Source organism: Globicephala melas, chromosome X (genome assembly GCF_963455315.2).
Source record: "Globicephala melas chromosome X, mGloMel1.2, whole genome shotgun sequence".
NCBI lineage: Eukaryota > Metazoa > Chordata > Mammalia > Artiodactyla > Delphinidae > Globicephala > Globicephala melas.
The window spans coordinates 504686-576774 of NC_083335.1; the positions used below are offsets into that span (position 1 = coordinate 504686).

Consider the following 72089-nt stretch of genomic DNA (forward strand, 5'->3'; position numbering starts at 1 on the left):
ACACTCCCTAACACCATACACAAAAATAAACTCAAAATGGATTAAAGACCTAAATGTAAGGCCAGACACTGTCACACTCTTAGAGGAAAATATAGGCAGAACACTCTATGACATAAATCACAGGAAGATCCTTTTTGACCCACCTCCTAGAGAAATGGAAATAAAAACAAAAATGAACAAATGGGACCTAATGAAACTTAAAAGCTTTTGCACAGAAAAGGAAACCATAAACAAGACCAAAAGACATCCCTCAGAATGGGAGAAAATATTTGCCAATGAAGCAAGTGACAAAGGATTAATCTCCAAAATTTATAAGCAGCTCATGCAGCTCAATAACAAAAAAACAAACAACCCAATCCAAAAATGGGCAGAAGACCATAAATAGACATTTCTCCAAAGAAGATATACAGATTGCCATCAAACACATGAAAGAATGCTCAACATCATTAATCATTAGAGAAATGCAAATCAAAACTACAATGAGATATCATTTCACACCAGTCAGAATGGCCATCGTCAAAATATCTACAAACAATAAATGCTGGAGAGGGTGTGGAGGAAAGGGAACCCTCTTGCACTGTTGGTGGGAATGTAAATTGATACAGCCACTATGGAGAACATTATGGAGGTTCCTTAAAAAACTACAAATAGAACTACCATATGACCCAGAAATCCCACTACTGGGCATATGCCCTGAGAAAACCACAATTCAAAAAGAGTCATGTACCAAAATGTTCATTGCAGCTCTATTTACAATAGCCAGGAGATGGAAGCAACCTAAGTGTCCATCATTGGATGAATGGATAAAGAAGATGTGGCACATATATACAATGGAATATTACTCAGCCAGAAAAAGAAAGGAAATTGAGCTATTTGTAATGAGGTGAATGGACCTACAGTCTGTCATACAGAGTGAAGTAAGTCAGAAAGAGAAAAACAAATACCATATGCTAACACATGTATGTGGAATCTAAGGGGAAAAAAAGGGTAATGAAGAACCTAGGGGTAAGACGGGAATAAAGACACAGACCTACTAGAGAATGGACTTGAGGATATGGGGAGGGGGAAGGGTAAGCTGGGACAAAGTGAGAGAGTGGCATGGACATATATACACTACCAAACGTAAAATAGATAGCTAGTGGGAAGCAGCCACATAGCACAGGGAGATCAGCTCAGTGCTTTGTGACCACCTAGAGGGGTGGGATAGGGAGGGTTGGAGGGAGGGACATGCAAGAGGGAAGAGATATGGGAACATATGTATATGTATAACTGATTCACTTTGTTATAAAGCAGAAACTAAAACACCATTGTAAAGCAATTATACTCCAATAAAGATGTTAAAAAAATACCCAATCAAAAAGGGGCAGAAAACCTAAATAGACATTTCTCCAAAGAAGACATACAGATGGCCAAGAGGCACATGAAAAGATGCTCAACATCACTAATTATTAGAGAAATGCAAATCAAAGCTACAGTGAGGTATCACCTCATACCAGTCAGAATGGCCATCATCAAAAAATCTACAAACAATAAATACTGGAAAGGGTGTGGAGAAAAGGGAACCCTCTTGCACTGTTGGTGGGAACGTAAGTTGATATAGCCACAATGGAGAACAGTATGGAGGTTCCTTAAAAAACTAAGAATAAAACTACCATATGACCCAGCAACCCCACTACTGGGCATATACCCTGAGGAAACCATAATTCAAAAAGACACATGTACCCCAATGTACATTGCAGCACCATTTACAATAGCCAGGACATGGAAGCAACCTAAATGTCCATTGACAGATGATGGATAAAGATGTGGTACATGTATACAGTGGAATGTTACTCAGCCATAAAATGGAATGAAATTGGGTCATTTGTAGAGATGTGCTTGGACCTAGTGTGTGTCATACAGAGTGAGTAAGTCGGAAAGAGAAAAACAAATGCCATATATTAACACGTATATGTGGAATCTAGAAAAATGGTACTGATGAACCTATCTTCAGGACAGGAATAGTGATCCAGACATAGAGAACAGATGGGTGGACACAGTGGGTGAAGGGGAGGGTGGTATGATTTGGAAGATTAGGATTGACATATATACACTACCCTGTGTAAAATAGATAGCTAGTGGGAACGTGCTCTATTGTACAGGGAGCTTAGCTTGGTGGTCTCTGATGGCCTAGATAGGTGGGATGTGGGGGGTGTGGGAGGGAGGTCCAAGAGGGAGGGGATGTATTTATACATAAAGCTGATTCACTTCACTGTACAGCAGACACACACAACATTGTAAAGAAAATATACTCCAATTTAAAAAAAGACAAAATTGTATTGGAATTCCTGGTCACAGCAATCAGAGAAAAAAAGAAATAAAAGGAATCCAAATTCAAAAGGAAGAAGTAAAACTGTTACTGTTTGCAGATGACATGATGCTATCTATATTTCTGTTTTTGTGCCAGTACCATACTGTCTTGATTACTGTAGCTTTGTAGTATAGTCTGAAGTCAGGGAGCCTGATTCCTCCAGGTCCGTTTTTCTTTCTCAAAGTGTTTTGGCTATTCAGGGTCTTTTGTGTTTCCATACAAATTGTACATTTTTTTGTTCTAATTCTGTGAAAAATGCCATTGGTAATTTGAAAGGGATTGTATTGAATCTGTAGATTGCTTTGGGTAGTATAGTCATTTTCACAATATTGATTCTTCCAATCCAAGAAAATCCTAAAGACACCACAAAAAAAAATACTAGTGCTCATGAATGAATTCAGTAAAGTTACAGGATATAAAATTAATATACAGAAATCTGTTGCATTCCTATTCCTTAACAATGAACTATTTAAAAGAGAAATTAAGGGGAATTCCCTGGTGGTCCAGTGGTTAGGACTCTGTGCTTTCATTGCTGAGGGTCCTGGTCAGGGAACTAAGATCCCACAAGCTGTGTGGCATAGCCCCCCAAAAAAAAAAAAGAGTCAGAGTTTCTGATTTTGAAGATGGAGAAAGGGTGCCATGAGCCAAGGAATGCTGGGAGCCTGTCAGAGTTAGAAAACGCAAGGAAACAGATTATCCTCTACAGCCTCAGAAAGGAACACAGGCTTGCCAACCTTGATTTCAGACCAGTGAGACCTGTATCTGACTTCTGACTGTACAATAATAAATCTATATTGTTTTTTTTAAGAGAGAAATTAAGGAAACAGTTCCATTTACCATTGCATCCTGAATGAAATAACTAGGAATAACCCTACCTAGGGAGGTAAAAGATCTTTACTTGGAAAACAATAATGAACTGGTGAAAGAAATTGAAGACAACACAAACAGATGAAACGATATACCATGTTCATGGATTAGAAGAATCAGTATTGTTAAAATGAGCATACTACCCAAGGCAATTTACAGATTCAATGCAATCCCTACCAAAATATCAATGACATTTTTTACAGAACTGGAACAAATAATTCTAAAATTTGTATGGAGACACAAAAGACCCCAAGTAGCCGAAACAATCTTGAGAAAGAAGAACAACGCTGGATCACACTCCCTGTTTTCAAACTATACTATGAAGCTATAATAATCAAAACAGTATGGTACTGTCTCAAAAACAGACACATAGATCCATGGAACAGAATAGAGAGCCCGGAAATAAACCCATGCATATATGGTCAATCAATCTATGACAAAGGAGGCAAGAATATACAATGGAGAAAAGACAGTCTCTCCAGTAAGTGCTGCTGGGAAAACTGGACAGCTGCATGTAATAGAATAAAATTAGAACATGCTATAATACCATATGCAAAACTAAAGTCAAAATGGATTAAAGACCTAAATGTAAGCCTGGAAACCGTAAAACTCCTAGAAAAAACATAGGCAAAACACTCTTTGACTTAAATCAAAGCAATATTTTTTGGGATCCTTCTCCTAAAGCAAAGGAAATAAAAGCAAAAATAAACAAGTGGTACCTAATTAAACTTAAAAGTTTTTACACAGCAAAGGAAACCATCAACAAAATGAAAAGACAGCCTAGTGAATGGGAGAAAATGTTTGCAAATGATATGACCAATAAGGCTAATATCAAAAATATATTAATAGCTAATACAATTCAACAACAAAAAGTGAAAAACCTGATTAAAAATTGGGCAGAAGACCTGAATAGACATTTTTACAAAGAAGACATACAGATGGCCGAGAGGTACATGAAAAGATGCTCAACATCTTTAATCATCAGAGAAAAGCAAGTTAAAACAACAATGAGATATCACCTCACACCTTTCAGCATGGCTATCATTAAAAAGACCACAAATAACACATGTTGGTGGGGATGTGAAGAAAAACAACCCTTTGTACACTGTTGGTGGGAATGTAAATTGGTGTAGCCACTATGGAAAACAGTATGGAGTTTCCTCAAAAAAATAAAAATAGAACTACTATATGACTCAGCAATCCCACTCCTGGGTATATATTGTAAAGAAACAAAAACACTAATTTGAAAAGATATATGGACCCCAATGTTCATAGCAGCACTATTTACAATTGCCAAGGTACAGAAGCAACCTAACTGTCTGTCAACAGATGAATGGATAACGAAGATGAGGTATATATTATATACAATGGAATACTACTCAGCCTTAAAAAGGAATGAAACTTTGCCATTTGCAACAACAGGGATGGACTTAAGTCAGATAGAAATGACAAATACTGTATGATATGATACATGTGGAATCTAAAACATAAAACAAACTAGGGAATATAATAAGAAAAAGAAACATACAGATATAGAGAACAAACTACTGGTTACGTGTGGGGAGAGAAAATTGGGGGAGGGACAAGATAGGGGTAGGGGATTAAGAGGTACAAACTACTACGTATAAAATAAATAAGCTACAAAGATATATTGTACAACATAGGGAATATAGCCAATATTTTATGACTATAAATGGAGAATAACCTTTTAAAATTGTGAATCACTGTGTTGTACACCTGAAACTCATATAATATTGTACCTCAAATATATCTCAATAAAAAAGGTTGAAGTTTAATGTATGACTGTACTACTGTAGAGGAGAGGTATATGAATACAAGGAAGGTTTTCAATGTAAGACTATAAGCACAGGTTTGAACAAGACAGGGACTTTCAAGAGATCTGTAATTCAATTGGTAGCTTGGTTATGTAAGGAGCTGAAATGTGGATTTGTTAAGAAGGTCTATTAAGGAGGTATTTTGATAGGAAGTCCCAGGAATATATGAATCCTGACGTATCCCCCAACCATCCTTCCTTTCTATGAGGTCTCTGAGGTAGATACAGCCACAAAGACAAAGAAAAAACAAAAAATACTTACTTGTCAGCTGATAACTTGGATCCTAATCTTAAATAAAGAGTCTAGTAGGCTGGTTTGAGTCACATGGAAAAATTCTCTCCTTTTAATCTAAAGGCTTAAGTGACTTTCTTCAAAGCCCAAACCTGAACCTCTGATATTACCTTCCAGTAACATTAAGGCCACATCTTCTAATGCCAGAGAAATGGATCAAGGAAGAAAAACATTGTTCAGTACCTAGAGCTAAGCTGACCTAGACTGCTTTCCCTAGGGCCAGGTATCATGTATAAAACGAGAAAGTGGACAGGAGAGAAAGAGCTAGGTCTTCTCCTAAGGGGTGCAGGCTCTGAGCCATCTTACCATTAAAAGTACTTATATACCTGTCTCCTAGTCTGTAGCCATCTACAATCTAAAACAGCTCCCAGTAAACACTTCTTTATAGCTAAATTCAATGAACACTGTCCAGTCCTCATCTCATTTGACTTCTCCATGCAGCATTTTACTTAGTGAAGCAAACTCTCTTCTTCCACCTTCCATAACATGACACTCCTCTAGCTTTCCTCCTACTTCTGTGGATCCCCCTCCTTTCAACCTTGTTTGGAAGTGTATCCCCTTCTGTACACTGTAAATGTTGAGACCTCAACAGAGTTTGGTCTTGAATTCTTTTATCTTCTCATGCCACATTTCCACCCCAGCTGATCTCATTTGGTCCTATGCTTTCAACTACCAAATACGTGCTGAGGACTCCCAATTTTATATCTTCAGATCAAACCTTTCCTCTGAGCTTCATATCTACATACACAATTTTTGTGAGACATCACTTAGATATTTCTTTATAGGCATTTCAAACTTTACATATACACAATTGAAATATTGGTATTCTCCCCCTTCCCAAAATGTTCCTCTTCCAGTCTTCCCCCATTTCAATAAACAGCACTTATCAGTCTGCTTAGGTCATATACCTGAGAATCATCCTTGACTTCTTTCTCTTTTACTCCCTTCATACACTTTCACTAAATATTATCCATTGCACCATGAAAATATCTCTGAAAACCATATGGTTCTCTCTATCAGTTTAGGTCATCATGATTACTTGCTTTGGGGTTGTTAGTGGAGGGAAAGTGAGCAGTAGGTTTCCCTGCTTCCACTCTTGTCCCTTTGTAATCTATCCTTCATGTAACAGCTAAAATGATCTCTTAAAATAAAATGCAAAATTAGATCATGCTTCTTTCCCACCTAAAACATCCCAGTAGCTTCCCAATTATCCTAGAATAAAATCAAAGTTCTTACCATGGTCCATAGAGACCCTGCATAATCTGGTCCCTCCCAAATTTTCCAACTTAATCCCATAAAATTCTTCCAGCCTTGCTCATGCAGCTTTAGCTACACCAAATTAACTTCTATTGTGAATAAAAACACCCACTTCTTTTCTGCCTCAAGCTTTTCACTCATACTGTTTCCTTTGTCTGAAATACAACCTGTAATCTCTTTCCCTCAATTACCTGTACCTAGAACAGTGTCTGGAAGAAAGTGGCTGCTAGACAAGTATTTGTTGAGTGAATATATCTCAGGTCTTTCTCTATATTAATAATTATATTTTAACCCATCTTTTTTCTATTCTTTTCAGCTTCCTAGTAATTAATTCTGCAGTAATATCGTTTTGACCCTTCCTGAGTTCTGCAGTCTGCCTTTTCATCTAATTCTGTTGTTTTATCATTTGTCTTTGAGTCCTTGTTTTATTGGATTCATTCAATGTATTCATTAGGGTGTATATTAAAACTGCTGTCACAAAGAGACCTCAACATACATTAGCTTAAACAAAATAGAAGTTTATACTATTTTGCGTTGCAGTCCAGAGGGAGGGTAGTGTGGGGTTGGTAGGACAAATTGTGTAGCTTCCACGTATGTGTCTCAACTGGCTTCTCCAGTTACTACTATCTATAGCCAGTGAGAAGGCAGAATGGATACGGGGCACACATCTATTCCTTCCAAGAGGATGACCTTAAAGTGAACCATATCACTTCTGCTCATATCCCCTTGGCCAGAACTTAATAATATGACCATGTCTAGCTGTAACAAAGGCCAATAAATGTAGTTTTCTAACTGTGCAACCATATGCACAGGATTTTTATTAATTATTCAAGGGAAATGAGGAGATGACTTTCAGTATTCATCACTTATTTTCTTCCACATTTAGTTTTTATGACTACTTTCCCCCTCCAGTGTGTTTGAATATTTGCTGTGCTACTTCTTTTTACCTTGCTTGTTTAAACATAGACTATTCTACCTATTTTAGACCTTTTTTCACTAATATAATGTTGGCAACTTAAAGATCTCTCCACCTATACACAATATCATGTTCTAAATTAGTGGTTGTCAAGCTTTAACTTCCATATGAGTCACCTGGAGAGAGGGCTTTTAGTTAAAATACAAATTCCTGGGACTCATCCCAAGATTCCAATTCAATAATTCTGAGGAGGGGCCCATGAACTTTCATTTCTAAGTTTGGGCAGAGGGTACAAGTAGAAAGCTCAGCTAAGATTTATGCACAGCCTTAGTTGGAGCAATTGTGTTCTTTCTTCTGAAATTTGTTAAATGTTGGTATGAGAGTTTACTCCACCTGGTCAGGAGCATAACTTTTCCTTAATTAAATATCTTTAGTTATTCTTACAATTTGACATGGAGTTCGGCAAAATAGCAAGCCCTGTGTTTGTTTTTGCTGCATTTGTGTAGTGGTAGACAAAGTTTTCTACTATCAAGAGCTTTCCCTTGATTTTCCCCAGTCTTCCTACTCACATCCTCAGTCTCCTAAGATTTTATTGACTCACACTTTTATCTCAGCACTCCCTACAGTCATCCCACAGTTTTCTTATATCATTTATAGCTGTGTAAAATTAAGTTTTGATTCTTTCTTCCCAATAGAATGTAAGCTTCATGAGGGTAAGGACAGTATCTGCCTTAGTCACTTAGAACAGCACTTGGCACAGAGTAGGTACTCAATATTTTTGAGTGAACGGATGGTTAGGTGAAAAAAGAAGTATAACTAGCTAAACTTCTTCTAAAGAAGAGCATACCTCAAGCCACACTTTATTTTTTCATGATCTTGGGAGTAAGAGCCTACAAAAGAAGTAGCAGGAAAGAAGGCCAGAGTTTCTGAGCACACCCAGGTGAAAGTACTGTTACCATTTCAAACAAACATGAAGAAGATGTAGGGAAACAGAAGAAAAATAAGTTACCTCTCCACACTTTTAGGAGTAAGAAAACATTCCTGAGTTCTTATCCTCTGGAAAGATGAATATCTGAACAAGGCTCACCATTCCCTCCAGTAAGAACTCCAAACTATCTACCTCACCTGGGTCAAATGGCACCTGTAGCCTGGAGACAAATGAACTTTTTGATACTGTGATAATTATAATAAAAACAATTGGCGCTGGGCTTTTTACACGATGAGCTAAGCAAGTACCTAGAGACTGATATCTAAGAGCTCTAATGGTATGGATCTTCACTGATATATAGATACAGGAGGCCAAATATTTAAATAATTTCAGCTCCAAACAGAGAAAATAAAACATGTGGAAAATGACAAAATTAATCAAACAATAGAAGAACAGTCCTTGAGTTGAAAAAAAAAAAGTCTGCATGTGAAATACAACAGTTAAATGTAAGTGAGTGATAATAGACTGTCCGGGAATGGGTAACATAACTTAAATAAGGATTCTTAAAAACAGAAGGTCCATATTTCTAGGGAAACTCTAATGTCTAGAACTAAAAGTACCACGTCATCTATGAAAAATCAGACTTATGGATAGCAAAGGAATGAGTACAGAGAAATAAACACGTTCTAAAGGTCTTATCTGGGAAGGCATGAATTTAGAAGAGGGAGAAAAGTGAAACTATACTAAATAAATAAGAAAATATTCTAAATAAAAATATCGGAGGAGCAGTGAATCCTAAGAGGGGGAAAAAAGGCATGTTTTCAAATAACAGTGGAGGCACATGTGTCTGAAAGTTGAGTTAACCATTAATGAAATGGTAAAGCATATTAGAGCTCACAAGTTAACAAAAGGAAAACTGAATACTTGATAAAATCAGCACACTTGGGAAAAGGAAAATAGGGAACAACAATGTAAAATAAATAATATGTTTATTAAATAATGTGTATTAAGTAACATGTAAGAAATTAAATAAAGCGTATGAAACATACAAAATGTGGATGATCTCAATTATCTCTTTAAAAGATAGATCGTATGAAATTGGTAAAAAATAAATTAAGCATATGCTTTTTCCAAGAAAGAAGTAAAATAAAAATAAGTAGACAATAAGAGGCTGTGTGTGTTCATTCATTGAACAAATAATTTATGGAATGCTTACTATGGGCCAGGCACTATTCCAGTTACTGGGGACACAGCACAAATTAAAACAAAATTTCTGCTTACATTCTCATAGTTGATGTAGGTAACAAACAAACAAATACATAGTATATTAGGTGGTGGTAAGAGCTAAGAAGAAAATTAGATCAGGGTAAAGGGACAGAATGACAGAGTGAGAGTTTGAGGGAAAGCCTCATTGATAAGGTGACATTTCCACAGAAACCTTGTAACAGGGAAGAGCCAAATGTGACTACATGTTGGATCTGTTTCTTTTGCTTTAACCTTTGCTTTCCGCTGATTTGTTCACTAAATGTATACTGTCTATACCTGATGGCCTGCCTCAGGGAACCCTGCCCCTCTGCCCGAATGTTAAACCAAAGTACCTTTGTTCAGGGAAGCATCCTGACCCCGCCCACCTGTGAATGGCCGCAAGAAAGAAGAAATTAACACATCCCCTCCCTGAGGCTGGACATTCCAGGTGATATTTGCAAAACTTATGGCCTTTTTACTTTACTTCCTCATCTCCTCCCCCTCTCTGTGCTGTAAAAGAAACTGGCATCCAAACCCCAATAAGATGGTTATTTTGAGGCCCTAGTCTGTCATCTTCTCAGTCTGCCCGGTCTGCCAGCTTTCTGAATAAAGTCGTATTCCTTGCCTCAACATCTCGTCTTTGATTTATTGGCCTGTCGTGCAGTGAGCAGAGCGAGCTTGGACTTAGTAACAACCTGAATGAAGAACATGAACAAAATACGCAGGTACCAGGGAGAAGAGTGTTCAAAGTAGTGGGTACATCAAACATGAAGTACCCAGGCCATGGCAGATTTTGAGAACAGATATGACATTATTTGACTTATAGTTTAACAGAATCACTCTGGCCTTTCTGAGGAGATAGAACTCTCTATGGGATACAGTTATAGAAGCAGGAAGACCTGTTAGGAGGCTATTAAGGTAATATAGGTAAGAGATAATGTGAGCTTCGATAGGATAGTAGCAGTGGAGGTAGTAAAAGAGGGTTAGATTTTATATATAATTTGAGTGGTATAGCCAAAAGAATTTTTTGATAGATTAGATGTGAGGTGTTAGAGAAAGAGTCACGGATGGACTGAACAACTAGAAAAATAGAGTTGTCACTTACCTAAATGGAGAACATTGGGTAGAAGGTTTGGAAGGAAGAAATGAAGACTTTGGTTTTAAATATGTGAAGCTTCAGATATCCATTAAACATCCAAGTGAATATGGCACTTGACTGTATACATCTGGAGTTGAGGAGAGAGTTCCAGGCTGGAGAAATAAATTTTGGAGATGTCAAGATGCAAATATTTAAAATAATGGGATTAGATAAGATCACCTAGGGTGCAAGCATGGAAAAAAGAAAATGTCTGAGGTCTAAACTCTAACCTTAATTTTGAAATTGTCTTTCCACCATAAACAATTTAAAAGGTGGAAAAATGCAGCTCAATAACAACAAAAAAAAAAACAACACAATCCAAAAATGGGCAGAAGACCTAAATAGACATTTCTCCAAAGAAGATTTACAGACTGCCAACAAACACATGAAAGAATGCTCAACATCATTAATCATTAGAGAAATGCAAATCAAAACTACAAGGAGAGGGCTTCCCTGGTGGCGCAGTGGTTGAGAGTCCGCCTGCCGATGCAGGGGACACGGGTTCGTGCCCCGGTCCGGGAAGATCCCACATGCCGCAGAGCAGCTGGGCCCATGAGCCATGGCCGCTGAGCCTGTGTGTCCGAAGCCTGTGCTCCGCAATGGGAGAGGCCACAACGGGAGAGGCTGCAACGGTGAGAGTCCTGCGTACCGAAAAAAAAAAAAAAAAAAAACTACAAGGAGATATCATCTCACACTGGTCAGAATGGCCATCATCAAAAAATCTAGAAACAATGAATGCTGGAGAGAGTGTGGAGAAAACGGAACCCTCTTGCACTGCTGGTGGGAATGTAAGTTGATACAGCCAGTATGGAGAACAGTATGGAGGTTCCTTAAAAAACTACAAATAGAACTACCATACGACCCAGCAATCCCACTACTGGGCATATACCCTGAGAAAACCAAAATTCAAAAAGAGTCATGTACCAAAATGTTCATTGCAGCTCTATTTACAATAGCCAGGAGATGGAAGCAACCTAAGTGTCCATCATCGGATGAATGGATAAAGAAGATGTGGCACATATATACAATGGAATATTACTCAGCCATAAAAAGAAACGAAATTGAGCTATTTGTAATGAGGTGGATACACCTAGAGTCTGTCATACAGAGTGAAGTAAGTCAGAAAGAAAAAGACAAATACCGTATGCTAACACATATATATGGAATTTAAGAAAAAAATGTCATGAAGAACCTAGGGGTAAAGCAGGAATAAAGACGCAGACCTCTTAGAGAACGGACTTGAGGTTATGGGGAGGGGGAAGGGTGAGCTGTGACAGGGCGAGAGAGAGTCATGGGCATATACACACTAACAAACGCAGTAAGGTAGATAGCTAGTGGGAAGCAGCCACATGGCACAGGGATATTGGCTCGGTGCTTTGTGACAGCCTGGAGGGGTGGGATGGGGAGGGTGGGAGGGAGGGAGATGCAACAGGGAAGACATATGGGAACATATGTTTATGTATGACTGATTCACTTTGTTATAAAGCAGAAACTAACACACCATTGTAAAGCAATTATACCCCAATAAAGATGTTAAAAAAAAAAAAAAAAACTACAAGGAGAGGGCTTCCCTGGTGGCGCAGTGGTTGAGAGTCCGCCTGCCGATGCAGGGGACACGGGTTCGTGCCCCGGTCCGGGAAGATCCCACATGCCGCAGAGCAGCTGGGCCCGTGAGCCATGGCCGCTGAGCCTGTGTGTCCGAAGCCTGTGCTCCGCAATGGGAGAGGCCACAACGGGAGAGGCTGCAACGGTGAGAGTCCTGCGTACCGAAAAAAAAAAAAAAAAAACTACAAGGAGATATCATCTCACACTGGTCAGAATGGCCATCATCAAAAAATCTAGAAACAATGAATGCTGGAGAGAGTGTGGAGAAAACGGAACCCTCTTGCACTGCTGGTGGGAATGTAAGTTGATACAGCCAGTATGGAGAACAGTATGGAGGTTCCTTAAAAAACTACAAATAGAACTACCATACGACCCAGCAATCCCACTACTGGGCATATACCCTGAGAAAACCAAAATTCAAAAAGAGTCATGTACCAAAATGTTCATTGCAGCTCTATTTACAATAGCCAGGAGATGGAAGCAACCTAAGTGTCCATCATCGGATGAATGGATAAAGAAGATGTGGCACATATATACAATGGAATATTACTCAGCCATAAAAAGAAACAAAATTGAGTTATTTGTAGTGAGGTGGATGGACCTAGAGTCTGTCATACAGAGTGAAGTAAGTAAGAAAGAGAAAAACAAATACCGTATGCTAACACATATATATGGAATTTAAGAAAAAAAATTTAAAAAATCATGAAGAACCTAGGGGTAAGAAGGGAATAAAGACACAGACCTACTAGAGAATGGACTTGAGGATATGGGGAGGGGGAAGGGTAAGCTATGACAAAGTGAGAGAGTGGCATGGACATATATACACTACCAAACGTAAAATAGATAGCTAGTGGGAAGCAGCCGCATAGCACAGGGAGATCAGCTCGGTGCTTTGTGACCACCTAGAGGGGTGGGATAGGGAGGGTGGGAGGGAGGGAGATGCAAGAGGGAAGAGATATGGGAACATATGTATATGTATAACTGATTCACTTTGTTATAAAGCAGAAACTAACACACCATTGTAAAGCAATTATACTCCAATAAAGATGTTAAAAAAATAGGTGGACAACATATATGCAATGACATTTTTCAGACATTAGAAAGGAGGAGCAAAGATTGTGACCCCTGAGGGAAGGAAAACAAATGAGGTAGGCCCTATGATTGTTTTGTGTTTGGAGACACCTTCTGGACCGTGGTGCTGAGAGAAGAATCCCAAGCAGAGCACATCTGTCTTTCTGAGTTAAGACAGAGAATTGAGTTTGAGGATACTTGGGATGCTGGAATTTTGGGGTTGGATAACTGAAGAGGGGAGAACTAGTCAGAAAAAGATCCCCAAAAATCTGCATAGGGGTTTTCTTAAGCCTTTGGCTGGATATTAATCCATGCACATATACGATGAAACCCCATTAAGCAAATTCAATAACAACTACCCAGAACTCACACAAAGCTGAGAGCTATTTGAGTTCTGTCAAGCCAGAGTAACGATACCTCAGATAAATGTTGGGACATTCTGTAGAGACCCCAAGTGTCACACCTTACTAAATTAGTCATAAAGAAAATCAGAAAACCTTCCCTAGAAGAATTTAATAAATCTCAAAGAAATCACCTTGATACAAAAATAATAACTGTTCACCAAACTTTAGCACTCTAAAAAAGACAACAAAGTCCATTGTCCAAAAATATTAATGCACATAGTATAACGTACAATGAAAAATTACCAGGCATGCAAATGTTGCTCATGCAAGGAGGAAAATGGTGGAATAGAAATAGATGCAGAAATGATAGAGATGATAGAGATGATGTAATCAGTAGACAAATACCTTAAACAAGTATTATAAATATTAAAATATGCTCAATAATTTAAAGTAAAACATGGACACAATGAAAACCACAATGAGATACCATTAATATACCTGTTTGAGTGGCTAAAAACATTTTTAAGTAACAATACCAAGTTAATAAGTAACAATACCAAGTTAATAAGGATTTAGAGCAGTTGGAACTCTGGTGGTTATATGATGTTATGCATTTGTCACAACTCAAAGAATTATACATCAAAAAGTATAAATTTTACTTGTGTAGATTAAAAATAAATTTTAAAAGATAATTGAAACAATAGCAATGTATTTTGAAATTATAACCTATAACAACAATAACACAAAGAATGGAAGGACGAAAATGGAAGTATACTGTGGTAAGACTCTTATGCTGAACCTGAAAGTTTAATGTACTTGAAGGCAGACACTGATTAGTCAAAGATGTATATTGTCAACCCTAGGGAAAATGGTAAAAAATAATAATATTAATAAATTAAGAGGTAAAGTTAATAAGCCAATAAAGGAGCTGTATTGCAAATTTTTAAAAAATCCTCATCACCAAAGGCAAAAAAGAGAGAGAGACAAAAAGGAACAAATAATTGATGCAACAACTTGAAAACAAACAGCAAGAAAGTAGAATTACATCAACAGCCTTAATTATTACATTAAATGTAAATGGCCTAAAAATTACAACAAAAAGAAATTGTCAGGTAGAATAAAAATATGCATATATAAGAAACTATATGTGCACAAAAGAAAACCTTAAATATAAAGACATTGGTTAAAAGTAAAATACTATACAAAAGAAAGATCAAGTAGCTATACTAACATCAGATGATGTAGACTTCATAACAAGGTACATTTTCAGGTTGAACGTGATACTACATAATGATAAAGGGGTCAATTCTCCAAGAAGACATAACAATCCTAAATGTATATGCACCTAAAAACAGAGACTGAATATACATAAAGCAAAATCTGACATAAATGAAAGGAGAAATAGTTAAGTTATAATTAGTGTTAGAAATGTCAACATACTTCTTTCAGTAATTGATAGAACATACAGACAGAAAATTAGGAAGTATATGATATGAAACACCTGAACAACACTAATTGCCAGTTTGATCCAATTTATATTTATATTTATAGAACATTCCATCCCAAAACAGCAAAATACACATTATTTCAACTACATGTGAAAGTATTCATAAAGAAGAACCATATGGTGGGCCATAAAATAAGTAAGTCTCAATAAATGGAAAGAAATTGAAAGCATAGAGATCATTCTTTGACCAAAACAACATTAAATTACAAAACGATAATTTAAAGATATCTAGAAAAACCTCAGTTACTTGGATATGAATCAACACACTTCTAAGTGACCCATGAGTCAAAGAAGATATTATAAAATATTTAGAACTGATTGATAAATGCAACACATCAAAATTCATAGGTCTACAGCTACAGCAGTACTTATTTGGAAATTTAAAACTTCAATGATTATATTAAAAAAGAAGAAAGGTAAAAAATCAATGATTTAGGGCGGGACTTCTGGAAATTCTGAGTGAGGACCTTGACAATTCCCCTAAAAAAAATAAAATTGGACAAAATTTTCAAAAACTACCATTACAGAACTCTGTAAATTAGCCAAAGGCATAAAACAAATTGAGAAGAGTCTATTCAAGAAAAATTGCTAAACCTCAGTAAGAACAATGGGAGCCTGAGGCATTTCAGTCTGGGGATACTCCCATACCCACCTCCAGCTCCATGCCATGGTAATTCTCCAGAGATGAGGCAGGTCATAAGGAACAGCAGCTTCACTGCTGGAGGAAGTAGTCCTGATTTAGAACTGAACATGGAAAACTATCAGGGAAGTCCAATATAACAGCTAGCTTGAGATCTTGATACTGGCTGTGGCAAGCAAAGCAGCCAGAAATTTAATATGATTTTTTGGGAATATGACATCAAAAGCACAGGCAACAAAAGCAAAAACAGACAAGTGGGATTGCATCAGACCAAAAATCTTCTGCACAGCAAAGGAATCAATCAACAGAGTGAAGAGAGGGGAGAAGTGGAATGGGAGAAAATATTTGCAAAACATACATCTGATAAGCAGTTAAAATCCAAAAAATATAAGGCGCTCACTACTCAATAGCAAAAACACCCCAATAACCCAATTAAAAAATGGGCCAAGAACCTGAATAGACATTTCTCAAAAGAAGACATACAAATGGCCAACAGGTATATGAACAGGTACTTAACATCACTAACAATAAGGGAAACACAAATAAAACCACAATGAAATATCACCTCACACCTGTTAGAATGCCTATTATCAAAATCACAAAAGATAACAAGTGTTGCAAGGATGTGCAGAATGGGAACCCTTGTATATTGTTGGTGGCTATGTAAGTTGGCACAGCCATTATGGAAAACAGTATGGAGGTTCCTCAAAAATTAAACATAGAACTACCATATGATCCAGCAATACCACTCCTGGGTTTTTATCCGAAGGAAATGAAATCACTAACTAAAAAGATACATATGAGTATATAAGTGGTGTTTAAATCCAGGAGAGTAGATGAGATCACCAAAAGAGTGAGTCTAGATAGAGAAGAGAAGAGGACTAAGAACTGAAACCTTAGGCACTCTAATATTTAGAGTTCAGGGAGTTGAGAAAGAACCATTAAAGAACTTGGAGAAGGAGAGATCAATGCGGTAAGAAGAGAATTAGGAGAGTGTGGTGTGCTGGGTGCCAGTAAAGAATGTGTTTCAAGAAAGAGAGCGCGTGGGGCTTCCCTGGTGGCGCAGTGGTTGAGAGTCCACCTGCCCATGCAGGGGACGCGGGTTCGTGCCCCGGTCCGGGAGGATCCCACGTGCCGCGGAGCAACTGGGCCCGTGAGCCATAGCCGCTGAGCCTGCACGTCTGGAGCCTGTGCTCCGCAACGGAAGGGGCCACAACGGTGAGAGGCCCGCGTACCCCCCCCCCCCAAAAAAGAGAGTGTGTCAAACATCTTTTGTGCCTCATTTCACATTCTCCTGGACCACCTTTTGTTCAGGACAGTATTGCAGCTGCTGTATGCGGGGGTAGCTTGACGCTACCTCATTCAGCTGTATCTCACACTATTGCTTTCTGCCTTGGGGCTTCTCTGCTACCACCAGATGGGACGGACATCTGCAGGAGCCTGCTCAGTGATTCTAGGTCATGAGCAAACCTGCAAGTGCCAGTGAGTTAACACCCTCTAGGATTACCCTTGGTCAATGGGAGATGAAATCTGATGGATAAACACTCTTCTGTGTCTGGTGGAAAATTCTGAGGCACATTCCACACAGCACCAAAGAGAGTCCTCAGTGGGAATAATCCACAGTTGCCTTCAGTAGTAAACACATTAATAACATACCCTTGAACATACCCATCCCTACTTGGTTCATTCTTAGTCCTCTTCTCTTGGTTCCTGAATCACCTCCCCCAATAAACTACATGTAAGTCCTTGCCTCAGGCTCTGCTAGGATTTGGGGAGGAGGAGCTAAGTCAGAGTGCATGATCAGGTGGGACAAATGCTGCTGATTGGGTGAATAAGATGAAGACTGAGAATTGACCATTGGATTTAGCAAGGTAGAATCATTGGTGACATTGACAAGAGTTATTTCAGTGCAAGGTGGGTTCAAAAGGCTGGCTGGAGTGGGTTCAAGAGGGAATACCCTATTTTCTCAATGATATGTGGCAAGGTCACAAGCTGGGAGTGGAAGTATGGAGGAGGTGGAGGTATTGGAGGTATGATGAAAGAGAAGGGTGAGATAGCCTTTTTTAAGAGTTGGAAAATAAACTGAAGGGAGAAACAAAGTAGAAATTGTCTGGTGGTACTGAGGGCCCACTTGAAATTTGTGATTGTGTGTTCTTCTCCAACTACATTCATCTGTTTAGATTAAAATGTGGAATAGGTGGTTATATTTAACTAAGATTCAGATTTTGTTAGGCTAGGGGTGTGCTAGGGGGAGAGAGGGTCAACGGTGTTGTTGTGAAAGACCAGGGAATGTAAGCTGGGCAAAAAGGACTTGAGGTGGGTGGTGACAAATTTAAAAATTGTGGGAGGGCTCAATTTTGGATGGTGCTTGAGGATAATATGAGAGAAGGGCCAACACTAAAATTATCCTGATCTCTTTTCATGCAATGATTTTATCAAAGTTAGCAAATTAAATATACCATTATGTATTATACACAAGTCATGCCAAGATAAGTTCTCAGAATGTAAGAGGACACTATTAAATATTCTGAGACACAGGTATTAACTGAGACTGTCCTGGGCAAATTGGGACATAGTATGACTCTACTCATATAGCCATTTTTATACTATAAGAAGTAGATCGTAGTAGTTAAGAGCACAGTTTTCAGAGTCATGTTTCCTGAGTTTCAAACCAGGCACAGAAAGCCTAAGTAACTTACTAAAGATGCCTAGCACATGGTGGAGCCGTCTATAAATCTTTTGGATGAAACTCATCAAGACTGGCTCCTCCATCTCATACTGTCTTGTGTGTTATTACATTTATCTTCTGATTCTAAATTCAGTGTTGCTTCTGAACTTCAGGCTGTGCTCTAACCTCTTATGCAGTAATTACCCTTTTTCACCTTCTCAGGTCCAGTCTCCATTATGTTTATTTGAAGTTCTGTTGAAATAGATTTCAATGTCCCTACAATTAATGCCTATGGCTGACACCACAACCAAATTTGATCCTTCCTTTAGAACTACAGTCTGCTTTCTCGTTTGGTCCACATGCTATTTTATGCAGCTCATCTTAGGCTCTTGTGTTAATTGTTATCAGGCAAAGTACAAGCACTTTATTGGCAGTGTAGTTATTAGCAAGGAGTTTTTTGGATTATATTTTCCAGGAAATCATAGACTACTGAAACATGGCCTCTAACGACTCAGTTTTTCCTGATTGAGTATAGCTCATCACCTCTTAACTACCTGAAAGGTAACCCCTGCCTAAGGCAGGTCTAGGTTATAAGTGCCCATCACTATACTTTTAAGGCCTCTTGTTTCCCACTAATTCCATGTCTACCTCCCGCTTAAAAAGGAGGCATTTCAAGATGAAATGAGGATATATTTACTAAATAGGTTTTTAAATTTAGCTTGTAATGTGACACATAGAAACAGTTTGATCATGGCTTGTTTTTAATTTGTTAGCATGGCTCCACTAAGGATAAAGGAGTGCTTTGTTAAATAAATATATTTTCGTATTTTAAAATAACTTTCAAATAAATACTTAAAAGGCGTTGGCAAAAATTAATGATGAATTAAGAATGTGTATTATACTTTCAAAATAAGGAAGACACAAGAAGTCCATTCTATAAATGGTACAGAATTCCATTTTTACCAAATAAACAAGTAGCCAGATATATGACTCCTAGGAGAACAGAAGTGGCCCCCTCTGGAAATTCCTAATATCTGGAATGGAAAGGACAGGAATGGGTCTGGATACTCTGTTCCGGGGCCCTGGAGTTCAGGAAACATGTTCCTTGCGGTTATAGATCATTCTGGGGATACTAGATCCCCAAATAATCTACTTCCTCAAATGAGCCAAATCAGAAAGCCACTTCCCTCCTTTCTGGCTTCTATAGCAGTAGCTCCTCCTAATGGGCAGCCCTCCCTGCTGGCTTTTTATGCATACTGCCTTTCAGAAGAGATGTCCTTTTTTTGACCCCCTTCCCTCCAACCCCTGAAAGACCCCAGGAATGGGATCTACAAGTCCCATAGAAACCCTAGGCTAGTTCAGTTCTAAGGTCACATTGTAATTGACCAAGTATGAGAAGTCCAAATATCCCTTTGCTTTTATATTTCTTTTAATCCCTATCCCAGTGAGGGAAAGAGAAATAAAAGAATGACCTCTGTCCTCGGCTCCTAATTTCTTTGATTGTCACTGAGGCCAAGTTTAGTTTAAAGGTACAGAAAACCTACACAAGTGTTCAGTCTTCATACACGTTATCAGGTAGTCACAACACCCAAATGATTGATGGATTAAACTTTTTTTAAAACTTTCATTATGTTGTTTTAGACATTCAGCCTCACGTATGTGTTGTACATTAATTCCCTCAAGTATAACATTCCTTTGCATTTGTGCAGAACCTTGTACATTAAAAGATGCCTCTACTTTAATGACTCTCACAAAATCTCTAGGCTTTATTATCTTCATTTTACAGATGAGGAAAGCAAAGATCCAGAGAGGGCACAGGGTAGAGAAGAGCAGCATAATATAAAGACAAAAACTTTGGCCTAGGAGTCAGCAGACCTGGATTCTCACATTCCTAACTTTGTCCCTAACTCACTGTGTATTTATGAGTGAGTCGTTTCCCCTCTCTGAACCTCAGTATCTGAATTTATAGAACGAGGTGACTGAGCTTTCTCAACCCTGTTTGTGTATTATAAACACCTGGAAGCTTTTTAAAAAAATCCATTCCTCAGCCTCACCTCCAAAGATCCTGATTTAATTGGTTTCAGGTTACTGTAATTTCCACACCACCAAGAAGCCAATCCAGGTAAAGCCACAAATCCAGTCTGGTATTTCTCTCTAAAGGAGAGAAACTTTGTCATTTAGTATAAGATCCAAGTACTATGGGGACATGTCCTGGAAGGGAGTTTGAAAGGCTGAAAGTTTTAGAGTACATACCCTAACTCTGAACCTCTAGGGGAGAGCTCAAGGCTCTATCCATCTCTCTCTCTCTCTCTCTCTCTCTCTCTCTCACACACACACACACACACACACACACACGCAATCATTCCAGTGGAAGTGTTGTAGGAGTTTGAAAAAAAAACGAATGCTGCTACAAGTCAAGGACAAAACGGAGTTTAAATATACAACAGAGCCAAGAGGTTAATAAAATGGAGTTTTGGATGAGAGAAACAAACTGATTACAGAGCTTTTTTCTTTCACATAGCTTTTTCTTAACATTTGTTTTTCTTTCTGGACCTACATACAGTATTACTTCACACTACTTTTTTCTCTTTTTCCTTCAGTATACCTTATGTATTACGATGGGCCTGGAGCCTTCTCCTTATTGGGAGGCCTTAACACCCATTGGAAGGGGATCCTTTAAAACTTTTACAGAGTAAAATTAAGCCAACTAATTTCTGATATTATAAAAATTAGTGTTCCTTTCCCTTTTAGTGTTTCTTTTTGTCACCAGAGTGGTAAGACTTTGAGGGCTAAGATTAAAGTGTGGACTAGGAGGAAGGGGCCAAGGGCGTCATTCAGTCTCCCGTAGTTTAGGCCTTAGGACATAGGTTCAAAATGAGCCCTTAGGATGCATTTACGGGTCACCTCATCTTATCACAATAGAACATACAGGTGACTTGAGGTTAAAGCCCTGTATTAATAAAACTAGGGTGTTCACCTGAAGGATTATCTCTGTTTTCTTTCCTTAGTGACTGGCAACAGCAGTGTTGGTCAGTTCTTCAAGGACTTGGGGGTTTCCTAATCCTTGTCATCTGTGTCTTTTATTATCAGAGACATGACCATTATCCAGTACAGCCGAAAGGATTGCTTTAATAGTTGGAGAATGACAACTTGTGTGTCAGGATTACCCCCTTCTTTTACAGGGAACTGGCCAGCAAATATATGTGGGAGCAACGTACATCACTTTGATTGTAATGACAGAAAGATCCCTAAACCACAATGAGCAGCGTCACTCGCAAGATGTCTTTCCTTGAAAGCTGTGTGTCTTGTTCATTCTGGCCTTTGAAAGCAGCAACACTGCTTTAAGGGTCAAGATAAGGATATGGGCCTAGATTGTTACTTCTCTAGTTGAACTAGGAACTTCATTTCCATGCAGAAAGAAGTCCTTAAAAACAAGTCGGGGAATATATAGGTTTAGGAAGGCAAATTTAGTATGTTTCTGAGCACCACAATAAAGCCTTATATACTTTAAAAATTGTAGGCTATCTCTAACTCACTTTGAATGAAAGTGAATAAAGACGTAAGGGAAAAGCACCAGCCTAGTGTACCAGTTTAAGTTCATATGTCTCCCTTTATACGCACACTTGCCTTGCTGTCTGTAATGCTACCCCATTGCTGCTGAGGCTTAAGATGCCAAGGTACATGCTTGGGCACCCACACATGCATTACCCAAAAGTGCAGGGGAGCTAATTTTCCACAGGGAAGGTATTTGACTAATGAGATGGGAGATAGGAGTTGAATTCTTCCCCTTTCCTCACGCAGATGGGCTGAGATACAGTATGGCCTATCATAAGAGATTGAGAAGTTAGCTTGTCATGAAACAGGTTATTCTCCCTCCTTCCCTACCTCTTTTTCCTTGCTCCTACTTCCTTGGGATTTCACATAAGCTCTTGCTTCAAGCTCTATTTTCTAAGAAACTCAGACCAGGGAATCTGGCAACTAGGCAATCTGGAATTGTCATAATTCCACCCTAACTTATAACTGTGTGACTTTGGCAGGTTATTTTCTCTCTTTGTGCATCTTTTCCTCCAACTATAAAATGTTGATGTTGGAATAGATGTTCTTTAAGGGTCTTTCTGGCTCTGAAATAATGTCTGTGTGAAGTAGGTGATGGGAAGAGGTAAGGTGGTATACTGACCAATGGACATCAGTGGATTACTTACATTTGAATCAGCAAAATGCACTCAATATAATCAATGAGCTTGAATGTTAACAGCTCCAACCAATCTCAAGTGCCAAACATAGATTTAGTTCTACTTTCTTCAGAAAGAAATTGAATTAGATTTCCTGGGCCCTTAAAGAGAAGGCCAAGTAAACTCTTACCCTCTCTGGCAAAGTAAAAAAAATTCTCTACTGGCTCCATACCATAAGCTGATTGAGAAACGGTAACTGGCTGCAAACATGTTTTCAAAGGGAAAAGTGGAGAAGTGTGTAATGCCACCATCTCGGGAAGCAAGACAGCTGATAACATGATGTCTGTAACTATTGCTTCGCTCCTAACACAGTAGCATGTTTGTTTCAACTCTTCGGCTGCAGGTGGACTGGAGTTAGGGACAGAACCATTCACCATTTGAGGCTTGTTATACCACAAGGGTTTATATTATGCTCTGGACTTCTATACCTGACTCTGGACCATGGACTCTGGAGTCAGACAGCCTAGGTTCAAATCTTAGTTCCAGCATTTACAAGCTTTGTTACCTTTGACAAGTCACTTAGCCCCTCCGTACTTCAGTTTTCTCACTTGTAACATGGCAATCATAATAGTGCATACATTGCAGAGTTGCCGTGAGGATTAAATGAGCTAATATAGGTGATGTGCTTAAAATAGTGCTTAGCACATAGTAAGCACTATGTAAGTGCTCACTACATTTATTATAGCTGTTGTGATGAGGAAAGATGGGCTGGAACAACAACAACAACAAACTTTTGGCTAAAGCCATATGAAAGGTATCAAGGGACCAATATGTGGAAAGCAGTAGATTTAGGGGGTAACAGATGATTTAACTGCAAAAAAATGCTAAGCAGGAAACATCCTCTAAATATTCCTGTTTATACAGTACATGACACAAAGTAGAAAAATAATGAAAACAGAGCCTCTCTGCAGGATTTAGAGTTCTTTCATATATATTTTAAATATACATGTGCAATACATTAAAATATATAGAGATGTGTGGATATATATTTACATATATATATGTAAATATATATATATATATATCTCACAGAGGGGATATATATGCACACTCACATGTCTGTGCGCATACCCCAACAGGACCCATCTATACGTAAACCAGATGCAGTCCATATCAGGCCAACTTGGACACAAATGAGAGCCCTGACTCAGCAGATTGCAGACTGCAACTGCATTGGCATAACCGTTCAGTTTCTTCTACCAAGTGTAAGGCCATTTAGAAATACACTGAGAAGAGCTCCTTTGGGTGTGTGGCAGAGCCCAGGGCAGAGCCCAGAGCCTCTGGCAGTGCACAATTTGCCTGAGTAAGGACTGCAGGATTGAGATGTGAAGGAGCTATCAAGGAGGAGGGACTTGTGTTGTTTTGGGTCCTGAAACTAATCAGCAAACATCCATAGAATGACTTTAGCTCCAGGAGCAATGCACTAGTGTCAGAATCCTTACTGATCTCAGCTTTAAGCAAATTTCAGGCAGAAGCGAAGAGAAGTGTGTGTTGTTGCCACTCGTCACCATCCAGCTTGACCCAGAGAACCGGGCACAGCTTTTAGGGGTGGCTAAGTTCAAAGGTCAATCAGGCAGACTTGTAAGGTAAAAAGAAGTTACTTAAATGGAAGGACTTGAAAGCAACATGAGAGGTGGCAGGTACTGGTTCGGGTTATAAATGTTCCAAGAAGCCAAACCTTGCGTGTGGCACCATTTGCAGCGATATCATTAACATTATTAATGATCATCATGACATATTTATAGATACAAAAATAGAGGGTCTCTGCAGCCCAAATGTCAGCACACTTCAGGGAGCTTCAGAACCAGCGAAGACTGAGAGGCACGCGTTCCTGCAGTGTACAGCCGACAAGGGGGCGCGGGTGTTCCCTTCTTCTTCCCCCCGTGTGTGACTATACATTTCTCCCCACCTTTCCACCCTGTAATACATACCCATGCACACTTTAAAAGAGATGATGATATATAAAGCTAGAGTCTGGAAGTCTTAAACTAAGTCGGAGCACCTTGATTTCAAGCAAGTGCCCTCAATCTTTGAATTCTGTAGTGAATTTTGGACTCACTTACAGAGGGAAACTGTATCTAATTCTTGCATCTTTCAGCAGCCGTCCTTAGGAGCCTGCTATCACCACTGCAGCCTTTTCCCATTGAAGGGGATTCACAGCACAAGCTCTTGGTATTTCATAAGAGAGAAGTCAGTTCTCTGCATCATACATCTTTCGTCTCAGTTTTCCACTGTTGCTGAAATTTAGGTTCTCAGGCAACTGCCACTGCAGACAAAGCCAGGAGCAAAAGCACAGTGTGTAGCAAAGGGTAGGTGCAATGGCGAAGATGCAGCTTGATTAGGGCTTCCTTAAGCTTTTCTTTTGCACACTTGAGCTTCTACAAGGTGACAGAGCCAAAGGTGATGTCCACTGGGAGCAGCCTTGACACCTGAAAGTTAGCTACCCACTGTGCCCCACACAAAGACCACCACACTAGCTTGGCATGATTCCTGAAAATTGAATGGGAATGGCTTTCTGTCATTGTTAATAGAGAATACTGAACCAAGAGTCACAAGACCTGTATGCCAGGCCCAACTCTATTAACTCAGTGTGTAGCCTTGGGCAGATCCCTTCCTATTTCCAGGCCTCAGTTTTCCCATCTGTAAAATAAGGGCATTGAACTAGATTAACAGTTAAGATCCTTCCAGCTCTAAAGTTTTATGACTTTTTATGTCCATTATTAAGGCCTGAGCCATGCAGTCTCAGGGCAGTTAGCTTCTAAGAGAGAACAGACCTCTGTAATATCCTTTGCTTTGTTCATTTAGCTATAAAGCACGTCTGCCTTTGGCACTTGGGTCAGACATACAAAGTTATGAGCATCCTGATTTACTATCCTACTCAGCATGCTAGTGGAATCTGTCAGTACTGTAAGTTGATTATTGGGAAAGGGAGTAAAACTTCAACTAATTAAACCTGGAAATGTAAGATAAGTTTGCCTCATATGCTCATAAACTGGCGAGTGTGGTTATGAGTGCACACACACTATTGCTAGTGATAAGTTCATTACAGTAATCAATTTCCCTCAATAAAAATTAGTAAATAGTATAACAGCAAAGTTTGGCGTCAAAGGAAACACCTACGGAAAAACAGCACTTTTTGACCTGTTAGAGAGAGAAGGAGGGACAGGTAGAAGGAGACAAAGATTAGATCAAACAAGACAGAAATACAGGCAGAGAAAGGATTAGTCTGAGAGAAAGGGAGGGAAGGAGAAGAAAGCAGAGAGAGAGAAAGAAAAGAGAGGAAAAGTAAAAGTAGAGAGGGTGAGAATGGAGTGGGAATGAGAACAGAACAGAGTAATGCAAGAAGAGGAGAAAATGAGAAAAAGACTAAAGACCAGAGGGGCGGTAGACGGAGAAGGGGTCAGATTCCCTGGAATACTGAACACTGTTCCACGTGGACCTGTGAAAACCATCTAAGAAGAAAGCTTCCAAAGGCACTGTGGAAAGCAGAGTGACACTCAGAGCCTGCATCGAGAGGTACTACGTTGGGGAGCCCCTAAATCTCCACGTTGCTGGCTCTGTCAGCCCTCAGTGTCCAAATCTCATGCTTATATATCACCTGAATATGCCATGACAGCCATAAGGGCTGAGATGGTGGGTGTAAAAAGACTGAGGAGGAGTGGGATAGATACTGTGAGAAAGAGCAAGGCATCCTGCACCAGGATGTACTTGACCATTCCCCTGACACTGCAGGAACGAAATTGGTGAGCCCTAACTTTGGCTTGGCTACTTTTCTCCTCCTCCCCTTCTTCAAAGATGAGGCCTATGCTTTATTGATGGGGCCTAGAAGGAGAAAGCACTGGATCCCTCTTGTGGGAAGGTCATACAGACTTCTCCTGGGCCTTGGGGAAGGGCGCGCTACCAGAAGAGATTTTTCTGCACACAGTGTTGGTGTGCCTTTTACAGCGGCAGCCTGGTCGCCTAAGACTATCATAGCCCTGCTGGCACAGATGGAGGCATCCACGGGTAGGCAGGTAGCAGCACAGGCAGGGTAAGAAGAGGGAGATGAGGCTCATGGCTGCCCAGCGGACGAAGCAAGAGCCAGGCCCACAGGAGCAGGGCTCATCAGCGCAGTTGTCTTCATCATCAGTAGAACAGTGGTAGAAGAGGCCCTTAACACAGCAGAGACAAGTGCCATAATCGAGGAGGCTCTCAGCGGAGCAAAGGCAACGCTGGTTGCACAGCCAGAAGGAGGGGAGAGGGCGAGCTGCCGTACAGAGGACACATTTGCACCGCCCACACTCCTCGCAGATGAAGAGGTGCTCACTGGGGTGCACGGCAGATTGCTCAGCTTCTCCCTTCAGAGCACCATCAGCCTTTGGGTGGGCTCCTGTTCCAGGCTGGGTTCGGATGATGGACTGGCCTGAAGGTGAGGGCGTAATGCTGGCCAAGAGCCTTTGATCAGAGGCAGTGGTGCTATGGGACATTGAGCTGGCAATGCTAGATTGGCTCAGATGCTGAGGCAAGGGCTGCAACTGATGGCACTGGCTGAGGCTGCGTGGGAGAGCAGTAGGCATGGTAGCCAGGGACCAATCAGATTTGTGGGTTTGCACGATAAGGGAAGGGCTGGAGAGGGCCTGTTTACAGGGGACTGGAGGACGGTCCACATAATCATTGCTCGCGTGAGTAGAGCGCAGCTGTTCAATAGGCAGGATTTGTTGGAAATCATCTGTCACTGCGGCATCCATTTTGCCTTGATTCTTGAGTTCTGAGTGGTTTTGGGTCAGGGTGGCACTTGTGGTGATAAAGAGCCCTTGTAGTTACATGGATCTTAGGGCGCATCAGAAAATCCTAGGAGAGAGGGAATAGAAACAATGAATGAGAACACACAGGCATGAGTACTTTGCAGGGAACCAACAAACCTCGGGCCCCATCACCACCACTACCTTAAATCACTTTAGTCTTCATGTTACTCCTCTATTCTGTAATTGACCTCACCTACTTCTTTACAGGCAAGTCTGGTTATCTCATCCGGACTATAAAGCACATTGGGAGCAAAGATCTGATTACGGATTCCTGTAGTAGCCCATCATACGACTAGGGTCACAGGAGCACTTCGCTCATTAAGAGCTTTGCTAACCAAGAAATCTAGGCCTTCAGCATCAAAATTCTTATAAAAATGGAACCTAATTTCAAATGCAAAGGTCACTTCCTAAAGCAACACTGATGTAAAAGAGAAAGCCCCCAAAGCCTTCCATGAGAAGTTGCATATATACATATACATATATATGTATATATATATTCTCAAGCAAAATTTTCCTTTCAGTGAAATTTATAAGCATAAATAAACAGATGATAAAGGACAAGCTTGATTCAATGAATACAGGCAAGCAAGCAAGTTGCAGTAATAGCAGAGATATGGCAGAGACACAGATGGCAGAAATTAGGCTATCTGTAGAATAATAGGAAAAAAGGCTTCCCAAGGGGGTAAGAAAGTCAAGACTAATCATCTTGCTGTTCTCCTCATTTTATAAGCTGCTTTAACTTACTGAGGAGGTAATTCTTTCTAAATGGCAGCATGGCTTCAGAATCAAACTTTTGTATACATAGGAATAACCTGGGGATGGGGGAACCACAGAAGATGAGCCCTGAATTATTTCAAATATCACCTATAATTGTACTTTTTACCGCCCTAAGTCAAGTCTATATTGATGGGATTTATGAGGCAGAATCTGCTTGGACTGCTTTTCTCTGTCTTTACCTTAGACAATAAACTGGCTTTCTTAAAGAGCAGCAGTTTCTATACCAAATTTCAGACAAGTTGAATATCTAGAAAATATATGCTTGTGCCTTCATCGTACCACAATCAGGAAGCGCTCGGTGGTCATTCCCTGAAGCATTTGATTGAGCCTAGTACTGATAACGGTGACCATGAGGAAAATATTTTTCCAGCAGTAGATTACTGTATTGCACCACCTGGAAGACTGAACAGCCGAAAGAGGTGTGCCTAAGGAAAGTTAAACAAAAATCTAAGAGTCACCATGGGGGCATTAGGACCTAGGAAACGCTAGCATGAATAAAGTATATATTTGAAATCCATCAGACTTCAGGCCTCCTCAAAATAGATCGATTACTCACACTACTGCATGGGATGGAAAGCTTGAATGAGTAATAGAAAGGAACAAGTGAAAGAGGATAGTGCTTGATTAGATTTCCATAAGCAAGCAAACATGACACTGAAATGTGCCCCAAGTTCAATAGCAAGAAAAAAAAAAAGACGTAGTTCATAAAGGACTCAGTGGCTAATAATATGACCAGACTCATTGCCTTTCGAGGCTATATCCCCATGCAAACTTATTTAGTTGAATTTACATCTGTTCATTTTTTGAAAAGAAGATTTAATTTAGTTAAAAATAACTTTTCTGGCACATCACATCAAAGAACCAGTTTGACTATAATTTCACTTTTTAGCAACTTGTTTCAGTGTTATTTAATGCAGCACAAGAGAATGCAGATAAAGACTATGGAGATTCTAAGACTCAAACATGTAAACTTTGGCAAATCACTTACTTTGTTTGGGCCTCAGTTCCGGTATCTATATAATTATAGGAATGGACTAGGTGATTTTGAGGGACTCTTCCCTATTATGGTCTGTAATTACATAACTAAACAATTTGACAAAATAATTCTCTTCGTCCATACCTTCTACATCTTCAGCCCTTGAGGGTAAACTGGACAACATGCCCTTGTTTACTTGGGCATTCAAAAGCAACATGTTTGTCTCTTTTATCTACTTGGACTCACAATCCCCTGAAGCCTTACACCTCTACCTTTGCTGTATCTTTGTTAAGACTCATAGTCCCAGCATTAGAAAGAAACAGGTAGTTTTCATCTGGACACCCAAATAAACAAGGACACATTGTTCAGCTGGCTTGCAGGGTATGTGGATGTAGGAGCTTTGGATTGGGAAGAATCTTTTGATAATTTTATAAGAAATGAATTTATTCCCCATTGATCAGATAAATAATGTGTGGGGCTCTTCAAGTCATTTACACTGTAAAAACAATAACGTACATGCTAGATGCATTTTAGACTCACTGATTTCCCAAAGGAAATTAGATTCAAACAGACTGGAAATTCAAAAGCTCAAGGACTCAAAGGAAGGCATACTAGGTCTTAATGTTACAGGAGATAATCATATGGGATCCCAAGGATGTCACTAGATATCTCAGGGACTTGCCCAGAAGGTTGAAAGCTATGCTTGGAGGAATCTAGGTCATAATACAAATAACTCAGAGGCACGAGGGGATCCTGTCTTGGCAGCAGAAGGGTATATGGTGTTTAGGTTGAGAAGGTGTATTTGGATATTGATTAGAGTGCTGCAAGACTGAAGAGTTGAGATGCTTGGATGATTAAATGAGGCTTTGGGCATCAGTCTGGGATGATGAAGTACTACTGTTTTGCTTACAGGTAAGGGGATTAACAGGATGAACTCAGAAGGTTTCTTCCTGCCCTGTAAAATCTTTACTAGAATGGACTGTGGAAGATCTGCAATACGGTGGGCAGTAGGACCTGGGTAAAATCAGGGTGTTGAGTAGGATAAAACAGGATTGAATGACAATAAATTGTTTGCCATTCCGGATGTGCTGACTCCGATCTGGCTAACAGGATGAACTGAAATAGATACTGTAGGGGAAGGTAAGAGGGGAAAAAAAGTTGAGAAACAAATAGACAAGAGACTGCTGCAGCACATAGATTAGACGAAAAACTACTACTGCAAGCACGTTTATGATTCAGAAATCCACTCATTAAAGGGTCATTCATTGTGAGCAGCAACAGTTAAGAAACCGACTGTGCTGCTGGTGAATTCCATATTCTATTAAGTGAGAGAGAGAATATACATATCATATATTATTAAATAGGAGCCGAGGTGATTACAAGTCTTGGCTGCACGTTGATGGGATCTAGTGATTTCTGTCACGTAGTGCCTGTGCAGTAATGAATGATGCATTGTAAACCCACTCCCATCTCAGTCCCTCTGGCCAGGTGCTCATAGCTTTCTCAACAGTTTTTCTGTAGCCCTGAAATTTGCTATGTTCAACCTAAACAGAAATTTCTTTTCTTATGCCAACTTAGGGACTAGAAAGGTAAATCCATTCAAGAAATGCTGTTTGTTAATGAAAGAAAAATGTATTTTCTCCCTGGAACCTAAAATCTGCCATGTTGAGACTACAGTTGAAAACTTTCCTATCTAAAGCCCTTCTATGCTAACACCTTAAGAGTGTTCTGATTTTTATGATAAATCCTTCCCGATACAGCATGACTCAATCTTGATTTCAAAGAAGAGGGGAGAAGAGAAGGAGAGCCTGGCTCCTGTTTTCTCCTAGTCCCATGGGTTCAATGCTGTTTTGTACCTTACCGTGTAACGGCTCTGGGGTGTGTTGCTTTTTTCTGTGCTCTGCTGTTCTATACACTCGTTCTCAGAATAACTGAAAGCAAACATAGGGGGCATTTCTGCTATGGCTTTATGTGTTTTCTTAGTTCTACTGTTCCAAAGTCTGCTCGCTAAAAATCCCTCTCTGTGCAAGAGCATTTGCATCTCTATCAAAGCACTCCCCCCCTTACAAATACCAAGTTGTATATAGTTTACATTACTAACCTCTCAGCCACTGACTGGGCCTCCGTCCTACCACATACATCTTGTTGGAGCTGCCAGGTTCTCACCACATTTAACTCTTAACTTGTCACTTTGTTACCCTAGTCCTATTCATTACCTTCATAGTTTCATTAAGACTCAACAGCAGTTTATTTCAAACCAGAGTCTTGCAGTTTTAAGAGCCTGCGTTTTTAAAGATATAGGTGTTTTAGTAATGAGCAATACAAGGAAAAATTGTAATATCAAATGAATTCACATACTTCTAATCCTGAAGAAAATGCTAGTTGTTCATTTAAGAAGTAGGAATCTTTCTTTAAACCCCAAATCCTTTTATAAGAGACAGGAAACTTAAGTTCTGTGTGACTGTGGGCAAGTGACTTCTGTTCCAGGCCCGTTTCTTCATCTGCAAAATGAGGGGGGTATGAAAGGAAGGTTTTTAAATCCCCTTCTTGTCCTTATGCTCTAAATTTTTATGCTGGGTTTGTTGGTTGCGTTCCTCTGCCTCAAAAGTCTTTCATGAAGAATTGGTGTCCTTTCCTTCAGGTTCCTTACTTCCTCACAACTCAACTTCTCAACTCTGAATCCAAGTCACTCAGATCACTAACTAGATTGTTTCCCAGCTAGAGAGACCTAAAAACAGAACAAAAAAGCCAAAATGTATACAATGTTACAATAAAGTCTTCGAAATGTTTATTTAGAGGTTTAGGGAACAAGATTAATACTTCCTTGTGGATAAAAAGCTAGCCTGTGCCTTCTTTGTATGTATGTACGCAGTTGACTTGTTGGGAACATCACTTAACACCTGGTGTATCCAAATTCATGTGATAGCACATTATGTTACAGTGAGGTTTTAATGTACCCAGAAAAGCAACAATGGTTTGCGTTTCAAAATAGATTTTCTGTCTAAGAGTTCAAGGTCTGTTTTCTGTTCATCCAACATGGTTTGCAGCATACAGAGGCGAGTGGTAACTATAATTACACGAATGGAAGGGACTGTGAACCACTGCCCTAGGTCCTATCAGATGTCTATTGGCTAACTAGACATGCTCACAGGTTCTCACTTTTGACAAAATTTCCATATGCCACACAGAGACATGTGCACACACACCCAGGCATGGATCCAGAGATTTCTAAATCATTGCTCTGACTCAATGTAAGTAGGGGGTTATGCCGTGTCAGCTTGCGCCATTTCTACCCAGGGCAAGGTGATGTGATGAAATCTGAACGATGCACAGCCCAGACTTGTGAGCCAATAGCAGACTAGCCGTACACTGACAGGATGCCCGCTGGGCAGCCAGACTGGCCTCAGCACGGGCTCTCCGTACGTTCTCAGCTTGGGTGGTTAGGCTGCGCTATAAGGGGCTTAGGCAAGCACCAAAATTCATTTAAAGGTCAACAGGCTAGAAATTGCATTGACATTTGGCTACAAAAGAGTTATTTTGAAGTTCTCCTTTGATTTAGAAATTTCCGATACGGATAGTTTTCTGCAAGAGCTGATTCATTTAAATCTCAGTTAAACGGTTTTCATTTTATTCTACCCATGCGCTTGCGCTTGTGCGCGTGCACAGACACGCGCGCGCTCTCAAACACACACACACAGACACACACACACACACACACACACACACACGATGACTGGAATGAATGGCAATCTGTGCATTTCATAGAAAGAATTCTGAGGTCTTTAGGAGCTAATCTCTAAGCTTACCTTGAAGAAAGGGCTTATCCATGCTGAGAAAAGCAGAACTAATGCCCCATCTGGCTCAAAGGACCTCTTCTTCTCCTGAGTCTTTAGGTTTCTCCACCTCTCTTCGGAAAGTCTGAATGAAAACTCCTTCACTGGCAGTGGAGCCAGAAACAGAGATAGTTCTGTTTCAGTCTTTCTGACAGCAGAGAAAAGGGAAAGAAAAAAAAAACAAACAAACGGGGTAGGGAGGAGAGTCAGACTTGTAGTGGCAGATACTTTGTATGGATTTTACATGCAGATCTAAACCTTGATGCACGTATTCCCCAAAGAAAGCTCAGCGGGGTAAGTTGTTCACCTCCTCCTCCTCCTCTTCTTTCTCCTCCTCCTTCTCCTATTTCTCCTCCCCCTCCTCCTCCGCCTCTTTCTCCTCCCCCTTCTCCTCCTCCTTCTTTTTCCCCTCCTCCAGCGTTTTCCTTCCCCTTCTCTTCCCCTCCCCCTTCCCTCCTCCCCCCTCCTCCAATCTGACAGATGAACCGAAGCAGCAGAAACTGCAGTTGTAGACACAGGGTATCTCAACAGAGCAATAGATACCGCTAGTGTGTGATTATTTATATAGCTTAGGGCGTGTTGGTATATAATCTGCAGAGAGCGGGCCGCGGTGGTGGGGGGAGGAAGGGGGATGAGATTGCAGTGTGTTCAGCTCAGCTAGCCAGCTGTTTTGTGAATGTAGACGTTTTCTAGAGGTCTTGTGAATGGGTTATAGGGGAGGGAAGGGATTTATTGCTCCTTGTTACAGTCTCTCTTTCTGCCTCTCTTTCTCCCCCCCGCCTCGTTTGCTTTCCCGGAGCTATAGCTCTTAATGCTTGGCTAAGTGGCGTCATCCCGTTGAAATTGAATCGACCCATTAGAACTCCCCATAGGAATCTCTGTATCCGGTCCCTGGGTAATGACTGAAACAGAATTTAAAGAGGAGTGGGGGTGGGGTGGAGAGTAACAATTTTAAGGAGGCCTCATTTAAATATCTCTGCCAATCGCAGTCCTACCAAGCCACTCAGCCCTTGCTGAGTGATTGCAGCTTCAATCAGCTAAAGAGACACCGAGCTTCTCCTTTGTTTAACGGTTTCTCCCTCCTCTTTTCCACAGTCATTCCCATTTTTTCAGCACTAATAATGATTATCCGTCCGTCATCCATTGGGGGACCATTACTTTCCCTTCGTGGGAAAGTATGTTATATATTCAACAAATATTTTTGAGTGCCTTCTTTTGTGCTAGGTATTGTGGATTCAGTCAGGAAGACAAAATCCCTGCCTTCATGGAGCCTCCTTGGGACTGCCAGCCTTCTGAAAATAAAGCAGCTTTGGCCATTTTCTCTTAAAGTGAAGGACAAAGGTTTCTGGAAATTATCTTCAGTCCACTATTTAATTCAATAGGAAAAGGTCTTCCTTCTGGGCATCCAGACAGAAGCACTTGAATGAAAACAAGCCTCATATTTAAAATAAAAGAGATCTGATTTCAAGTCCTGCTTCAACGGACAAGTAGCAGGAGCTTGACCATCAACATTCTTAGGATACTTTGGTTACCCCATCTATAAAACTGAGATGGTAAATGGTGACAGTTCAAAGTAAAACAAACCTGTGAGTTAGGAAACTCAAATTCTTAATCTACTCTAACTCCTTGTGTGACCTTTGCAATTTACTTTCCCTCTAGTGCCTCAATCTCTACATTCACATGAGGGCATCTGATTGGGCAATTGCTAAAGTCCCTTCTAGCTCTGACATTCTATTATTTACACCCTTTCAGGAGGGTTAAGAAAACAAAAGAAAGCATGTGGGTCTGCATGTGCATGTACGTGTGTGTCAAAGGTGATCCAAACTGTTCTGTTGAAGTGTATGTATGTACGTGTTTACACACACACTCACATACACATACATATATACATGTATATCTGTGTGTTTGTGTGTACATATATATATATATATATACATAATTTCTAACCAAAACCATATCTCTATGCAATCAGAAATTCCAGTCAAGAGATTTTCCTATGTAAATTCTTCTCTTTTGTAGCTCAAACCTCTTCCTTACTTTTAACATTGACCTAAGCTTATCAAGATCATGAAAACCATTAAAGCTAATATGTAGGGTCATCTGCAGAAGAGGATAGATTTACTGATATGTTCATTCACCCATTTATTCAACAGGTATTTGTTGCATGTCAGCTAAGTGCAATAGCTGTACTAACTAGATTCAGGTCAAACAGATCAGGGGTCACATTTTTTCTCCTCAATCTGTGAGCTATCTGACTTTGGGAAAATCAATTCACCTCTCGGGATCCTGTTTCTTCATCTTTAAACTGGAGGTAGCAAGAGTACCTACTTCACAGGATTGTGATATTTCTCATACATTAAATAAGGTCTTGCATTTAAAAGTTTTATCATGTGTCTGGCATATAGTAAGTGCTCAAAGAACAGTAGATATGAGTATTAAGAAATTGTTCTCACTCTAATGTAGCCTGTAGGAGAAGGAAGAGATGATTTTAATCCTTTTATTTTTTTAAGTCCAGCTTTAAATTTGAACAGATATGCGCCAAATATATACCTTCCTTAAATGTGGCTTATTTTCACACTTTATTCCTTTGTTCAAAAACTTATTTCTAATTCCTAGAGCACTAAGTCTAAATTACTTTGCCTGTCAATCAAGTTGTTCTCCAACTATATACATGCCACTTCTCTCCTCAACATAAGACAAGTTGAATGTTTCACTCTTTTCAGATACCAATGCACATGGCTACCAGTCCAGCTTACCATGTGTATCCTCCACATGAATTACATATATTTATTCATTTTCTACCTTCAGGTCCTAATTTCTCTGTAAATCCTTCCCCGACTAAGACTCCTTTATGTTCTAAAGCCCTATGATAGTTTTCACTGATCCCCTAATTTATTTCTACATTTTCAACTATGTCCTGTCCTCCTTATTCAGTATACTCTGTTACATATACTCTCCCTTCTTTCAAAAGCTTTTTTGAGTTAACTGTCATGTTACAAATAATCTGAACAACTAGTTGCTATAAAGTGTAGAATGATGTGGTTAATTCACTATAAAACTATAATTTAGATATTTCTAAAACATACTAGTAAGAACAATATTTGGAGGGAAGAGTGATTTTTCTGGTGTCCTTTAAGGTTACTCATTTATTTTTTGGAAATCACTGGCTTTTAGAAGAGATGGGTTGATCTGTGCTGAGACAGTATCTCCAAATTTAATTGGAATTGAATTAATGTCAGCAAGGTGCCTATAAAAAGAAAAAAGGCCTGGGATTGGGAAACAGCAGACCTGTGTTCACTTCTGCGCCCAACACTCTCACTAACTAGCTGTATGATCTTGGACAACTCAATGAATCTGTCAAAATATATTTCCTAACAAGCACACCATTAACTAAAGAGTTAAGAAAGCATATTTTCTGAAATACACTGAATCTAACAAGTTTGTAAAACAAGTTGTCAGGTATCATATAGTGAATTTTGTAATGTCTCAACATCAATTTCTGTATATAATTGTACTATCCTGATATACTATCAAAAATCAAGAAATTGCAAGTAGTCTTTTAGAAACATAACAGCCTAAAGCACAAATAAAATTTCTAGAAATCACTTTCTAGAATGGGAGACAGTAAATTATAATAAAGGATGATAAAGAAGAGGACAGATACCTAAAGTGGTCTTTTGGGGAGAGAAGTGATTAAGCAAGGTTTTTCCTAGAACGAGTGACTTCTAGGCTAAGGTCTAAAGGATATAGGTTAGGGAGGCATTTCAGGAAGTGTGAACAAGATATTCAAAGGCAAGGGAATATATAACAACATGGAATATTCAGGCATATTAAGTAATTTAGAATAGTTAGAGCAAAAATCCTTGAAGGGATTTGCAGATGAGAAAAGGGTTCTGTGGTTAAGAGTGTAAGTTCTGGAGTGAGTTGACCTGAGTCAAATATCAGGTCTGCAACTCACCAGTTGTATAACCTTGGCCAAGTTACTTAATCACTTTGGGCCTCGGTTTCTCACTGTAAAATCAGTACAATTTATCAATATACCTCATAGGGTTGTTGTGAGAATTAAGTGAATTAAAACATGTAAAATGCTCAGAACAGTATCTGGCACAGAGTAAACATCTCTCCCTACTACTTGAATGACAAGTCCATGAAAGAAGGAAATTTAGTTGTTGAATCACCAGCACTTAGATAGTGAGTGGCTCATAGCAGGCATTGTTGAACCAATGAATGATCATTAACATGATTATTATTTTTGGCAGGTATCATCTTAAGAGGTGAGAAGGTTGAATAATCTCAGTTGTTTCCATTGTTACCTTAATATAGGACCACAGAGTAAAGATATAGTAATAAATTAATATATAAAATAAATGAATTAATTATATAGTATTAATATAGATATTAAGTTGTATATAATAATCATATATTATTAATTAATATATAATTAATAAATGAATCCCTACTCTCAAGTGGCTCGTAATTTAGTAGGAAAGCTATCAAATACACAAATGTAATAAAGGATGATAAGTGCTATGGAAGGGAGCAGAGAAGAAATACACATAATCCAGTATTGAGGGGGTTGTGGAATGCTCCCTAAAATAGGTAATGTTTAAATATGAATTCGAAGGATGAGAAGGACATTACAGCCAGAGGGAATAGCATGTGCAAAAGCCAAGAGGATGGCCTGCATAAAGAACTGTCACCGAATCTCCCAAACTCAGCAGAGTGTCTGGCATAGAGTAGATGCTCAGAAAATAGTTTATAAATAAGAGAATGAATAAAAACCATTGCAAGCAGAGATAACAGGATGAACAAAGATACAAAGATGTGAAAACAACATGTTTATAAGCTATTCTAAGAGGGTCCCCTGCACTCATAGCCTGAAGAAGTTCAAAGCAGAAATTTTCTCTAGAAGGTACCACCCACATATTTTATTCATATTCCTAGAATGTACTGAGCTTATTTAGGTTTTATTAAATTGTAGCAAGTGAAATACATAATATATAAAAAAAGCTTGGTATGATAGTCCAATACAGTGTCTAAAATAATCGTTTTCAGAGTCTTCATCCATAAACCCAATCAAATAAGTTCTCTCAGCATATAACACATTCTCTCTTACTTTGTCTGCATAAAACACCTACTCTGCACAAATTTTGAAAGTCTTTCCTCATTCTGTTTTTCCCGGAATACAGCCCAAACCTGTTGAGAGCTTACAAGTTCCTGTATGAAGCCAGCTCTATCCATACTCTATTGGAGTCAAGAGGAGCCAGATGAAAAGCTGACCTATGTTCATCCTGATTCAGCAGTGATGATGCCAGAATAAATCAAGCAATGCCAAGCAAATAGAGATTCTTAACCAAGAAGCCTATAGGATGGTCATGATTATTTTCTTTTCCACAGAAGCTGGCAAACAAGTATAGGAGCAATATCGCCACGAAAGAATGGTACAGAAAAGTCAGAGAGAGAAAAATAACCTGGGAGAGTATGGAGAGGTAGGAGGGAGAGACAATGTGGTCCTGAGGAAACAAAACTGGACTAAGAGTAAGGAAATGTAAACTCCAGTATTCTAACCTGCTGTGTGGCTTTGGCAGGTCATTTTTCATTCTAGGTCCTATTTTCTCATCTATAACATAGTAAGTTTCAATGTAATCCTATAAAACAAGCATACTGAGCACCTACTTAATGTTAGGCAGTATACTTGATGGGAAAGACACAGAGATGAAAGTGACACAATATGCCATGTAGTAGGCCCTCACTACATACTGGTTGAATGAATAAATTAGTGGTCTTATCCTCTCATTACTCACAGTCTAGTAGAGTAAATGGACATGTAAACAGATAAACTGTAATACAGTCTGTCACTAAATCAGATAAGACATGATTGTGCCCTGAATCCAGGTAGGGACAGTATAGATGAAGAAAAGTGCATGATAGGTAGAATGTAGAATAAGTAAGACTTAATGACTCATTAGATATGGCATGCTGATTGTGCCATATCTAACAAGGTGCCCATGTAATATCTAAATGGTAATCTAGGCAATATTATACATGGGTTTTGAGCTTAAAAGTGGATATGAATCAGGAATAGAAATAAGCCTCACCTCCAGAGATTCTTATTCAAGAGATCTTGGGTGAGATCCAAAGAATCTGCATTTTCAAAAAGTCCCACATGGTCCTTGATGGAAACTCTCAGTTCTACATCTCTGGTCCAGACTTCCCAGCTGAACTCTACACCCATATATCCAACAGCCTATCAGACAACTCCACCCATCATTTTCCTTTATCCATCAAACGTAATTGAGGGTAAGGTTGGTTGCTATTTTATGTATGGTGGTTATGGAAAGTCTCTTTCATTGACATATGTATATATATTCTGGTATTTACTTAGCAGGACACTTCACTGCTCCACGTATATACCAACATACACTTCACTTTCTTCAGCTATGTAACTTTTTTTCTCCACATTAATCAGACGTCTTAAAACTTAGGAATGGGGTAAGGGGACAAAGTGGGGCAAGTCCTTGTGATTGTCAGGAGCTCTGAAGTAGGTGATGTGTCCACGTTCCAGGGTGGCCAGCCTGCTGCAGGTGACAACACCACAGAGGATTACATTTGGTTCTGGGAGCAGTTTATTTTCAGAACTGACATCCTACCCACTACTAAATATAGCCAGTCTCTTCCTTTCAAACAAGGATTTCTTTTCTGTTAAACTTCAATAAAGCTCTTAGCTCTGTATTACAAGATCTCTCTCTCTCTCTCCCCTCCCTCCATCTCTCTCCCTCTCTCTCTTTCTATCTCCCTCTCTCTCTCGCTCTCTCCTGCCTTTATGAACCTTATTCTTCTTATACCCCCTCTTGCCAACCACCTACTTTCTTCTCCTTGGTTTCCTTGGTTTCTTCTCCTAACTTTCTTTTCTTTCCGATTTCTCTTCTCTGCTTTCTTGGTATTCTTCACTATCTCCTCTGGGCACTTTCCTCTTGATGTCTCCAATTTTTAAAAAGAAAATCTCCTAGGAACCCCCTCTCCTGATAGGTCAAGAGAATGCAGATGTCCCAAGTCTAAAATGAAATACTTTGCTTATTTTTAAATCTTCACAGGCTGAAGATAGTTATGTCTCTTTCCTTATGTGCCAACTGACTGACATGTAATATTAAGGACATGGCAGCATTTATTGCTCATTAACAGTGTATAATTCTAAATACTTTATACATATAATCCTTATAAAAATCCTCCAAGTAAGACACTAAAATCATCCCAGTTTTGTATGGGGCAACAGAGGCCAAGAGAGGTAAATGTAGGTATGTCATCTAACGAGGGAGCAGTTACAGGGGAAGTTACAATGGGAAGGGTAACTGTATCTAAAATAGCTTTCAGCTGACCAAGAAGACTACCCTCGTTAACTTTTGCTTTTCTAAAGCAAAATGTGAAGGAATTCAGAGAAACTGGAGTAAAACATGAAAGAATTGGAAAGGATTTCGCTTTCATTTTTCTGCATGTTTTGAATTATGATTCTGAGTTTTAGGCACTGATAATCTCTTTACCCTCCAGTTAGACTGTGAGTTTATCAGGACCCAAACAATTTTTACGGATATATTACAAATTCTGCACTCATTACAGGGAATGAGACGTGGAGTGGTTATATCCATACAATGAATTACCACTCAACAATACAAATGACTTTTTCTCCACTGCTGTTACCCAATAGCCCATGATTATTATTTGTAACAAACTTCCTGAGCAACTTCTCTGTCTAAAATACACACACACACACACACACACAAACACACAAACATAGTCAATTAGATGGCAATGTATAAGGTTAATATACAAAAAATAAATTGTATTGCTTCACACTAGCTATGAACAACCTGAAAATGAAATTAAGAAAACAATTTCATTTACAAAAGTATCATAAAAGATGAAATACTTAGCATTAAATTTAACAAAAGAAGTACAAAACTTGTACACTGAAAAGTACAAAATATTGTTGAAAGAAACTAAAGAAGACCTAAATAAATGGAAACACATTCCATATGCTCATGGATCAGAAGACTTAGTATTGTTAAGATGGCAATACTCCCCAAAGTAATCTACAGACTCAACACAATCCCTGTCAAAACCCTAGTTGGATTTTTTGCAGAAATCAATGAGCTAATCCTAAATTTATATGGAAATACAAGGGGCACAGAATAGCTAAAACAGTCTTGAAAAGAAAGAACAAAATAGGACTACTCAATCTTTCTGATTTCAAAACTTACCACAAAACTACAGTAGTCAAGATAATGTGGTACTGGCAAAAGGATATATATATTGGGCTGGCCAAAAAGTTCATTCGGGTTTTTCCCATATATATATATATATCAATGCAACAGAATTGAGAGTCCAGAAATAAACCTTTGATATTTATGGTCCATTGTCAGGACAATTTAATGGGTGAAAGAATAGTCTTTTCAACAAATGGTGCTGAGACAACTGGATAGCTACATGCAAAAGAAGTTGGACCTCTACTTCAAACCATATATGCAAGTTAACTCAAAATGGACCACAGACCCATTGTATGAGCTAAATGCAAAAAGAAGTTGGACCTCTACTTCAAACCATATATGCAAATTAACTCAAAATGGACCACAGACCCATTGTATGAGCTAAAACTACAAAATTCTTAGAAGAAAGCATAGGAATAAATCTTTGTGACCTTGGATTAAGCAAAGCCTTCTTAGATACAATAACAAAAGCACAAATGACAAAAGAAAAAATAAACTGCACTTCCTCAGAATCAAAATCTTTTTTGCTACTAAACATGTCAGCAAGAAAGTGAAAATACAACCCACGTGATGGGAGAAAAATGTTCACAAATCATATATCTGATAAGAACTTGTATCCACAGAAGATAAAAAAAGCTTTCAACTCAACAGAAACAAAAATAAATAACTGACTTGAAAATGGGCAAAGGATTTGAATAGATATTTCTCCAAAGAAGACATACCAATGGTCAATGTCTGTATGAAAAGATGCTCAACATCATTAGTTATTAGGAAAATGCAAAGCAAGACACAAATACCACTTCATACCCACTAGGATGGCTAAAGTCAAAACAACAGACAGTAAGAAGTGCTGACAAAGATATGGAGAAATTGGAAGCCTCACACACTGCTGGTGATATTGTAAAAATGATACAGCCACTCTGGAAAACAGTTTGAAAGTTCCTCAAAATGTTAAACATGAAGTTATCAACTGATATGGCAAGAGCTGAAAACATAGCTCCACACAAAAACCTGTATAAAAATATCCACAGCAGCATTATCCAGAATAGCCAAAAGGTAGAAACAACATAAATGTCCATCAATCTAATGACTGGATAAATAAAATGTTGTCTATCCACACAATAGAATATTATTCAGCCATGGAAAGGAATAAAGTACTGATTCATGCTACCACGTGGATGAACCTTGAAAACATCACAATAAGTGAAAGAAGCCACATGCAAAAGGCCACATATTGTATGATTCCATTTATATGAAATTTCCAGAATAGGAAATTCTATAAAGACAGAAGGCAGATTAATGAATTCAGGGGCTGGGGAGAGGGGGAAATGGGAAGTGACTGCTAATGAGTTTCTTTTTGGGGTGATGAAAAAGTTCTGGTATTAGTTAATGATGGTTGCAAAACTCTATGAATAGACTACAAACTATTGAATTTTTCACTTTAAATGGGTGGATTTTATTGTGTGTGAATTATATCTCAGAAAGCTGTTTTTTTTTTTTTTGAAAAGAATACATTTGGGAGACTCTTTAGTCCTCATGAAAATAGACTTCTGTCATGTAGACCTTTTCACTTTGCCAGAGTGCCTAAGTCTAATCTCTGACTGATGGACATTTAGAATGTTTTCAGGTTTTTCGTGTTACAAACAATGCTACAATAAACATCTTTTACATATATTTTTGTATATTTGTGCTAGTCTATCTGTAAGATAAATTTCTAAAGTAAAAATGCAGGGACAAAGAATACATGTATTTTAATTTTGCTTAATATTCAGTATTAGCAAATTGTTCTCCAAAAAACATGCACCAATTTACACTGCCACCAAGAGTTTAAAAGGATACTCATTTTCTCACATTCTTAGCATATTATCAAATTTCTCAACATTTTTCCACCTGAAAAGTAAAAATCTTGGGTTTTTAAAATATGAGTGAGATTCAACATTTTTTCACATAAATGTTGGCTACTTATATGTCTCATTTTGAGAACAGTATTTTCATGTTCTTTGTTCATTTTTCTATTGAGTTTTTTTTTTGTTCTGGACCTGTAAGAATTTGATATATACATTTAAATATCAATATTAATATAAATATTAAGGCATGATCTCTGGTATAAACATATTTTTTATATATTATATTTTTTATTAGTTTGCCATTGGCCTTTTAACTTCATTTATAATACCTCAAACCTCCTAGAATAGTGAAAATAAAAACAAAAATTAACAAATGGAAAAAAAAAAAAAACAAATGGGACCTAATTAAACTTAAAAGCACAGCATAGGAAACCATAAACAAACGAAAAGACAACCCTCAGAATGGGAGAAAATATTTGCAAACAAAGCAACTGACAAAGGATTAATCTCCAAAATATATAAACAGCTCATGCAGCTCAATATCAAAAAAACAAACAACCCAATCAAAAAAATGGGCAAATGTTTTAAATTTTTATGTAGTCAAACTGATCAATCTTTTCCATTAAGGGATTATGACATCTAGGTTTTGTGCCACATCTCCTCATGTTTTCTTCTAATACATCTTACATTTTGATGATTTTATACTTTTTGATATATTTTTGATCCATTTGAGTTTATTTTCCTGTGGGGATGAGTTAGCGATCCAGCAGAGCTAACTCATAAGAATGTGTAACTTAGGCACTGCACAAAAGTGCCTGGGAGAAGATATTTTCTTTGGCTTTAGAGTTTAATTTTTTTACTAAAATCTATCTAGGCACATGTCATTCTTCCCATTATTCTGGCTTGAGACTTGGTGGGGTCTCTAAATCTGAAGACTTAAGTCATTCTTCAGTTTAAGGAATTTTTTATCCAGTATTTCTTTGATTCCTTCCTCTTCCCTGCCCCTCCATTCCTCCCTTCTTCCCTCCCTCCCTCCTTCTCTCTCTTTTTTCTTCTTTCTATCTCTCTTTCTCTGTCTCTTCCTTCTCTTCCCCTCCCTTCCTTTCCTTTCTGAAACTCTCATTCAATAGATATTGGAATTCTCATAAAGATATGTATGTCTCTTCATTTTTCTTATCTTTTCTTTGGTTTTTGTGTTGCATTCTGGGAGAATCTCTGTGTGCAACTAAGTAATTCTGGTTTTAGTTGCATGCATACTGCTAGTCACCCCTTTAGTAATGAGTAAATTTTTGGCAAGTATGTTTTTAATTTCTAAAACCTCTGTAGTAGACATTTGTTATATTTGTGTCTGACCAACATATCATGAATGTCCTTTCTATATTTGGGAAATTCTTACATTATAATTTTTACATCTCAAATGTAGAAGTCAAAACTCAAACTTCTAGTCTGTGTTGAAACTAAGATGTAGGAATACGACAGGTTCTACCAATCAGATGCCCTGATATGCGACTTTGATTTGGAATTGAAGACATGCATACAGTGGTATTGTATGGTTTCTGTTTTGCTGGAATAGGTAGTAGTGAAGGAACTCGGCTTTGAAGGATGGCAGAGATGGCAAGGTTAAGTTCTTAATAAAGTAGTAGCATCAGTGCTGGCAGCAGTAGCTGTTGCAGTAGTCAATTTCTTGGCATCTAATTCAGGAGCAACAGTTTTTCTTATCAGGCCAGTTCTGTGGCATTTGTCCTGGGCAACTGTTTCTGGAAAGTGAGCCTCAAGACTGGTTTTCCAAGACTTCTTTTAATAAATAACTGCACTATGCATATAATCTCAATCTCAGCATCCCCTTCTCAAACTATTTCTTCCTATCTTGTCTGCTCACTCTTTCTAATGCCCCCAAACCAATATTTTCTTGACCCTGCTGGGATTTCCAATCTATTGACCCTGCTTCTTTTTACTGCCACGTTCCTTCTTACCTGACTTTATATTTCATGGTCCATCATTACCATCACTCCCAGGTATATATCATTAACTCCTTTGTCTCTTTTTCCATTCATCATACTCACCTGATAAAAAACCCAAACCTGCTTAAATCCAACTCTCCACTTATTCTGTTTCCATGTTAACTGGTTTGATCTTCATTTTAGCTTCAAATTCATGACCATTAACCTCAGAGGGCCTTTAGTGCTGCCTGGCAATGCTATAACGGTTTCATAACCCATATTAGCATATTAGCAATATGATCCCATATTGCTAATTTCAAAGGTTAATTATCGGTTTTCATGTTACTTGATCTTACTTCATCTTACCTGTCAGTATTATTTACATGGTCGATTACTCTCTCCTTCTTGAAGCACTTTCTTTACTTGGCTTCCAGGACACCTCATTATTCTTCTCCTCCTGTCTCACTGGTTATTTTTTCTCACTATCCTCTGGTGATATTTTAGGTCCCAACTGCAAAATGTTGAAGTAGCAAAAGACTCAATCCTTGCTCTTCTTATCTTCTCTATCTACACTTGTTCCTTAGCTGATCTCATCCAGTATGAATATTTTAAATGCCTTATATAGAGAGAGGACTCTCAAATTAATATCTATAGCCTAAGATCCCTCTCCTGAACTCAAGAATAATATATCCCACTGCCTACTCAACATCTCTACTTGGATATTTAATAGATATCTTCTACTTAACATCTCCAAAACCTCTGCTCTTCATTCTCCAACAAATAAACTGCTTCTCCTGCTATTTTCTCCATTAATAAATAGTACCTTAGTTATTCTAGTTCTTCAGGCAAAAATCTTGGAGTTATGCTTGTCTTATCTCTCTCATGCCCCAGACTCAGTCTACCAGCAAATCCTACCCATATTTCATTTTAAATGTATCCAGTCTGACCATACAGCGTTATCCCCACTGCTAACACCTTGCCTCAAGCCACAGTCATCTTATTCCTGCATCACTGTAATAACGTGCAAACTGGTCTCCCTACTTTTACCCTTGCCCCTGGAAGGCTATTGTCTACATAGCCACCAGAGTGAAAATGCTAAAATGTAAGTCAGATTATGTCAGTCTTCTACTCATAACCCTACAATGGTTTTCCATATAGCTCATAGTGAAAGTCAAAATACAATGGTCTACAGAATCTATAATTTGGCCTGTTCTTGTTGCTCTTACTTCAACGTCTAGCAATCTTCCTTACTCACTCCTCTGAAGCCATACTGATCTCCTTACTATCAGTCAAGAAACCCACACACTCCTTTTGCTTGGAAAACTTTTCCTCTATTCTCCTGGCTCACCTCATCACATCCTTTAATTCCTAGATCAACTATTACCCTTATCAGAGAGGCCTTCTCTGAACACTCCATCTACAAATGACAGGGGTATGCATATGTGTGTCTGTGTGTCATTTGCTGTCTCCCTTACTCGATATCACTACCTGAATCATGTGCTTCTTTGTTGTCTCTAGTCTCCCACTGAAATATAATCTCCTTAAGGACAGGGACTTTTGTGTTTTTCACTCACTTCTGTATCCCCAATGTCTAAAAGAGTAGCCAGCACATAGTAGCCACTCAGTAAATATTTCCTTATGCTTAGACTAGCCTGCATGGATGAAATTGTTTACAAATAAGAACACTATTTTATTTTTTGAATAGGAGCTTATTTTTATTTTATGAATGTGAGATATTTAATGATATATTCTATGAGTAAGATGAATCTTTCTCTAAATACTATTTTATACATATTTATAGTTCTTTTCTGTTTTCATCATTTACTATTTCCTTAGAAATTAGTTATTGTGTTTGTTGAGTCTGGTGACTCTCTTTAATGTTTTTACTTTTGACGAAATATTTGGTGGTTCTTGGTTGCCTGTGTATAATTTACACATGAAGACCTAGATTGAAAGGTATTTGTGGCTGGAATTCATATCCTCTGTAAATGTGAAAATTCATGTTCCCTTGGCAGTTAATGCAGAATCTGATTGGTACATCCCTAGTTCATTGCACATGGGAGCAGGGATAAAACAAGAAGTTGCCCCTTCATGGTGGATGGTTACCTTCTAATCAGTCTACTGATTCCATGTAGCAGGCAGACATTCCATGAGGTACTGCCCTCTTGGTCAGCCCAATCTGATAGCCTTCAATGTCCGAATTCTTCATTTAAAAGTCTTCATCCTGGTGCAAACACCAGTGACAGAATGGGGGGAATTCATGTAATTATTCCTCAGTCCTTTAATTAAATACACCATCTGTCATCCTATGGCCCATTCCCATTCCTTCCTTGCTACCTCTGACCTAGGGCTATTTCAGGGTTCTACTGGCAAAATTACTTATTGTGATGTCTCTCTTTTGCCTGTGTGGCCATGCCACTTCTTAAACTCAATTTCTGTTAATTATCTAACTATGAAAAAATGATATTTGATACAATCTACCACTGGGCAAACATATTTTCCCCATATGCATTTGATTAGCCAAGATTTCATTATTTAACTACTTTAAACATGATTTATAAATGGCAGTTGGTTTCATTGATATGATCTGCATAACCAGGTGTTTACTATCTATTTAAATATGCCCATCAAGTTGTATTTAACATACACACATTTGGTGTTTACCAGCAGCAGGGAAGCTTGAACTAGCATATCACTTGAACTATACTCAAAGGATTAGGTTGCCAAACATAATTCTCATCCTTTCTTATTCAGTGTGTGTTCCACAGACTAATACCAGTCTTAAAACTGTTTGTTACCAACCTCATGACATAAGTATGATAAATATACAAATCATACAAGTATACGTATACTGATCAAATATACAAACAGTAAGTGTAAGTATTTAGAACATTTTTAGCATATTTTGACATTGCTGCTACATCCAAGTGCATGATTTCCTATTTTACAAAAGTCAATGGCAGATTGGGTTTTAAAAAAAAAATGCTCCTTCACCATAGAGAGTTGAGAAGCCCTGCTCTAGAGTGTTTCAATAATGCTTTTGGTCAGGTGGCATAGTTTTCCTTCTTGTATTACCTTCTGCCTTCCTCAGGGTTGGCCTTTAAGCCAAGGGACCTGGCTGCCTTCCAGGCAGTCGTTTCCGCATAGTGTAATAGCTACAGCCAGTGAACTGAAAGTGCATTTCCTGCCACCATACTGTAAAATTATTATTAATGTAATAGGAGAATGCAGTTCTGATTTTGACACTGATGTTTAGGTTGCTGCAATAGCTTGAAAGAGGGGACAACATATTGGAGTATGGATTAACGGAGATAGAAATACTAGGAATACTTCCTGTTAAAATATGCTATGTTTTATCTATTTAGAGATAATTTGATAGGATGACATTTTAAATGAAAATAGAAAGATCTCTCCTTACATGGAACCCATGAACCTTTACTCAAAGAAAATTTTAAGAAATACTTTTCTAACAACTAATGCAGTATTCTTTATCAGGTAAGTACTCAATCAGAGACTGATTTACAAACTATCGTGATTCTATAATAATGAATCCTGCAGTGAGTTGAAAATTAGATTAAGCTCTAGGGTCCTTTTCAAAGCAAGATTCTGTAATTGTGTGCTGGTGTAATTTAGGCATCTAAGGAAGAAAATTTAATTTTGAATCAGGAACTATTAAGTGTGAGGCCTTGTGATTCCCCTTTAATTTAGAAAAAAATTCTGTTATCCTTCATAAATGATGTAATACTGAGGGCACTTGAGGGTTGAAAGTTTACTTGGAGAAATATATGGTCCCAGATCCACAGTTTGGAGCCAAGAGGAGACACTAAAAGATTCAAAGAAGGAGTAACTAGAAATATAGGCAGAAATACTGAAATATAGTCCCTGGAAACCTTGTATGTAGAATGACTCCCAGTAGCCTTCTTACATAGAACAATCCTGACTGTTCAATCATTCATCTTTCAAAAACTATTTATTCCCATGCTTTTAGTCTAGGCTAGTTGCAGATTCTGCAGGAATTCATTTACCGGGGTTGTTGCAGCAGTCCATTGTAGACCAGCCAGGTTAGTCCTTCCAGAACTTGAACGTACCCTAGTGAAGAAACACTAATGCAGATGTGCAGTTATTTATTAATGTTAGAGAATGTAAGACTCCAAAAACAACCAGGATAAAGCAAAGAGTGAAAAGTAACTGGCCATTATTAGAACCATCTTAAGACTTAACAAATACATAAATAAATTTGTTTTACTCCAATTTACAACTAATCGAGGGTGAGATTTTCCAGTTGTTTATAAGGTCTTTGTATTGTCTTTTGTTCATTAAGATGGAGAAAAATAATAATATTAGAAAGTTAATGTGTTGCTAACAAGGCTCTCCTCTACTGAAAAATTTCTTAAAATCAAAGCAATAGGAAGAATTTAATGTCAAACTACTTTATAGTGTCTGGATCAGACAGTTTATTTCTATAAATTATTTTTGACCAAATGTCCCTGGAACAAATCAATGTAAAATATTGTTAATATTTATTTGTGTATGGGTATAAATGAAAGTAATGTGAAATACTTTTTTAGGAAAAGAGAAGAGTTTTGCTATGCACCAATTCATACTGCTGCAAATATCTTGGATCCAAGACTGAGAGGCAGAAATGTAAATAATGATAGCAATGCTGCTGCTGCTGCTGCCCTAGATTGAATTACAAAACAAGCAGCACATTTAGAAATTTATGCTGGAAAAATCCTTTCAAATGTGTCTGAATACAGAACAGTTACAGTGTTTGTGCAGTCATGCAGTTTGGATTTGTGCCAAGTGTAGCTCTTATTCCTGGTCCCACCCTCTTGATGAGAAATCTGAAGGCCAGGTTACAATTCAAGGTCTCTATGGCTGGCTCAAGTTCCTACCCAGTGTTTCAGAGCCTTCAGCCTTACTAAATTTGCTAGTGAAAATAATAATATTAATAACTATTGGTGCTTACTATGTACTAAGTATTATGCAAGGTTAATTACATATTTTGTCTCAATTAAGTCTCACAACAAACCTATGAGGTAAGTACTGTTATGTTCAAATGGGGAAATTGATCCTCAATGAGGTTAAAAAAATTGCTCAAGGTCAAATTACTCTATTTGCTCAATTACAAGACTATTTAGATATCAATATTCTTTCCTGATGTGAAGGATGATTTTTGTTTAGAAGACAAAGCCAGGTACTGTAGAACAGTAAGATCACCCAAGCCTGAACATTTAGCTGCTGCCCTCACAGGTGACTCCCATCAACAGAAGTTTTTGTCTGTTATTACTGCTGGTTGCTTTAAGCTGCACTTCTAAAAAGTTGTCAGTGGCTCTCAGTATCTGCACCTCATGATGGTCCTTGAACCAGCCCACAGTCTTATGGGCTCCTTAGTAGTGATGTAATTTAATTACAACAGGGGGTTCTCTGATGCACCCTTACTGACATAAACAGTTAAGTAATAAGTCAAGGACCTTTACTACTGCTTCAAGGAAAACCTTAAACACTATGGAACACTAACTACCTTACCCCTTCTAATTGACTAGCTTTGATTTAAACAAAATTCAGGGAGTTAGAGTTGGTCTGAGATAAGGTGAATTTCTCCAGCTTAGTTTTCTCTAGAGCTGCTCCTGGGACTGAAGTCGCACTGGGTCTCTGTTCTCCATAAGGAATGTTTGAGTGGTGGGAAGGGACTAGGAATTGAAAGGTGTTCCTATATTCCTTAGATATGAGTTCTGACACTATCGGAAGTTTGTAAAGGAGCTTTGCACTTGGTACTTTACCATCATACTCTTCCTTGATTCCATGTTTTCCTAAAACACAATTTGAATCAGACACACATCAGAAAGAGCTCCTAAGACTCAATCCAATGAATTGGGGGAGTCTGAAAATCTAGGTATTACCTATGAAGGCTACTATGAAATAATCCACTGGTAGAGTGGCCCCAGGCCAAGCCAAAGGAAGCCATTCCTAAAAGTGGTACAGGAGGTTTCTGTGGAAGACTTTGTTTCCCTCTAGTAATGCTCTGTACAACGTGAGCAATGGTTGTGTGAGGCTGTGGCTCTGTCTCTTTGACTTTAGTGTCCTGGCCTGTGCTCATGTAGTACTTTTTTCCTCTGGTTTGTGTGTGTGTGTGTGTTTGTGTGTGTGTGGCTAATCCTCTCTGTGGGGTTAGTGTTTTCTGTATAACATGACACTGAGAGAAACATTTTAAGTTGCATTTGCCAGGAAAAGCCCCTCTCCCTTGGAATCCAAAGTGAAACCAACAGCACACTTTGCAGAGATATAGATGGCAGGATTTTTGCAAGGAAACATCACTCCAGTCACCCCAGGAAGCAGGGGACATTTTTCTGCTGCTTAACCACAAACTACCTCAGGAGATCTTCTGGACAGCATTGTGTCTGACTGCCCTTGCAAAAACACATATTGTCATAGGATGTCACCTGTTCATGCTGTTCTTGTTTCTCCAACACTTTTACTTACTCTTAGCATTTAGCCGGAATTTCTACTGTAGGATTACCATGGAACACACACACACACACAAACACACACACACACACATATGTACAAGCAACGAAGACCCAACGCAGCCAAAATTAATTAATTAATTAAATTTAGAAAAGAATCCTATGAACTTTCATGTACAACTTTTTGTTTGAAAACATGTTTTCACTTCTTTTGTGTATACTTAGGAATGCAATTGCTGTGCTATATGGCAATTCTATGTTTAACATTTTGAGGAATTGTCAAACTGTTCTCCACAGCAGCTGAACCATTTTATGTTCTCATCAGCAATGTATAACGGTTCCAATTTCTCCATAGCCTTGCCAACACTTATTATTTTCTTTTTTTTCTTATTTATTTTTGGCTGCGTTGGGTCTTTCACTGCTGCGCAGGGGCTACTCTTGGTTGTGGTGTGCAGGCTTCTCATTGCAGTGGCTTCTCTTGTTGCAGAGCACGGGCTCTAGGTGCATGGGCTTCAGTAGTTGCAGTACGCAGGCTCAGTAGTTGTGGTGCATGGGCTTAGTTTCTCCATGACATGTGGGATCTTCCTGGTCCAGGGATAGAACCCGTGTCCCCTGCATTGGCAGGCGGATTCTTAACCACTGCACCACCAGGGAACTCCCAACACTTGTTATTTTCCATTAAAAATATTCATTATGGCCATCCAAGTGGATGTGAAGTGGTATCACACTGTGGTTTTGACTTGCATGTCCCTGATAGAGAAGTGAGTGAGAATCAGAGAAAAGATATGTTTTTATTTTCCCTTCATGTAAGATATATCAGGAACAGATCTATGAGATAGGTATGATTATTACTTGAATAAATTAGGAAATTGAGACTCAGAGAGCTAAAACAACTTACCCAAGATCACACAAATAGGTGGTGAAGTCATGTCACCCATGCAGTTTGACCTCAGTTTGTGTGTCTTAACCACAATGACACTCTGAAACTAAATTAAAAAGTCCCTAAGAGCAGACACCATATCTCCTAATCTTCACTTGCTCCACCTTTCTCACAAACTAGACAATATTGGACTTTGCACACAGCAGGAACTCTAGAAATATCTGTTAACCAATCATGGGAATGTTTAAAGCCCTGCTGAAGGGCTCAGAATAATTGAAACAGAAACTGTATGAGTAGAGTAATCATAACTAGAAAGTGTTTTATTAATACTTCTTGCTGCAACTGTTCTGATCTGAGCACTTCTTATCTGTTTTCTCCCTGAAAGCTGTTTTCTTTTTCTTTTTCTCTGTGTACTGTGTACATAGGGGAGGAATTTTTAAACTCCACTTGTGGGAATACATTCTTCTTGCTTAAAGTTCAAACTTAAAACTAATCTTGCATTTTACATAAGCGTGTAAGATAAGAAAAGACTTAAAATAAAAATATTTACAACCTCTACTTCTCATACATCCACCAAAGAGAATTTTGTCCTTGCACACTCTGTTCCTGGACTTTGTTCCAAAGATCAGGATAATGGTTAAGAGAAATGAAACATGCCAGGATTTGTTTGACTTACATTGGAAAGTGTAGACAATTACTAAAAGAAGAAAATATTAACCTGGGCTAGATATGACTGTTTTAGGTAGTTCTGAGAGAGGCAGAAAGAGATTAGAGTATCTGCTATGCCATAATAAGTGGGAATTTGGGGAAGTAAATGGGTGAAAATTATTTTTTAAAAGATAGTTTGCCGTGTGTTTTGAAAGGCAACACACAAAGGTAATTTTTTTACATTTCTTTGTGGATTTTAGACAAATGCTTATTTGGACATGACTCCATGCTGGGACTGCCATAGGTGGATTGATTTTATATAGGTTATATTTTGAAGATAAGATCTAATTTTATCAAGAGTATAGGAAAATGGTGGGAGTATAAATTGGTACAGCCAATCAGCATATATAAACTGGCAGTTCTATTAAAATTGAAAATGTTAATAACCTGTGACACACCAATTCCATTTCTTCCTTGGAGAAAACACATTGGGAGACATGTACAAGAATATTTTCTACAACACTGCAAAAATTTGAAAACAGCTTGAAGGTCCAACAATACAGAAATAGTTAAACAAAAAATTATATATTCAATAGAATGCCATAAAGCAGTCACAATAAATTAATTAAAGCTATATGTATCAATAAGAAAATATCTTAAAAATGTAAAATTCAGTGAAAAAAAACAGGTTACAGAATCACACACACCATATAACATTTATGTAGAAAAAAGCACACAAAATACTATATATTTACATATATTTTTATGAGTACACATATGTGTGCATAAAAAAAGAATTATGGAAGGATACATACTAAACTCACAGCATTAGTGGCTTCTAGGGTGGGGAAGAAGTGAATGTAGTCAGGGATAGTGACCAAAAGGGATTTTAGACTTATCTGTAATGTCTTAATTCTTTTTATAAAAAATCTTTTAATTTTGAAGTAAGAAGTTGCAAAAATAGTCTATAAAATCCTGTGAACCCTTCCTCCAGCTTCTTTCAATGATGACGTCTTATATAGTGTAGTACAATTATCAAAACCAGGAATTTGACATTGGTACATTACTGTTAAGTAGACCACAGACTTTATTGTCTTCATCATTTTTAAGTTTGTATCTGTGTGTGAGTGTGTGTGTGTGTGTGTGTGTGTGTGTGTGTGTGTGTGTTGGTTCTATGTAATTTTTTCCCATGTATAATTTTGTGTAATCCTCACCACAATCAAGATACAGAGCTGTTCCAGCACCATAAAGGAACTCCCTTGTGTTACTTCTGTGTATTCTTATTCACCTCCTATGACACACCACCTTCTTCCCTGTCTCCTGGCAACCACTAATCTGTCCTTCATTTCTATAGTTTTGTCATTTTGAGGATGTTATATAAATGGAAGCATACAGTATGTAACTTTTGGAGATTGGCTTTTTTCATTAAGTATAAAAACCCTGAAGTCCATCAAGCTAGTTGTATGTATCAATAGTCCATTCCTTTTCATTGCTGAGTAGTATTCTATGGTATGGATGTAAAATAGTTTGGTTAACCATTCACCTGTTGAACAGCATTTGAATTGTTACCAGTATTTTTCTATTATTAATAAAGTTGCTATTAACATTCTTACAAAGGTTTTTATATGAACACAAGTCTTCATTTCTCTGGATTAATGTCCAGGAAGGTAAATGCTTGGTTTTATGGTAATTGCATGCTTAGTTTTATAAGAAACCGCAACAATGTTTTCCAAACTGGCTTTACTATTTGGCATTCCCACCAGGAATGTATTAAACATCCAGTTTCTGTGTATCCTCAACAACATCTAGTATTATCACTATTTTTCATCTGCACTTTTCTAATAGGTCTGTGATGATATCACATTGTGGTTGGTTTTTTTTTTTTTTGAGATTCAGGGAAAACTTTATTTTTTTTAATGTTTAAATTAATTATTTATTTTTTACATCTTTATTGGAGTATAATGTTGTGTTAGTTTCTGCTGTATGTAAATTGATACAGTCACGTTGTGGTTTTAATTTTCATTGCCTTAATGGCTAATGATGTTGAACCTCTTTTCATGTACTTATTAACCATATGTATATTATTCATCCTCTTTGGTGAAATGTCTGTTCATGTCTTTTGCCCATTTTCTATTTGGATTTTTTAGTTATTTTTATTGTTGAGTTTTGAGCCCACTTTATATATTATACATACAAGTCCTTTATCAGACATGTGGTTTGCAAATATATTCTCTTAATCTGCACCTTGCTTTTTAATCCTCTTAACATTATTTTCACCGTGCAAAAGTTTCATTTTTGATGAGGTCCAATTTATCAATTTTTTATTTTATGGATTTCACTTTTTGTGTCATGTCTACAAACACTTTGTATATCTCTAGGTCTCAAAAATTTTATCCTATGTTAACTTCTAAAACTTTTTACAGTTTTCCACTTTACATTTAAGTCTATGCTCTATTTTGAATTAATTTTTGTATAAGCGGTGAGGTTTAGATACTCATTCTTTTTTTAGGTGAATGGATTCATATATTACTTGGATAATTCAAATTTAATTAAAAATAGAAATTAGAGGTGGCAATAATATAAGGTTAAACTCACTCCTGTGTTTCACTATTCCAATTCATTCTCCACTTTAAAGGTAAAGAATTTTTCTAAAATACAATTCATATCATGTTGCTCACCTGCTTAAATGTCTTCAATGGCTCCTAATTTATCTTAGAATAAATTCCAAACTCCTTAATTCAGAGCAAAAGGCTTCACATTTTGCCACTTTGCCCTCTACCCCCACCCCCAGTCACATTGCACAATCCAGCCACAGTGAACTTCTGTAAGTTCCTATCACCTCCAGTTCTTCAAATATATTTGGAACATTTGGTGGATATAGAGAATCACAGCTCAGTGGGGGCAGAAACTGTACTGAAGCCAGTATGGGCTAGAAAGACTTAAAGGGTAATTGGCTAGTTGTTTGACCCTGAGCATGGATTAGCTGGAGAGATTAAAAAATCCTGGAGGTCCAGCCTTAGGGGAGCCCCAACACTTGCATGAGTTTTACCTCTTAGAGCCCTACCATGTTCTCAGAGAAAAATACTCTCATGCTTCCAGCAGGATGAGGGGAAAAGTAACTATTTTGAAATACACCCGGATTGTTCTATTCTCCTTAACAAAGCCCAACCCTCAAGAGAAACTACCGGAGCCTAACTAATATGAGTTTTACCAGAGCCTAAATAATTTGGGGGAAGGGAAATATCCAACTCCAGACTCCTCTATTCTTCCAGGTGGGGGAAGAGAAACACCCAATTCCAGCCTATAGCACTTGTGAAGGTCACAGCCCAGAAGCACAAACTTACTAAAAGACTGAGAAATAATCATAGGACTACAGAACCCTTCCCCTCATTCCTACCTTTTCACCACACCAATCTGGCTCCTGTATAATAACAGGGGATGGCAGATGAAAAGAACTATAAGGCTCAGACCCTCTTTAAAAAGAAATCTCTAGGAAAACTCAAAACAAGAAAAAAGACAAAAACAAGGACACTAGGGGAAACTTTAGCCTCTGATGCCTACAGCTACATCAAACAGTAAACACAGCCTGACTCCTTGACAGATAAGACTAAAATCTCACATCAAAGGCCTATTTACTTTAGCTCCTTTTATCTACTATATCACGTTCATCTTTCAACAATTACTAAGCGTGCTAAAAGGCAAAAAAACACAGTCTGAAGAGACAGGGCAAGCATCAGAACCAGACTCAGATATGGCAGAGATTTTGGAATGAGAAGGCCAGGAATTTAAAATAACCATGATTAATATGCTAAAAGCTCTAATGAAAAAAAGTAGACAACATGCAAGAACAGATGGTTAATATAAGCAGAGATGTGGAAATTCTAAGAAACAATCAAAAGGAAATGCTAGAAATTAAAAAAACTATTACATAAATAGAGAATGTCTTTCATGGACTCATCAGTAGACTGAACACAGCTGAGAAAAGAAATCAGTGAGCTTAAAGTTACGGCAATAGAAACTTCCCAAACTAAAAAGCAAGGAGAAAAAATGACTGAAAAGAAAGCAGAATACAAGAACCGTGGGACAACTACAAAAAGTGTAACATACATGTAACAGAAATACCAGAAGGAGAAGAAAGAGAGAAAGGAATATAATAAATATTTGAAGTAATAAAGGCTAAGAATATTCCAAAATTATTAACAGACATCAGACCACAGACCCAGGAAGTGCAGTAAACAGCAAGCAGGATAAATGCCAAAAAAAATACACCTGAGCATATCATAGTCAAACTGCAAAAGATCAAAGGCAAAGAGAAAATCTTGAAAGAAGCAAGAGGAAAACACACATTACTTTTAGAAGAACAAGGATAAAAATTACAGATTTCTTGTCAGACACCATGGAAACAAGAAGAGAGTGGAGTGAAATTTTAAAGTGTCGAGAGAAAAATCCCCACCAACTTAGAATTCTATATCAAGTGAAATTCTCCTTTAAAGGTGAAAGAGAAATAATTTTTCACATAAACAAAAAAACAAAAATTGAGGGAATGTGTCACTGGTAGACCTGCTTTGCAAAAAATGTTAAAAGAAGTTCTTCAGGGAGAAGGGAAAAGATATAGGTCAGAAACTTGGAGCTTTATAAAGAAAGGAAGATTGTTCAAGAATGCATAAATGAAAGTAAAATAAAATCTTTCATATTATTCTTAAATGACCTAACAAAAAAGTTTATTCAGAATAATAATATCAACAATATATTGGATGATTATAGCTTATGAATAAGTGAAATGTATGACAGCAATGTTATAAGGCATGCAAGAGAGAAATTAGAACTATTTTTTTATTATAAGGTACTCACACTACCAGTGAAGCAGTATAGTGTTATATGAAAGTGGATTTAGATTAGTTGTGAATGTATATTGAAAACTCTAGGGTAACCATGTAAACTTTTTGTTTTAAAGTGTAATTAATATGCTAGGAGGGGAGAGAAAATGGAATCGTAAAATGCACAATTAAAACCAAAGAAGGTAAAACAAGGGTGGAAAACCAAAAAAGAAACAAAGAAAAAGGACAATGATTAGAGAACAGTTACAAATAAGGTAGATATTAATCCACTATATTAATACTGACTTTAAATGTAAATGGTCCAAATACTCCAATTAAAGGCAGAGACTATCAGAGTGAATAAAAACCAAGACCCAACAATATGTTGTCTACAAGAAATCTACTTTAAAGACACAGATATATTAAAAGTAAATGGATGAAGAATGATATACCCAGCTAAAACCAATCAAAAGAAAAGTACCTATATGAATTTCAGACAAAGCAGATTTCAGAGAAAGAAAAAGTTTCAGGGATAAAGAGGAGCATTACATAATGGGATCAATGCTCTAAGACACAACAATCCTTAATATATATGTGCATAAAAACAGAACATCAAAATACATGAGGCAAAAACTGATAGAACTGCAAGGAGAAATAGATAAATTCATTATTATAGTTGGAGATGTCAACACTCCTCTCTCAGAAATTAACAGATCCAGAAGGCAGAAAATCAGTAAGGAAATAATTGAACTTATAGCACCATTAATTAACTGGATCTAGCTGACATTTATAGAATGCTTCATCCAGCAACAGCAATACACATTCTCAGTCTCATATGGAATATTCACCACGACTGACCACATTTGGGGCCATAAAACACACCTTAACAAATTCAAAAGAATTAAAAAACCATACAGTGTATGCTTTTAAACCACAATGGAATTAAACAGAAAGATAACTAGAAAACTTCAAGGTATTTGGAGATTAAACAACATATTTTAAAATAACACATGGGTGTAAGATGAAGTCTCAAAAGAAATTTTAAAAATATTTTGAATTAAATGAAAATGAAAATACAACTTATCAAAATATGTGGGATACAGCAAAAGTAGTGCTTAGAGGGAAATTTACAACATTGAACACATATACTAGAAGAGAAGGTGTAAAATCAATAATCTAAGCTTCTAACTTAGGAAAGTAAAAAAAGAAGAGCAAATTTAATGCAAATAATGCAGAAGAAATGAAGTAATAAAAATAGGGCAGAAATCAATGACATAGAAAACAGGACACTAATAGAGAAAATCAATGAAACCAAAGCTGGTTCTTTGAAAAAAATCAATAAACTAGATAAAACTCTAGCCAGGCTAACCAAGAATAAAGAGAGAAAACAGCAATTACTAATATCAGAAGTGAAAGACAGGCCATCACAATTGATCCCATGGACATTAAAAGGACAATAAAGTAATATTATGAACAACATTAGCCCACAAATTTGATAACTTAAATGAAATAGACCAATTCCTTGAAGGGCACAATCTACCAAAACACACAAGGAGAAATAGCTTATCTGAATAGGTTTACATCTAATTAAAGAAATTGAATCAACAGTTAATAACCTTCCAAAACAGAAAGCACCAGTCTCAGATGATTTCATTGGTGAATTCTACCAAACATTTAAAGAAATGATACCATTTTCCTACAATCTCTTCCAAAACATTGAATAGAGATAACACTTCCTAATTCATTCTATAAGGCTAGTATTAACATTAAAACCAGACAAAGACCTTTTCCTCCCTAGGAAGGAAAATTATAAACTAATATAGATGTAAAAACATAGATGTAAAAATCCCCTCAAAATATTAGCAAAAATCCTCCCAAAATATTAGCAAATTCAATCCAAGACTGTATAGAAAGAATTATACACCACAATCAAGTGAAATTTATTCCATGTATAGAAGACTGGTTTGACATTCAAAAATCAATGATATTCATCATCAATAGGCTAAAGAAGAAAAACTATATGATTATATCAGTAAATTCAGAAAAAGCATTTGACAAAGTCCAGCACCCATTCATGATAAGAACTTTCAGCAAACTAGGAATAAAGGGGAATTTTCTCAACTTTATAAAGAACATCTTCAAAATCCTACAGCTCACATCACACTTAATGATGAGGAACTGCATGCTTTACTCCCAAGATAGGGAACAAGATAAAGACGTTCCCCCTCATTACTCCTATTCAACATTGTAGTGGAAGTCATAGCTAATGCAATAAGACAAGAAAGGGAGATAAAATGTATACATATTGGGAAGAAATAAAACTGCCTTTGTTTGTACATGATGATATGCCTTCCTATGTAGAAAAATTGACCCCCCCCAAAAAAAACCCACCTCCTGAAACTAATAAGTGATTATACCAAGGCTTCAGGATACCAAGTTAATAATATACAAAATTCAGCTGCATTCTTATATGCCAGAAATGAACAATTGGAATTTGAAATTTAAAACACTACATCATCTACATTAGCATAAAAACAGAAATGTTTAGGCATAAACCTTACACAATATGTACAATATCTATATAAGGACACAGAAAGACAAATGCTGTATGATCTCACTTATATGTGGAATCTAAAAAAGTCAAACTTTTAGAAGCAGAGAGTAGAATGGTTGTTGCCACAGGCTGGGGGTGGGAGAAATGGGTAGATGTTGGTCAAAATATACAAAGTTTCAGTTATGCAGGATGAAAAAGTTCTAGACATCTAATGTACATTATTGTGGCTAAAGTTAATAATACTGTATTGTATACTTGAAATTTGCTAAAAGAGGTAGCTCTTAAGTGTTCTTATCACATACACAAAAAAGGTAACTATATGAGGTGATGAATATGATAATTGGCTTGATCATGGTAATCATTTCACAATGTATACATATATCAAAACCTCACATTGTTATGTCTTAAAAATATATAATTTTTATTTGTCAATTATACTTCAATAAAGCTGGGGAGAAAAAAAATACAAAATTCTGATGAAAGAAATTAAAAAGATCTAAATAAATGAAGAGATAGTCCATATTTATGGATAAGAAGACAAAATTAGTAAGGTGTCAATTCTTCCCATGTTGATTTATAGCTTCAATACAACCCTAGTCAAAATCCCAGCAGGTTATTTTGTGGATTCTGACAAACTGATTCTAAAGTTTACACAGAACTTACACCTTTCACAAAAATTAACCCCAAATGGATCATAGTCCTAAATAAAAATGCAAAACTATATAACTTCTAGATGATAACATAGGAGAAAATCTTGGTGACCTTGGGGTTGATGATAACTTTTTAGATACAACACCAAAAACATGGTCCATGAAAGAGAAAAAATGATGTCAGACATCATTAAAATTAAAAACTTCTGCTCTGTGAAAGATACTGTTAAGAGAATGAAAAGACAAGCCACAGACTGGAGAAAATATTTGCAAAACACATCATATGTTATAAAGGACTTGTGTTCAAAATATATAAAGAAATCTTAAAACTCAACAATAAAGAAAAACTCAATTACAAGATAAGCAAAGGATCTGAACAGACCTCTCAACAAAGAAAATATACAGATGGCAAATAAGCATATGAAAAGATGCTCAACATAATATGTCATTAGGGAATTGCAAATTAAAATGTCAATGAGATATCATTACATGCCTATTAGAATGACTGAAATCCAAAATTCTGACAACTCCAAAAGCAACAGGAACTCTCATTCATTGCTGCTGGGAATGCAAAATTGTACCACCACTTTGAGAGACAGTTTGGTGATTTCTTACAAAACTAAGCATACTCTCATCATATGATCCAGCAGTTGCATCCTTGATATTTACCCAGATGAGTTGAAAACTTACATCCACATAAAAACCTTCACAAGAATGTTTATAGCAGCTTTATTCATAATCACCAAAAATTAGAAGTAAACAAGATGTCTTTCAATAGGGGAATGGATAAATAAACCGTGGTACATCCAGACAATGGAGCAATGAAAGAAGTCAGTCTGAAAAAAGCTTCATACTGTATGATTTCAGCTATAAGACATTCTTGAAAAGGAGAAACTATGGCGATAGTAAAAAGATCAGTGGTTGCCAGGGGCTCAAGTAGAGAGCAGAGGGATGAATTGGGGATCACAGGGGCTTTCTTTAGGGCAGTGAAACTATTCTGTATGATACTGTGATGGTGGATACATGATATTATGCATTTGTCAAAATCCATAGAAGTATACAGCACAAAGAGTGAACATTAATGTAAACTATGGACTTTATTAATAATAATGTATCAGAATTTGTTCATCAATTATAACAAATGTACCACACTAATACAAAATATTAATAATAGGAGGAACTGTTTGTGTGTGTGTGTGTGTGTGTGTGTGTATTTGTGTGAAGGGGAAAATTATAATTTAATTTAGTTTAATTTTAAAATATTTTATTAGACTTTAGTTTTTAGAGGAGTTTTAGAGAAACTGCACAGAAAGTACAGAAGGTTCTTATTTTCCCCTTCACACAAATACACACACACACACACACACACAAAAACAGTTTCTCATTAGGTAGCTAGTGGGAAGCAGCCGCATAGCAAAGGGAGATCAGCTCCGTGCTTTGTGACCACCTAGAGGGGTGGGATAGGGAGGGTGGGAGGGAGGGAGATGCAAGAGGGAAGAGATATGGGAACATATGTATATGTATAACTGATTCAGTTTGTTATAAAGCAGAAACTAACACACCATTGTAAAGCAATTATACTCCAATAAAGATGTAAAAAAAAATTAAACAATTCATAAAATACTGCAAAAGCTCTATTTGGACATAAAGTCAAAATGTAAAAGTCAACTCCAAAGGCTTTAAAAAGAACACAATAAAGCAAAAATAAGAAAATATAAATATAAAAAGTAAAATAAATTAGAAAACAGAAAAATAGTTATTTTATAAATAATTCCAAGAAGGTGTTCTTAGAAAAAAGGCAATTAAATAGACAAACCTCAGGCAAATGTAATCAATAAAAAACAAATATTGATTGGAAGGGAGGACAACATAGTAGATGCAGAGGGGAAATTACAATATATAAAATATGAACTTTTGAAAATCTCAAAGGGACAATATTTTGTAAAAATATAAATTACCTAGACTAAGTAAAGAAATACAAAAAGTGTAAAGACCAATAACCAAGAAAGGAAAAGGGGGCTCTGAGCCCTACAAACTTTATGGATTAGTTTTAGAAAATGTCAAAGGAGCAGTTAATTCAAAGTCTATGAAAAATATCCCAGAACACAGGAAAATATTGAAAGATATTTCATCCATTTTATGAAGCTAGCAAAACCCTGACATGAAACATTAAGAAATATACCACAAATAAAGCTACTGTAGATCAATTTTACTTATGAATCTATGTGTTAAAATTATAAAAAAATAAAATACCAGCAATTTAAATTGAACAGTATATTAAAAATAATAATATACTATAATCAAATAGATTTTATCAAAGGGGTGCAAGTTCAGTTATGTTAGAAATATACTAACATGTAAAATGAGAAAAAAACCCATAAAATTTGAATATAATAAGCACTATTAAAAACCTGATTAAGCAAATAACTTATTCAAAATTGGAAATAGGAATGGTGGGGGGTGACTTCAGCACACAATCTGACTCCTCTTACCCTACCCTCCACTATTCGTACATTAACATGATCAATGGAACACTAAACCTAGAAACTGGGAGAAAGTGCCATTCATATACCAGAAAATTTTTTAGTTTGTCAGATAAACTTAAGGTAAAACTAATATACTTGTGAGGTCTCATGTATAAAAGAAGTTTCCTTTATAATTCTACCGATATAACAAAGTCTATATGGAAGAGCTTACTTCCAACTTGCCTAGACTTAATCTGAAGCATGGGAGCACTTCTTCCTTTACCTCCCAATGAGAGCTTGGCTCCTAGCTATCACCTAACAATCACAGCAAACACTGGAAAGAAATTTTAAAGCACAGATCTCTGTGACTTCCATCAACTTTAACTCCACTTGACCATCTTACAACCATTTCATCTTACTCCAGGCTTCTGGATCTCTGAACTGACAATATAAAATTCCTGTAACTCTAAAGATGTCCTCTGTTCCTCATTTGTGTTTAAAAGATTCTAAAGGGCTACCTTTAACATATGAATAAACCTGTCTTATATCCCAATTCTATGCAAGAATAAGCCTACTATAGTAAAGCTGAGAAAACAGAAATACAGGGACATATGAAAAGTTTTGACAGTTGAAAAGAAGGGGATCTTGTAAATAAACATATTTCTATGAAATAGATCGCTGTAAAACAGAACATTTTAGAAAAGGTTTTAAATAATATTATCAACGATATTCAAGAAAACATTACACCCATGGAACTAAATTACAGAAGCCTGTTAATGAAGTGGTCAGGAGAGAGGATATAATAGGAATGGACCAAAATGAAAACATTATGAAAGAAATATTAGAAGCCATTACCGACTTGAATAAAACAAGACTTGCTGAAAATCTAAGGCACTCATTGATAACCAGGAGGAAAAAAACTACCCTAAGGATAAAAAACATACCTGCTATTAGAAGAGGATCAAGGTAGAAAACTTCCTAGATAATCTGCTTTAAGATAGTCAGAGACACTCCCTCTTGTGAGAGCACTGGAATCACAACTAACTGCTGAACAATCATCGAAAGGAAGACCCTGGAACTCACCAGAAAAGATACCTCACATCCAAAGACAAAGGAGAAGCCACAATGAGATGGTAGGAGGGGCGCAATCACAATAAAATCAAACCCCATAACTGCTGGGTGGGTGACTCACAAAGTGGAGAACACTTATACCACAGAAGTCCACCCACTGGAGTGAAGGTTCTGAGCCCCATGTCAGGCATCCCAACCTGGGGGTCTGGCAACGGGAGGAGGAATTCCTAGAGAATCAGACTTTGAAGGCAAGCAGGATTTGATTGCAGGACTTCAACAGGACTGGGGCAAACAGAGACTCCACTCTTGGAGGGCACACACAAAGCAGTGTGTGCATCGGGACCCAGGGGAAGGAGCAGTGACCCCATAGGAGACTGAACCAGACCTACCTGCTAGTGTTGGAGGGTCTCCTGCAGAGGCAGGGGGTGGCTGTGTCTCACTGTGAGGACAAGGACACTGGCAGCAGAAGTTCAGGGAAGTACTCCTTGGTGTGAGCCCTCCCAGAGTCTGCCATTAGCCCAACCAAAGAGCCCAGGTAGGCTCCAGTGTTGGGTCACCTCAGGCCAAACAACCAACAGGGAGGGAACCCAGCCCCACCCATCTGCAGGCAAGCAGATTAAAGTTTTACTGAGCTCTGCCCACCAGAGGAACACCCAACTCTACCCACCACAAGTCCCTTCCATCAGGAAACTTGCACAAGCCTATTAGATAGCCTCATCCACTAGAGGGCAGACAGCAGAAGCAAGAAGAACTACAATCCGGCAGCCTGTGGAACAAAAACCACATTCACAGAGAGACAAGATGAAAAGGCAGAGGGCTATGTATCAGATGAAAGAACAAAATAAAACCACAGGAAAGCAACTAAATGAAGTGGAGATAGGCAACCTTCCAGGGAAAGAATTCAGAATAAAGACAGTGAAGATGATCCAGGGCCTCAGAAAAACAATGGAGGCACAGACCGAGAAGATGCAAGAAATGTTTAACAAAGACCTAGAAGAATTAAAGAACAAACAGAGATGAACAATACAATAACTGAGATGAAAAATACACTAGAAGGAATCAATAGCAGAATAACTGAGGCAGAAGAACGGATAAGTGACCTGGGAGACAGAATGGCAGAATTCACTGCTGCAGGACAGAAGAAAGAATGAAAAGAAATTAAGACAGCTAAAAAGACCTCTGGGACAACATTAAACACAACAACATTCACACTATAGGGGTCCCAGAAGAATAAGAGAGAGAGAAAGGACCCAAGAAAATATTTGAAGAGATTATAGTCGAAAACTTCCCTAACATGGGAAAGGAAATAGCCACCCAAGTCCAGAAAGTGCAGCAAGTCCCATACAGGATAAACACAAGGAGAAACAAGCCAAGACACATAGTAATCAAATTGGCAAAAATTAAAGATAAGCAAAAATTATTGAAATCAGCAAGGGAAAAATGACAACATACAAAGGAATACTCATAAGGTTAACAGCTGATTTCTCAGCAGAAACTCTATAAGCCAGAAGGGAGTGGCATGACATATTTAAAGTGATGAAAAGGAAGAACCTACAACCAAGATCACTCTACCCAGCAAGGATCTCATTCAGATTCGATGGAGAGATCAAAAGCTTTACAGACAAGCAAGAGCTAAGAGAATTCACACCACCAAACCAGCTCTACAACAAATTCTAAAGGAAGTTCTCTAAGTGGGAAACACAAGAGAAGAAAAGGACCTACAAAAACAAACCCAAACAATTAAGAAAATGGTCATAGGAACATACATATCGATAATTACCTTAAACGTGAATGGATTAAATGCTCCAACCAAAAGACACAGGCTCGCTGAATGGATACAAAAACAAGACCCATACATATGCTGTCTATGGGAGACCCACTTCAGACCTAGTGACACATACAGACTGAAAGTGAGGGGATGGAAAAAGATATTCCATGCAAATGGAAATCAAAAGAAAGGTGGAGTAGCAATACTCATATCAGATAAAATAGACTTTAAAATAAACAATGTTACAAGAGACAAGGAAGGACACTGCATAATGATCAAGGGATCAATCTAAGAAGAAGATATAACATTTATAAATATATATGCACCCAACATAGGAGCACCTCAATACATGCTAATAGATATAAAAGAGGAAATTGACAGTAACACAATAATAGTGGGTGACTTTAACACCTCACTTACACCAATGGACAGGTCTTCCAAACAGAAAATTAATAAGGAAACACAAGCTTTAAATGACACAATAGACCAGATAGATTTAATTGATATTTTTAGGACATTCCATCCAAAAATAGCAGACTACACTTTCTTCTCAAGTGCTCATGGAACATTCTCCAGGATAGATCACATCTTGGGTCACAAATCAACCCTCAGTAAATTTAAGAAAATTGAAATCATATCAAGCATCTTTTCTGACCACAATGCTATGAGATGAGAAATCAATTACAGGGAAAAAACGTAACAAACACAAACAAAATTGATAAACCATTAGCCAGGCTCATCAAGAAAAAGAGGGAGACGACTCAAATCAATAAAATTAGAAATGAAAAAGGAGAAGTTACAACAGACACTGCAGAAATACAAGGCATCCTAAGAGACCACTACAAGCAACTCTATGCCAAAAAAATGGACAACCTGGAAGAAATGGACAACCTGGAAGAAATGGACAAATTCTTAGAAAGGTATAACATTCTAAAACTGAGCCAGGAAGAAAATATGAACAGACCAATCACAAGTCATGAAATTGAAACTGTGATTAAAAATCTTCCAACAGGGCTTCCCTGGTGGTGCAGTGGTTGAGAGTCCACCTGCCAATGCAGGGGACACGGGTTCGTGCCCTGGTCCAGGAAGATGCCACAGGTCGTGGAGCAGCTGGGCCCATAAGCCATGGCCACTGAGGCTGTGTGTCCAGAGCCTGTGCTCTGCAATGGGAGAGGCCACCACAGTGAGAGCCCCATGTACCGCAAAAAAAAAAAATCTTCCAACAAACAAAAGTCCAGGACCAGGTGGCTTCACAGGTGAATTCTATCAAATATTTAGAGAAGAGCTAACACCCATCCTTCTCAAACTCTTCCAAAAATTTGCAGAGGAAGGAACACTCCCAAACTCGTTCTATGAGGCCACTGTCACCCTGATACCAAAACTAGACAAAGATACTACAAAAAATGAAAATTACAGACCAATTTCACTGATGAATATAGATGCAAAAATACTCAACAAAATACTAGCCAACAGACTCCAACAGCACATCAAAAGGATCATACACCATGATCAAGTGGGATTTATCCAATTCTTCAATATACGCAAATCAATCAATGTGATACACCATATTAACAAATTGAAGAATAAAAATCATATGATCATCTCAATAGATGCGGAAAAATCTTTTGACAAAATTCAACACCCATTTACGATAAACTCTCCAGAAAGTGGGCATAGAGGGAACTTACCTCAACATAATAAAGGCCTTATACGACAAATCCACAGCAAACATCATTCTCAATGGTGAAAAACTGAAAGCGTTTCCTCTAAGATCAGGAACAAGACAAGGATGTCCACTCAAGCCACTATTATTCAACATAGTTTTGGAAGTCCTAGCCATGGAAATCAGAGGAGAAAAAGAAATAAAAGGAATACAAATTGGGAAACAAGAAGTAAAACTGTCACTGTTTGCAGATGACATGATACTATACATAGAGAATCCTAAAGATGCCACCAGAAAACTACTAGAGCTAATCAATGAATTTGGTAAAGTTGCAGGATACAAATTAATGCACAGAAATCTCTTGCATTCCTATACACTAATGATGAAAAATCTGAAAGAGAAATTAAGGAAACACTCCCATTTACCACTGCAACAAAAAGAATAAAATACCTAGGAATAAGCCTACCTAGGGAGACAAACGACCTGTATGCAGAAAACTATAAGACACTGATGAAAGAAATTAAAGATGATACCAACAGATGGAGAGATATACCATGTTCTTAGATTGGAAGAGTCAATATTGTGAAAATGACTCTACTACCCAAAGCAATCTACAGATTAAATGCAATCCCTATCAAATTCCCAATGGCATTTTTTACAGAACTAGAACAAAAAATCTTAAAATTTGTATGGAGACACAAAAGACCCCGAATAGCCAAAGCAGTCTTGAGGGAAAAAAAAAGGAGCTGGAGGAATCAGACTCCCTGACTTCAGACTATACTACAAAGCTACAGTAATCATGATATTATGGTAGTGGCACAAAAACAGAAATATAGATCAAGGGAACCGAATAGAAAGCCTACAGATAAACCCATGCACCTATGGTCAACTAATCTATGACAAAGGATGCAAGGATTAACAGTGGAGAAAAGACAATCTCTTCAATAAGTGGTGCTGGGAAAACTGGACAGCTACATGTAAAAGAATGAAAGTAGAACAGTCCCTAACACCATACACAAAAATAAACTCAAAATGGATTAGAGACTTAAATATAAGGCCAGACAGTATAAAACACTTAGAGGAAAACATAGGAAGAATACTCGTTGACATTAATCACAGCAAGATCTTTTTTGATCCACCACCTAGAGTAATGGAAATAAAAGCAAAAATAAACAAATGGGAACTAATGAAACTTAAAAGCTTTTCCAAAGCAAAGGAAACTACAAACAAGACGAAAAGACAATCCTCAGAATAGGAGAAAATATTTGCAAACTAATCAACGGACAAAGGATTAATCTCCAAAATATATAAACAGCTCATGCAGCTCAATATTAAAAAACAAAAAACTCAATCCAAAAATGGGCAAAAGACCTAAATAGACATTTCTCCAAAGAAGACATACAGATGGCCAAGGAGCACGTGGAAAGCTGCTCAACGTCACTAATTATTAGAGAAATGCAAATCAAAACTACAATGAGGTATCACCTCACACCACTTAGAATGGGCATCATCAGAAAATCTACAAACAATTCTGGAGAGGGTGTGGAGAAAAGGGAACCCTCTGGCACTGTTGGTGGGAATGTAAATTGGTACAGCCACTATGGAGAACAGTACAGAGGTTCCTCAAAAAACTAAAAATAGAATTACTCTATGACCCAGCAATCCCATTACTGGGCATATACCCAGAGATAACCATAATTCCAAAAGTCACATGCACCCCAATGTTCATTGCAGCACTATTTACAATAGCCAGGTCATGGAAGCAACCTAAATGCCCATCGACAGACGAATGGATAAAGGAGATTGGTACATATATACAATGGAATATTACTCAGCCATAAAAAGGAACAAAATTGGGTCATTTGTAGAGATGTGAATGGATCTAGAGACTGTCATACAGAGTAAAGTAAGTTCGAAGAGAAAAACAAATATCGTATATTAACGCATATATGTGGAACCTAGAAAAATGGTACAGATGAACTGGTTTTCAGGGCAGAAATTGAGACACAGGTGTAGAGAACAAACGTATGGACACCAAGGGGGAAAAGTGGCAGGGGGGTGGTGGTGTGATGAATTGGGAGATTGGGACTGACATATGTACACTAATATGCATAAAATGGATAACTAATAAGAACCTGCTGTATAAAATTTAATAAAATAAAGTTCAAATATTAAAAAAAAAAGATAGAGACAAAGGCAGAAACAGGAAGTTCGAAAGCCTCACTAAACTAGATTAAAAGAACATAGTGGAGGGCTTCCCTGGTGGCGCAGTGGTTGAGAGTCTGCCTGCCGATGCAGGGGACGCGGGTTCATGTCCCAGTCCGGAAGGATCCCACATGCCATGGAGCGGCTGGGCCCATGAGCCATGGCCCCTGAGCCTGCGCGTCCAGAGCCTGTGCTCCGCAACGGGAGAGGCCACAACAGTGAGAGGCCCACGTACCGCAAAAAAAAAGAAGATAGTGGAGACTTCAGATAATCAAAATAATTTCAGTTTCTTTTCAAATGTAAAAAGGAAGCCTGGCTGAAAGAGTGTAAAAACAAGAGAAAATCTAAGAGGAAGATACATTCCTGTGCTTAATGATTATATGTGATCACATTAAGGTTATCAAATATTAATAACACATCCCACAGAGTTCATTTTGCATAATTTTTCAGAATGATACTGACTCATTGAAGGAACCAAATTCCAAATATAACGCATGAGTTCCATCCCTGTGTCTCCATCTATGAGAAAACATTTAGGACAACTAAGTCAGGGACTAGGGGAGATGCACAGTTTGTTGCTCTGCAAAGAGTTAGCTACTGCATTCGTGGATAAAAAGTGACCCTGAACAGTCACTTAATGGCAAGCACTTTAAGCTAAGGGAATGTAACTTTCAACAGTGTAGCAGTTTTCTTTACAAAGAAATAAATAGAAATACATTTCATGTTCATGGGTCAGAGGACTAAATATTCCTAAGATGGCAATACTCCCCAAATTGATTTACAGATTTAACAAAATCCCCATCAAAACCCCAGCTGGACTTTTTTGCAGAAATTGATGAGCAATTCCTAAAATTCATATGGAAATGCAATAGCACAGAATAGCCAAAACAATCTTGAAAAGGAAAAACAAAATAGAAGTATCCAGTCTTTCTGATTTCAAAACTTACTACAAAACTACAGTAATCAAGACAGTGTAGTGTTGGCATAAGGACAGACATATCAATCAATGGAATAGAATTGAGTGCCTAGAAATAAACTCTTACCTTTACGGTCAATTGACTTTCTACAAAAGTGTCAAGACAATTTAATTGGGGGGAGGGGGGAAAGAATAGTCTTTTCAACAAATGGTGCTGAGGTAAGATATCCACAAGCAAATTAATGAATTTGTACCCCTACTTCCCACCATACAAGAAAATCAATTCAAAATAGATAATAGACCTTGGTGTAAGAGCTTAGGCTATAAAAATCTTAGAAGAAAATATAGGAGTAGCCTTTACGATCTTGGATCTGGCAATGGTTTCTTAGATGCATGACCAAAAACACATGACAAATGAAAAAATAGATAATTTGGAATTAATGAAAATTAAACATTTTTGTGCTGTCAATGATACCAAGTAAGTGAAAAGACAACCCTAAGAATGAGAGAAAAATTTTGAAAAACGTGTATCTGACGATGGACTTTTATCTAGAATATAAAAAGAACTTTTACTACTGAATAATATAAAGACAAACATCCTAATTGCAAAATGGGAAAGGGATCTGAACAGATATTTCTCCAAAAGAATACAAGTGTATAATAAACACACTAA

At 37.7% G+C, this 72089-nt stretch overlaps 1 protein-coding gene across 2 annotated transcripts; it reads right to left on the minus strand.

Annotated features, from left to right (window-relative positions):
• Positions 1 to 21089: 21089 nt before the first annotated feature.
• On the minus strand, positions 21090 to 33587 carry SPRY3 (sprouty RTK signaling antagonist 3). 2 transcript variants are annotated; one of them, XM_030850211.2, is made up of 2 exons: positions 33238 to 33587; positions 21090 to 27724 (listed from the first exon to the last, which is right to left on the minus strand). In XM_030850211.2, exon 2 carries the CDS (start codon positions 27619 to 27621, stop codon positions 26755 to 26757), a length of 867 nt encoding a protein of 288 aa, XP_030706071.1. In that variant the 5' UTR covers positions 27622 to 27724; positions 33238 to 33587; the 3' UTR covers positions 21090 to 26754. The 2 variants fall into 2 exon arrangements, with proteins under 2 accessions (XP_030706071.1, XP_060148873.1); XM_060292890.1 differs by lacking the exon at positions 33238 to 33587 and adding an exon at positions 28735 to 28834.
• Between the last annotated feature and the right edge of the window lie 38502 nt (positions 33588 to 72089).

Coding starts and splice junctions, on each gene's coding strand:
- SPRY3 (XM_030850211.2), bottom strand. CDS start 27,621: ATGGATGCCGCAGTGACAGATGATTTCCAACAAATCCTGCCTATTGAA.